The 72,089-nt window shown below is 39.9% G+C and overlaps 3 protein-coding genes across 6 annotated transcripts; 2 read left to right on the forward strand and 1 right to left on the reverse strand.

Annotated features, from left to right (window-relative positions):
- The first annotated feature begins 20,966 nt into the window (after nucleotides 1–20,966).
- On the forward strand, nucleotides 20,967–30,440 carry LOC131011366 (calcineurin B-like protein 3). Of its 3 annotated transcripts, XM_057939167.1 has the most exons (9): nucleotides 20,974–21,288; nucleotides 23,275–23,429; nucleotides 24,826–24,908; nucleotides 25,062–25,121; nucleotides 25,212–25,320; nucleotides 25,620–25,672; nucleotides 26,010–26,090; nucleotides 29,597–29,709; nucleotides 29,939–30,440. In XM_057939167.1, the coding sequence occupies exons 2-9, from the start codon at nucleotides 23,306–23,308 to the stop codon at nucleotides 29,994–29,996; spliced, it is 681 nt and encodes a 226-aa protein (XP_057795150.1). In that variant the 5' UTR covers nucleotides 20,974–21,288; nucleotides 23,275–23,305; the 3' UTR covers nucleotides 29,997–30,440. The 3 variants fall into 3 exon arrangements, with proteins under 3 accessions (XP_057795151.1, XP_057795152.1, XP_057795150.1); XM_057939168.1 differs by lacking the exon at nucleotides 29,939–30,440 and having other exon boundaries at nucleotides 20,967–21,288; nucleotides 29,540–29,655; XM_057939169.1 differs by lacking the exons at nucleotides 29,597–29,709; nucleotides 29,939–30,440 and adding an exon at nucleotides 28,594–29,219 and having other exon boundaries at nucleotides 20,969–21,288.
- Nucleotides 30,441–50,890: 20,450 nt separating this feature from the next.
- LOC131011367 (serine/threonine-protein kinase D6PKL1-like) lies at nucleotides 50,891–54,799 on the forward strand. 2 transcript variants are annotated; one of them, XM_057939170.1, is made up of 3 exons: nucleotides 50,891–51,195; nucleotides 51,940–52,972; nucleotides 53,562–54,799. In XM_057939170.1, exons 2-3 carry the CDS (start codon nucleotides 52,056–52,058, stop codon nucleotides 54,424–54,426), a joined length of 1,782 nt encoding a protein of 593 aa, XP_057795153.1. In that variant the 5' UTR covers nucleotides 50,891–51,195; nucleotides 51,940–52,055; the 3' UTR covers nucleotides 54,427–54,799. The 2 variants fall into 2 exon arrangements, with proteins under 2 accessions (XP_057795153.1, XP_057795154.1); XM_057939171.1 differs by having other exon boundaries at nucleotides 50,957–51,190.
- A 207-nt stretch (nucleotides 54,800–55,006) lies between these two features.
- LOC131011368 (U-box domain-containing protein 33-like) lies at nucleotides 55,007–59,084 on the reverse strand. The gene is made up of 4 exons (XM_057939172.1): nucleotides 58,562–59,084; nucleotides 55,959–56,077; nucleotides 55,752–55,867; nucleotides 55,007–55,536 (listed from the first exon to the last, which is right to left on the reverse strand). Exons 1-4 carry the CDS (start codon nucleotides 58,872–58,874, stop codon nucleotides 55,299–55,301), a joined length of 786 nt encoding a protein of 261 aa, XP_057795155.1. The 5' UTR covers nucleotides 58,875–59,084; the 3' UTR covers nucleotides 55,007–55,298.
- Nucleotides 59,085–72,089: the final 13,005 nt, after the last annotated feature.

A 72,089-nucleotide genomic window follows, 5' to 3' on the forward strand; every position in this document is an offset into this window, starting at 1 on the left:
AATCTTTGGGGCAAACTGCATTAAGATCTCTATAGTCCACACACATCCTCCACACCTTGACTTTCTTCTCCACCATGACAGCATTAGATACCCATTCAGGGTATTGGACTTCTACAATATGTCCTGCCTCTAGGAGGCCTTGGACCTGTTCTCGAATTACTGTGTCCTTCTCTGCGTCGAAATGTCTCGTTTTCTGTTTGACAGGTTTAACCGTCGGATCCACATTAAGATGATGTTCAGCTAATTCTCTATCGATCCCTTTTAGGTTGGAAGTGTTGAATGCGAATAGGTCCGCGTTCCTGCGCAGGCACGCAGAGATCTTTTTTTGGAGAACGGGTGTCATTCCTGCTCCAATTTTGGTGGTGCATCCCTCTTTGTCTGGAAAAAGTTCGATGAGCAAGCAAGTGTCACTCGTGGAAATTAGAGGTTGTTTGTCAGCTCCATCTCTGAGTTCCATGATTTCTTTACATTCAGGGGCTGACGTCATGACTATCCCCAATTTCTCCTTCCTTCGGTCATCGAGTTTCCCCAAAGTTTTCACCCACTTTCGTCTTTGCTTTAGAGCGCTTGGGTCATTTCCAGCATTCTCTCTTTGTTGCACAGCATGTTAGGTTAAGATTTGTATGTGACATTGCTTCGACGTAGCTTGGTCTTCCCACACTTCTCCAATCCTCCCACCGTCTACCGAAAATTTCATCTTAAGATAGAGCGTAGAAACCACTGCTTTGAAGGTGTTTAGAGCAGGCCGCCCCAAAATGATGTTGTATGAGGACTTAGGGGTATCGATGATCAAGAATCTGATTGTTCTAGTTTTATAGTCATGCACTCGTCCCATGGTGACCGGCAGCTCCACCATCCCGATCGGCACTATTGATTCTCCTGAAAATCCATAGAGTGGTGCATTCATTGGTTCAATAGTGACATCCGACCCAAGAGCCTTCCAGCAATCCTAATACACAATATTCACCGCACTGCTTGAGTCCACAAAAACCCGATGGACCAGGCAACATGCCACCTCTGTTGAGAAGACTAGTGTGTCATCATGGGGGTACATTAATGGTCTGACATCCTCTGGGCCAAAAGATATAGTGGGTTCGTTGGCTGCGCTAGTAATGGCCATAATCTTTGTGTCAAAGTGCCCCGTTCTCACAGCTCTGACGAGTTGTTTCTTCGCTCTGTTTGATGTGGGCATCCCGTTTTCCCCGATGATCATATGAATTTTCCTTTAGAAAGGTGGTCGTTCTTGTGCATCATACCTTGGTTCTTCTTCGCGCCTACCATCCGTGTCATTTCTCATTTCCCTCTCGTCGCGCCTATGATTATCATCATTGCGGTTGCGCCATTCCCTGTTCATTTTCCTCGGAGGCCCGGTGACGAACCTGTCTAACCGACCTTGTCTCACTAATATCTCGAGTTGGTTCATTAAGTGTCCACAATTCGCGGTTGAGTGTCCGTAGGCATTATGGTATTCACACAGCAAATTATTTTTCCCTGGCTTGGGAACCAGGTCTCGTCCTTGACAAGATGGAAAATCTCATCGATAGGTTTGCTTAATGGGTGACGTTCATGTGTATCACCGCCTTTGTCGCGTCGATCGGTCTGCGCAGACCCTGGAGAGGGGGACCTTGTTTCTACTGCCATAGCTGGTATTCTTGGTGGTAAACTTTTGTATGGTGCTCTCTGAGAGTGCTTATCATTAGGTTTCGTCCCACTGTCATTCTTCTTTATGCGGAGTTTATCAGCCTCGGCCCTTCGTGCAACTTTTGCATCTTCCAACTGTAAGTACCCTGGCAATATAGCCATGATGTCATCAAATTCTTTGGGGGGTGTTATCTGTAGCGCATCGAAGACGGGACCTTGTTTTAATCCTTGGAAAAATGCATAACATTTGATTTATGATTCTGCCTCTAGTGTGTCTAGCGCAACCATGTTGAACTTGGCCACATATTCCCTTAACGTTTATTGCGGTTCTTGTTTAATATCCATCAGAGATATAGTCGTCCTTCCCATTCGCTTAGAACTGATAAATTGTCGCATGAACATGAGATATAAATCTCCATATGAGTTAATGGAGCTGCTCTTCAAGTTGTGGAACCATCTTTGGGCCATTCCTGATAAGGTGGTGGCGAAAATCCTGCACTTTATGTCTTTTCCATATTGATGTAATGACGCTAGGCCTTCGAACCGTGCCATGTGCACCTCCGGGTCAGTGGTCCCGTCGTAGTCAAGAGAGATTGGGCGATAGTTCACAGGCAAAGGTTCCAATAGAATTTCATCTGAGAATGGACTAGTACTTAGCCGCGGTACCTGGTGGCAAGGGATGATCCTTCTCTTTTCCCTTGATACGCCAATGTCCACGCGCCTATCCCGAATTTCCTTACGGGGCTCTTTCCCTTGGTCTTCAGATGAATATTCCTCCTTGTCTGAAACCTCGTTCTGCTCGGTCTCCTGTGGAGGCTCTCTCAGTTTTGTTTCTAGGCTCCTCAATTGGCTCTTGAGGAAATATATTTTCTCTTTTAGCTTGGTGTTCTCCCTCTGAGTACCCCTACTGCGCTGTGGAGTGGTGCCGCTAGTGGAATCGCCCACATCTTCGATTTGGACACTGTCAGTGATAAACTTTTTCTTATTTTTTCTTTTCCCCTCCTCGGTGTTCTCCATTCCCTTCTGCGTGGCTGGTTTTGATACGTTGGGCATTTCATACTCTCTTTCCTGAGCAGGCGTGGTGGTGGTTTTCTTACGTATCACTTGTTCTTCTTCCCTGGGTGCGCTTGGTGTGATGAGGGGGAGCTGTGCTCTCGCTAGCTGGCGGATTGTGGCATAGTTAATCATTGCCAACATCTGTTCTGTAACCGTGATGTTGATGAGCCTCGGTGTGGAAGTAGACATTATACTGGCGTGCGCTGAAGTTCCAATCAAAGATTGCGCTGTTGCTGGAGTGGTCCTGAGGGGCCCCGAGGCCGGATTGTTGAAGGTAGTAAATCCCGGTGGTGTGAACTCACATAAGTTAATCCCTTGGGTCGAAGGAACCCCAGCTTTCCCGTTTCCTGAATCTCCCGCGACCATATCAAAGTCCTTGGTCAGATCTCGGTGAGGATCATCGGTTCCCATGATTAGTACCTGAAGTGCAAAGGTGTTAGGACAAGTAAATATGGATAATTGTTCCTGCACATGCGTCCTGCGCAGCCCTTTTTTTCTCTTCCCTTAGGCTTATTGACTGCGATGGTGGGACCCGTAAAACCCTGAAAAAATTCTTAAGATACAAGGTTCATAGAAGCCCAGGAACTTCGGCCCATAAGATAATTTATGATCAAACGTAGAAAACCCTCATTCGTGAATATTCATGAAGAATATCAAATTTTCTGGGAAATAAACCCAGAAAATCATCATCGCATCTAGGGCTGGGAATTTCGGGATCGGGTAATCGGGTACCCGATACCCGACCCGAAAAAATCGGGTATCGGGTACCCTATACCCGAAAAATTCGGGATCGGGTTCGGGATCGGGTATTTAGGGTATGAAAAAATCGGGTATCGGGTATACCCGATCGGGTATTGGGTATACCCGAAATACCCGAATTATTTATTAAATATATTTTATACTATTTAATTAAATTTAATATGAAAGTTAAAATTAAAACTAAAGCCTAAAAAGTAAAAACTAAGCTGTTATGTTCTCGACTGTTCCCATTCATTTTCAATTCCCAAATCTCAATCCCAATTCCAGATCCCAAATCCCAATCCCAATTCTAGAAATCGTTCCCGTCTCCGGCGACCCAGCGGCGCCCCTCGCCCGCCCGCCGTTCTCCTCGGCCGTCGCCAGTGGGAAGCTCGTTCCTAGTCCCACCGCGACCCTCGCCCAATCGCTCCGCCTCCGAGCTCCGACGACAGCGGCGCCCAGTCGCTCCGCCTCCGACGTAGCTGAACCTCCCACCCCGCCAGCCGTCCTATTCCCGTCGAATCGCCCCCACCGCGCCGCGCCTCCTACTCCTGGACTTCCAGATTTCCAGTTCGAGAATCCCTCCGCGCCTCCCACTTCTTCTTCTTCTTCTTTTTTTTTTTTTTTATAAATACAGATTTTCTATGTTAATGTTGAATTGGAATTGATTTGTATGATTTTCTTGATCTGTATGAATTTCGACTGAATTTCGACAACGTCACAAATGATTTGAACTTGCTGCTCTGCTGCTGCTGCTTTGAATTGGGCTCTGTTTAGGGAAAAGGGTATGAAACTATCGGGTATTTCGGGTACCCGAATACCCGACTCGGGTATTAGGGTACCCGATTTCAGAATTGGGTTCGGGATCGGGTGGGGGTTTTGGTCAATTTTCGGGTTCGGGTACCCGATTTTTTCGGGTAGGGTACCCGAACCCGACCCGATTCCCAACCCTAATCGCATCTCTTCTCCAAAATGAACAAAAACCACTGAGACGATGAGGAGCTCAGTCGTAAGGTAATCACAACGAAAGGAAACAGACATTAGTTAACAATAATATAAAGGAAAATGAGAGTTTAAGCAGCTTCTAATCGCACACCAACAAAGAACTTGCAATGGTTATACTACATAAACACCTCCTCACAAGGGTGTTAAACATATTAACAGATAGCCCACTATAGATTCATCAAATGAACATCATTTAGAAAAAATGAGTGCACAGAAATTTGTGAACAACATGTAAACACAGCAGAGATTTGTCGACGATCAACTCAAAAGATCAAATAAAAGTAACTTCACCAGGTATATCAGGGATCACATAAACTCAACACCTCCAGTACTTATTAAATAACGAAAACTTCAACCCATCATGTAACAAAAATTTCACTCTATCACCACTCAAAAAAATTCTCATGCAAAAATTCAAAGGGAACCCAAATTTATGCGCATACCAAGCGATCTACCGTGATCTATGTTCACCCACCACAGATCCATGTTGAGAAAGAACAAGAACAGGAAAAACAGAACTCATAAATCAACAAGAACTGAAGCCTTAACTCACATTCCCACAGACGGCGCCAGTTGATGATGTATAGGTTCATCAACATCCTAAGAAACTAATGAATGAGTACAATATTGATACCTAAAGTGCAAAGTTGGATAGACACTCGAATGTTCTTCAATAAAACCTTCTTCTCCAATACATTAGTTTTTTGGGAGTACAAATATGAAGTGATGAAACTAGAATTCGGCCCTCTATTCTATTACAGATGTGCTATTTATAGGGAACGAAGGTGGATGGGCATGATCGTCTTTTCCTTCTCGGCACGTGCTCAACGTACTCTCGATGTCGTTTTCACAGATGATTGTCCTTGCTCTAACGGCCTTACAGCTTTTGCTTTCCTCAGAAGGTAGTTGGGGAACTCTTGCCTGCACAAGTGTCTTCGGACAATTGGGTAGGTGTAAGTCTACGCATGTATCCCTAGGTAGATACGCAAGCTCTTTGGCTGCATCGGTATTAGGGCTGCGCGGGCATTAGAGTTGTGCGGGTATCTTGGGTCGACTGCGCCGGTATTAGGGCTGCGCGGGTGTCTTGAGTCAGCTGCGCCGTCCTCTTGGCTGCGCGGAATCTTTACTCTTTGGCCTGCACTGTTAGTTCTCCAGTTTGTGCAGTAATTATTATAATAATAATAATGCTAGTAAAATGTGAAGTGTGAATCAGGTCCTACGCTGACGGGGTCTTACCCCTCATCACTAAGTTTCCATTCAAGATTGTTAATTACAAGATCATGCTCCTCTGTCAACATCCTCAACTCTTTGGCCTCTGCACACTTTAGTTCAAATAAGCTCATCAATTTCTCATTAGCTTCCAATTTTTCATATTTTATCTCATCCGTCAATCTGCAAGACTTCAGCTGTTCAAGAGCCTTATTTATTTCCAATATTTTCTTGTTCATGTTTGGCTTATAATATGTAGTGAGTTAAGGATTTAGCTATCACCAAAATGTCAAAATACATAATTTTGCCACTATAAAAAATCAAGAACATTTACATCAATAATAAAACTAAAAAATGAAAAAAAAAATAAAAAAAAATAAATAATGAAAATTTTGACCTTTCTTTGAATGCAACAATAATATCTCATTTCTGAATTCTTCTCTATGTAAGAGGTGTCCATAAACGCAGGAATTTGATGTCCACACATTATTGTGTTAGGGATTACATTCCACAAGCTTGAAGACACATTTGATTGACTCGACATTGAAAACTTCGATTAAATCCTAATTTGCAAATCCCAACTTCGGCCTCTGTATCACTCTCTCACTCTTTCTTTATTACATTCGTTCTCACACTTCTTTCTCCACCGTCCAGTGACAAGGGGAATGGGGAATGAATTGAAAAGGGGAAGAATGTTTAATTTAGGATGTTAATCTCCCATAAAACGACGTTTTCTTTTAAGTCGGACGACATCATTTTATTTCGCCCGTCAGATGTGTCCACATTGTCATCTCTGATGTCCACGTCAGATTTAATTGAAGAATATTGATAACCTCACCTAAATTAGAAAAAAGAAAAAACGAAAGCTTATGCATCATCTGGAAAAAAAGCTAAGGTGCAATTCCAGAATTTCTTAAAATTAGTCGTTTTATTTATTTTACTATGAACTATATATATAAATAATTTCAAATGCTTGTATAATTGATTTTTTTTTCTAATGACCAATGTTGCACACAAAAAATAATACTCTCTCCATTCATGATAAATATGGTGTGAATGCGACGACATGAGTTCTAAGAAAATACTGAAAGATGTGTATACAATAGAGAAAGAGTTCCACCAAAATTGCATAGTTAATTAATTCATAAATGGTGTGTGGGATATGTTTTTGTAACAGCCCGACTCCCGGGAGAATAAGAAACGGCTACTTAATGGGATTGCTAGACTTTGTTAGAATAAAATGGGTGATATGTTCTTAGATTCGGGTAATACATTGTTAATAAAGGAGTGCCGCAATTGAAGGATAACAAATACAACATTAGGATAGAAATTTTCCCAACCAGGATCAAAAGTTCGGAGGTCTGAGACAACAAGATAACACTTCATACTAGACATACATATATGCGAGGTTCAATTACTAGAAATGCGATTGCCAAAAGAGTTCATAATAATTAGGCTAAGAATATTTAAAGAGTCAATCTCAAAAGATATCCACCTGAGTGAATATTATGGCAGCGGAAATTATTAATTGAAACTACAGCAACATCCTCCCTCAGCCTCGCACGACACCACCTGCCGCTCAACCTGCAAAAGGTTTTGAAAACAATTGCAGGGCTGAGTACTAATATACTCAGTGGGTTTAGCCATTTGAAAACATTTGAAAATCCATTTAGAAGAATAATCTATGCTATGAACAGTATAACATAGAAATATTTGAAAGCATTCCATGCATACTTAAAATAAATTTGTGGATCCATTTCCAGTCTTCTCTCTATTGGTGCTTCACCTATAATGTGAACATGTGGGAACAACCCACAGAGGTCCACTACCATGCATGTTTCAGAAATGGGAGCAACCAAAGTCTGACAGTCTGAGGCAAGTGGGAGCAGCCCACAATACCCCTTTGTGTGTACACAATCCTAACCAAGGCGATCCAATCGCTACGTCGGCTAGGACCCGATCGTTAGATAACATATGAGCACTTTAAACAATAGAGAGATAAGAAACATTTTAACATGGACATTCATTTGCATTTGCATAATACAAGTAGAGCTCAATAATTCAAAGCATACTTTGGAAAATAAAACTCACCTTGATAGGACAAGCCTGTAGATAAAATTTGCACAATTCTCTTCTTGTGAAACCAGTGCTAAAACCTTCTATCAAGTGGACCTACAAGATAATCTAATCTTAATAGGTCGCAAAATATCGTATGAGCTAACATTCTACCAAGCTGCTAAATCTTAATATTCTACACCCGGATTTTCAAAACTCGATTAGAAATCTAAAAAAAAAAAATCAAATTTATCAAAATACTTTTATTGCAATATTCACTATGCAAATTCATATCATGTTTCAAAATCACATAAAGTAAATAATTACACTTAATAAAATAAATAGTCTTATTAAAAAATCAGTTGATTAAGAACTTAACTAAATAATTTTAAGTAAAGCCCGATTTAAATAATTAAATCAGTCCAAAATCTTTAAAAAAAAATGCAACCCAATTCTTGTATTAAATCAAACTCATCTTGAATCATAATATAGGCCCAAAATTTTAATAGCCCAATATTAAAACCCTAGCCCACAACTCATCCCCTTTATTAAAAGAAAAATCACACACACACACACACAACCCACACACGCACGCACACAACACAGACGCACGCACACACTCACACCCATACGTAGGGCTGTCGATCGGTTCGGGTTCGGTTATCCGTAGCCGAATTTTTGGTTACCCGAACCCGAAATTGCCATATTTCACTAACCGTTCCCGAACCGTTTTAGGTGTTCGTTATCCAATAACCGCTTCGGTTACCCTGATTCGGTTATTTGGATATCCGAAATACCCATTTAAAAAATTAAAATTTAAATAATTTGCTAGATAGAGGATTTGAACTTTAGCCTCTAAAAAATACACAAAGCAACTTATCCACTAGACTAAAGTTCATTCTTATACTTTAAATATATCATAATTTTATTTTAGCTAAGACTCAATTATTTTTAAAAAAATAAATAAATTAATGAATTAATAATTAAAATATAATATATATATATATATATATATATAAATAATTTATTAAATAATTTTTGGTTATTTCGGTTAACCCGTTTCGGTTATTGGGTTTACCGATACCCGAAATTTTTCTATAAATGATACCCGAAACCGAACCGATAACCAATAAATTCGGTTATTGGATACCCAAACTCGGAAATTTCGGTTCGGTTAATGGATTATCCAAAATCCGATAACCAATTAGACAGCCCTACCCATACGCACCCTCTCCCTCTCTCCCTCTCACGCTACTACCGTCGCCGCCTTACGGCGCGCCGCCCGACGGAGGCCGGTAGCCGCCCCCCTCTTTCTCTTCTCCGACTTCCCTCTCTTCTCCCAGCCCTCTCTCTTCTCCTCTCCCTCTCTTCCCCCAGCCCTCTTCTCCGTCGACGGCAGTGGAAGCCACCGCCGGCGCCGCGTCGACAGCAGTAGTGCCGATGCCGTGGCCGATGCATCCTCCTCTTGCCACGCCGAGCAGCCGATTCTGCTCTCCTTCTCCAGTTAAAAACCGCCGCCCAACACCCCTTCCCAAATCATCTTATTCTATCCATTATTATGAGAAAAATCTGTAAAGCCCTTCCTCATATGATTTGTTATGAAAGATTTCATTTTTTTTTTTTATTATGCATAAGAGTGCTCTAGTTTGAATGTATGTAAAAATTTTGTGTGGTAGTAGTTGTGAAATGCTTGCTATCGTGTTGATGCAAAAAAAAATAATAATAAGAAAATAAATGTATATGATTATTGAACCTTAACTTTTCCTCTACAGGAACAAAACTACAAACAAATAATTCAATCAAACTTTACTATTACATTACTGGAATCAAATTATGTTATGAACCTGTAAAAGTGGTGGCATAAAGCATACAAAAGAAAAAAAAAGTAACCGAGCAATACCTATACTGACAGCAGCAAATCTGTGAGCTCAAATGTTTCAATTGTATAGATGGAGAAGCAATATCTTGTGCAGGTGCAGCAGCGGCGCTGGTCCTGTTCAGATGCAGTGATTTATGCTTAATTGTTCTAATTTTAGGGGTTTGTATGAGCTTATTTTAAAGATAATCTTCTGGAAATTGGTGCATTTTATGTGTTGTTTTATGCTTTGCAGAAGATTTAGGTTTTATAGATGGAAGAGTGCAATTTTGGAGATTTTGGGGTTAAGAATGGCGTTTTTAGGCACACTTTGTAGAGCAGAGCAGAGCTGAATTGCAGAGTCAAAACCGAAATCAACAAGAGCTTAACTTCCCTAGAGAAGTCCGCTGCCAGAGCAGAGAAACTGAAAGAATATTAAGTTGAATTAATACTCGATTGCCCGATGATCGTTTCTTGGATTATTATTAATTCATCATACAACGATTAATTCCTAACATGCTCCTATGAATTTAACAGCTGCACACAGGTGTTAGGAAAACTTACTTGAGAATCGGATGCACAGATGGTTGATGATTGCGTCGAATGATTCAGACTCCAGCTCTGATCTTCTCGACTGTATCCCGCTCAATTCCCAACGTTGGATGGACAACGAGCTATGAGAACTCCCAAGACAGAATGGCACCTCACGATTTTCTGCGCCTCCCTCTGCTCTCAAACCCTAATTTTTATCAGTGTGTTTTCCTGAGAGCTGACAGCTGTATTTAAAATACAGAAAAGAGGGAGGAGGCGCCACATTAGTGAGAGGGCCGAAAATTACTGTCTTCTAGGGCTTGGAGACATTGGGCCAGCCCAGGGACCAGATACAAGGAATAAAGATGGGCCTCAAATAAATTAATTCATCCATGGTCAGCCCAGACCATAATTAATTTATAAATATCAGTTCATTCCACTAGAGAACCGATACTGACTTACCCCTTTATTGCCGGTGATGAGTCGGGGCTTGTATTTAGACTTATTAAATCTCCGTATTTAAAATATCCGACATCCATTAATTAATTAGAGCTCTGACAGCTTAAATTAATTAATCTCTTAATAATTCCTTAAGCAGTACCACTCAATCATTATTATTACGCCTGAACTTAATCAACCTGCAGGGTTTAGCGTAATAAACCTTATTGAGCTCCTTAAGGGGATGTCATTATCCTATACCGGATACGGGTACTAATACAGATAATCAAATATCATATATTAACCGCTATCACCCAAGATACAGAGTACTTGAGTTAGTATTTAACTCTCGCCCATAGTAAGTCAAAGTGATATACGAATTAACATATATATCTGAATACTTATTAGTATTAAGATTTATGAGTCACCGAGATCTTGATTCTTCACTTAAGTCAGATAGAAGAATACATCTCAACCGTTGGTCCTATCAATACGTAATGACGTACCAGTATAGACAAGTAGCCAAGACAAACTACTTCCATCTATACTGCAGCCTAAACCAATAACTTGTCCTAGAGTTATTTCGGCTGTGATCATATTATATCTCTTAAGGTTATTCCAATTATATGGTCTTCTGTGATCTACAACACACCATATAATCTACTTATACAGAGATAAAGAACATACATATGCAATCATGAACACAATCAGATAGGAGATAAGAATAGTGAATAACAGGAATCATTGTATACAAGCATAAAGTTCTTGCTTTCAGTATACAAATCCAACAATCTCCCACTTATACTAAAGCAAAACTTTTAGTATACAATGTGTCTAAATACTAGCTATTACAAGACTTCACTTCATCTCTCCCACTTATACTGAAAGTTTTTCTCTAAGTGGGTGGCATCAACCGCAATCCCATCCCTCGAGCATGCTTCTCATAGGTCTTTTGCGGTAAGCTTTTCGTGAAAGGATCAGCTAGGTTCTCCAATGTATCAATCTTTTCTACTAGCACATCTCCTCTGTTTACGATTTCTCGTATAATGTGGTACTTTCTCTCTATGTGTTTTGACGCCTTGTGGCTCCTGGGTTCCTTAGAATTTGCCACTGCACCCGAGTTATCACAATAAATTATGATACTCTTAGGCAAATTAGGGACCACTCCTAGATCCAAGAGGTAGTTCCGGAACCATACAGCCTCCTTAGCAGCTTCCGAAGCAGCTACATACTCGGCTTCCATGGTGGAGTCTGCAATGCACTTCTGCTTTGCACTCCGCCACGATACGGCTCCACCTCCCAAGGTAAACACATAACCAGAGGTAGATCTCTTCTCATCCCGGTCAGCCTGGAAATCCGAATCGGTGTAACCCAAAGGAAATAGACTGTCTGACTGGTAAACTAGCCTATAATCTCGAGTCCGTTTCAGGTACTTGAGAATATGCTTTACCGCAGTCCAGTGTCCTGGTCCAGGGTTCGACTGATATCTTGCAACCATGCCAACGACATAGCAAATATCAGGTCTCGTGCATAGCATCGCATACATGAGGCTACCTACGGCGGAAGCATAGGGTATCTTCCTCATCTCCTCAACCTCACTAGGCGTCTTAGGACACATGTCCTTAGACAGAGGATTGCCATGTCTAAAAGGTAGCAAGCCTTTCTTGGCATTTTGCATGCTAAAACGAGCAATCACAGTATCAATGTAAGACGCTTGAGATAAGCTCAACATCCTTTTCTGGCGATCACGAACGACCTTGATCCCCAGGATGTACGCTGCATCTCCTAAGTCTTTCATTTGAAACTGTTCGGATAACCACTTCTTTATGTCCGATAATAGCTCAACATTGTTGCCAATGAGGAGGATATCATCTACATAAAGTGCAAGGAAAACCACGTCACCATTGGCATCTAAACGGTACACGCAACTTTCGTTCTCACAACGAGTAAATCCGTAGGATTTAATGACCTCGTCAAAACGTTTGTTCCATGACCTCGAAGCTTGCTTAAGTCCATAAATGGACTTCTTAAGCTTCCACACAAGATGCTCTTCGCCCTTCTTCACAAACCCTTCAGGTTGCTGCATATAGATGTCCCTTCCTTCTTCAAGGAAACCGTTTAGGAAAGCGGTCTTGACATCCATTTGCCAAATCTCAAGGTTCATGTGGGCTGCTATGGCAAGGAGTATTCGGATAGACTTGAGCATGGCAACCGGCGAGAAGGTCTCATCATAATCTATACCCTGTTCCTGGGTATAACCTTTCGCCACCAGTCTAGCTTTAAAAGCTGCGACTTCGCCATCCGAATCTCTCTTTCTCTTGTATACCCACCTACTACCTATAGCTAAGAAGCCATCTGGTAGTTCGGTCTTCTCGTATACATCCATAGCACCCATGGATTCTATTTCAGAAACCATGGCCTCGTACCAAGAATCTGCATCTTGATCTTTCATTGCTTGTCTAAAGTTGTCAGGGTCGATATCCTTTTGTTCATCAACAGGGAGAAGATCCGAAGATTCTCCCAAGAACATAAATCGATCGGGTTGAACTACAACCCTCCCACTACGACGAAGCGGTGGTGGTACAGTTGTGACAATGGTTTGTGCAGTGTCTTGTGGTGCATTCACTTGCACACTTGGCTGGGGTGATGGAATCGCCTGTCCATTGCCTTCGATTTCTTGAAGGACAATCTCGGACTTAGACTTGTGATTACTTTCATAATCATGTTCCAAGAATCGTGTGTTGGTGCTAACAACCACTTTCTGATCCTTTGGATTATAAAAGTAACCACCTTTCGTTTCCTTAGGGTATCCTATAAACAGCATTAGTTCGCATCTCGGCTCCAATTTCCTCGCTTCCTTGTCTAGCACGTATGCAGGACAACCCCATATCTTTATATGATTCAAGCTGGGCTTACGCCCTGACCATAACTCAATAGGAGTTTTAGGAACCGATTTGGACGGTACCCGATTCAGCAAATAAACCGCTGTTTCCAAGGCATATCCCCAAAACGAAATAGGCAATGATGCATAGCTCATCATAGATCGTACCATTTCCATAAGAGTCCTGTTTCTTCTCTCCGCTACACCGTTCTGTTGGGGAGTACCCGGTGCAGTCAATTGGGATGTAATCCCAAGATCTGACAAGTATTGCAGAAACTCGTTCCCGAGGTATTCGCCACCGCGATCAGACCGCAATGACTTGATAGATTTACCCGTTCTCTTCTCCACTTCCGCCTTGAATTCTTTGAATTTCTCAAAGCATTCAGACTTGCGTTGAAGTAGGTAAATATACCCATATCTTGAGTAATCGTCAATGAAAGTAACGAAGTACTCATACCCTCCACGAGCTCTAGTGGACATTGGTCCACACAAGTCAGAGTGAACCAATTCTAACACATCCGAGGCCCTATTCCCCTTTGCCTTAAAAGGCCTTGCCGTCATCTTTCCCTCTATACAGGATTCGCAGGTTCTAAATGGCACAGCTTGAAAATCTTTCAAGATTCCATTTGAAACGAGCCTTTGGATCCTATTTAGATTGATGTGGCCTAATCTTAGGTGCCAAGTATGTGTATATTGTTCATGAGAATAATATTTTCTCTTATTTGGATTTGGAAGAATTTGTGATGTAGATGCAACATGGACAGAGTTATTCATTGGACATGTAATAGTATAGAGAGAGTTGTTCAAAATTCCAGAACAAATAATCTTGTTATCTCTCATGATAGAGACACCCCCATCAAAAGTAACAGAATATCCATTCAAAAAACAACTTTGAAACAGAAATTATGTTCCGCCGAAACTCCGGCACATATAAAATATCTCTCAAAACTAAAATGTCATCACCAAAACATAAAGATAAATCTCCAATAGCAACAGCTGCGACCTTCGACGCATTGCCCATGGAGATGGTGATCTCATCACTTGCCAGCTCCCTTGTTGGGTTGAACCCCTGCAAGGTGTAACAAACATGGTCAGTTGCCCCCGTATCCACTACCCACGAATGAGTAGAAAACGAAGCTAAACATGTTTCAGTTACTAAAACTTGTGACGTACCTTGTCCCTTTGCCTTGAGCACTGGACAATCTTTCTTCCAATGCCCAACCTTGCCGCACTTGAAGCACTTTCCCTTGGCTGTCGGCTTCTTCACGCCGCCGCTAGGGCCATCAACTTTGGCTTTACCGCTCCCACTAGCCTCATGGTCATGCTTGCCCTTTGGACCTTTCCACTTCTTTTTCCCGCCTTTCGACGAAGAAGTAGATCCCTTGGCAGCAACAAGGACCTCTTTCCCATTGCGCGTGCCCATGACCCCCTCTGCCGAAACTAGAGCATTCAACAACTCATTAAGAGTATAGTTGGCCTTGCTCATAACGACATTGAGACGGAAATGCTCAAAAGTCTTGGGGAGAGTATTGAGGATGATATCGACCTTGGCTTCGCCTTCGATACCCCCTCCTAGCAGATCAAGCCTGTCAAACAGATTTGTCATATGCATGACATGATCGTGCACCGAGCTGCCCTCGCTCATTTTACAAGATAAGATTTCTCTCATCAAGTTAAAACGAGCAGACCTCTCGGACTCCCCATAAACCTCACTGAGGTTTAACATGATGGTCGCTGCGTCATCCATGACCTGATGCTGGAGTTGCAAATTTTGCGACATAGTCATCATAATATAGCACTTGGCCATATTATTCGACTTGTGCCACCTTTTATGCGCCTCACGTTCCGCATCAGTTGACTCATCAGTTAAGGCCGCGGGACGTGGAGTGGTAAGCACAAAACTGTGCTCATCAGCGTCAAGAATATACATAATATGGCGTTTCCATTCAGTGTAATTTGGACCGGTGAGAGGATTGTTTGCTAGAATGTTAATAATCGGAGACATAGACATATCTGAAAGTAAACAAATAAACATGTAAGAACATGAAAAAACATATAGTTCGTAACAGTAATATTGTAACCTTTTGATAAAACAATATTAATGAAACCTCCAACGGCTCAAAGAATCCCATGTGCAAGCCACGTTGGGTGGACGTTTACACATGAACTCCTCAACCAGACTATTTACCTAGTCATTTAATTTCCATCCATGTCAACTTAACCTTTCGACAAAGGAAATTAATAGTTGGCACCTTAACTAGACCATATCATCATCAAGAAGGGACTCCTTTGGGAGTTGTACATTGTACTTGATATGATATCTAAGCAATGACCACATTTTAACCTTGAAAATTAAATTCTCGAAATTAGCATACTCACTAGGACCATGCCGCTTTCAATTTAATTTTCTTGGTTATCTTATTTAATTCCATTCTCCAAAGTACTTGTGAAAATTACACAAGTAAGCCACGTTGGGTGGACGTTTACTGCATAACTCCCACTACTTTAATGGTTTAAATATTTTTTATAGAAACCTCTTCTGACAAACTTATGAAAAACAAATATGAAGTAAGCCACGTTGGGTGGACGTTTACTCATATTGCTAATCACTTTGTCTAGAGACCGCATGTGGAGGTCTAAAATAATTTTTAATTACTATAAAAATTATTAAACTGCTTAGTCTTTTTCTTTCAAAAGGTTTGTTATGCTCAAGCACATAAACCTAAACATGCTTCTCTAGAACGCAACATGTAAATCATGCTCGCAGAATTCTAAAACATGCTTAAGAAAACGGCAAACCTACTAACATGCTCGTCTAAGCGCAATTAATAAACAAATATTAACAAGCAAAGACGTGCAAAAAGGCAGGTAAAGAGCATAAGGGATTAACAACCACGACATGCAAAGAACAGTAATAAAAGAATTAAAATTCTTCGTGACCCATTCGTGGAAACCCAACATCTATTCTATTACAAAATAAAATAGAAAAACAAGCCCAAAAACTGAAAATAAAACTCGGCCCGAACACTTGGGCCCGTCAAGCTAGGGTTTGGGCCCCCTAGGGTTTGAAACGCAGCCACCTAGGGTTTGGAACCCTAGGCGCCGCCGCCTCTCTGATCAGCCGCCCCGGCGCGCGCGGCAGACCGGCGTATGCCGCACCAGCAGCCCGGCGAGCGAGCAGCCCAGCGGCAGCAGCCTCTGCGCGGCACCGGGCGAACAGCAACAGTCGGCAGCAGCCTCCGCGCGCCTCCAGCGCGCGCACAGCGGCAGCAGCATCAGGCCCTCGGCGATCTCGGCGGCAGCTGCTCCAGCGGACGTCAACAGCAGCGGCAGCAGCGGCAGCGCGCCGCCCGCCGGGCGCGCAGCGCGCAGAGCGCGCAGACGCAGCCCCGGGCGCGCACCGCCCCTGCCCGCTGCTTCCAGCCGCTCGCCCAGCCCTAGCCGAGCCCGCCTTGGTCTGCCTCGCCTCGCCTCGCCTCGCACGCAACAGCAGCAGCAGCAACCGCCCTCGGCATCTGCGGCACCCGGCGCTGCTCGGCAGCCCGACCAGGCGCGCGCGGCACAGCGCGCAAGCGCTCGTGCGCGCGCCGCCCTCAGCGCCGGCAGCCCGTGTCGCGCCGTGCAGTCCCGCCCTCCTTACACCTTCCTCGTCGTTGATTCGTCGTCATCCTCGTTTCGTTCCTCGGTTTTACAGATTTACAACGGAAAAACAAATACAATTGAAATCCTAATCTAACCACGGATTTTCTCGTGGTGAAAAACGATTACAACGTCAAAACGACGTATTCCACGAATCAACGAATCACGAAGAACAACAGCAGTTAAAAACAACGCACATTATTAATCGTACACAAATTAATAATAGAGCCAAGAAATTAATCCTGGGCTCTGATACCAATTGAAGGAATATTAAGTTGAATTAATACTCGATTGCCCGATGATCGTTTCTTGGATTATTATTAATTCATCATACAACGATTAATTCCTAACATGTTCCTATGAATTTAACAGCTGCACACAGGTGTTAGGAAAACTTACTTGAGAATCGGATGCACAGATGGTTGATGATTGCGTCGAATGATTCAGACTCCAGCTCTGATCTTCTCGACTGTATCCCGCTCAATTCCCAACGTTGGATGGACAACGAGCTATGAGAACTCCCAAGACAGAATGGCACCTCACGATTTTCTGCGCCTCCCTCTGCTCTCAAACCCTAATTTTTATCAGTGTGTTTTCCTGAGAGCTGACAGCTGTATTTAAAATACAGAAAAGAGGGAGGAGGCGCCACATTAGTGAGAGGGCCGAAAATTACTGTCTTCTAGGGCTTGGAGACATTGGGCCAGCCCAGGGACCAGATACAAGGAATAAAGATGGGCCTCAAATAAATTAATTCATCCATGGTCAGCCCAGATCATAATTAATTTATAAATATCAGTTCATTCCACTAGAGAACCGATACTGACTTACCCCTTTATTGCCGGTGATGAGTCGGGGCATGTATTTAGACTTATTAAATCTCCGTATTTAAAATATCCGACATCCATTAATTAATTAGAGCTCTGACAGCTTAAATTAATTAATCTCTTAATAATTCCTTAAGCAGTACCACTCAATCATTATTATTACGCCTGAACTTAATCAACCTGCAGGGTTTAGCGTAATAAACCTTATTGAGCTCCTTAAGGGGATGTCATTATCCTATACCGGATACGGGTACTAATACAGATAATCAAATATCATATATTAACCGCTATCACCCAAGATACAGAGTACTTGAGTTAGTATTTAACTCTCGCCCATAGTAAGTCAAAGTGATATACGAATTAACATATATATCTGAATACTTATTAGTATTAAGATTTATGAGTCACCGAGATCTTGATTCTTCACTTAAGTCAGATAGAAGAATACATCTCAACCGTTGGTCCTATCAATACGTAATGATGTACCAGTATAGACAAGTAGCCAAGACAAACTACTTCCATCTATACTGCAGCCTAAACCAATAACTTGTCCTAGAGTTATTTCGGCTGTGATCATATTATATCTCTTAAGGTTATTCCAATTATATGGTCTTCTGTGATCTACAACACACCATATAATCTACTTATACAGAGATAAAGAACATACATATGCAATCATGAACACAATCAGATAGGAGATAAGAATAGTGAATAACAGGAATCATTGTATACAAGCATAAAGTTCTTGCTTTCAGTATACAAATCCAACAGAAACGCACCAGAGCAGAGACGCTCGTCAGAGCAGAGCTGCGAAGATAGCGCTGTAGCGGACCAGAGCCGACCTTTCCAGAGCAGAGTTATTCCCGCCAGAGCTGCGATTGTTGGCCAAAGAAGGAGTGTTTTCCATGGCGCGCATCCAGCTGGAGTTGCCTTATCTTGCACGATTTTATTGCCTTTAGAGTTCTACTTTGAAAGGCAACTTCCATGGTGATCAAGAGGGATTTGAAGTCTATAAATAGGGCTTAGTTATTCATTGTAAAATTAATCCTTCTGCCTCCAGGCGTGTAGTTAGATAATTCCCCTTGCCCTAATCTTTAGTTTCCGCTAGGCAGCCAAAGTTAGGTTTACATGCTTCCTTAGTCTTAGTTTCGATTAATGCTCTTAGTTAGTTTAGTATAGTTCTTTTAATTCATGTTTTAGATTAGTTTTCCGTTTAGAGTTGTAATTACGTGACAGATTACTTCTCGAGACGATTTACGGTATTTCTTTAATCAAGTTTATTTATTTGCTTTTACTTATGCTTTCTTTAAATTCCGCAAATTTACTTATGCGTTTTTATGATGCTTTCTTTAAATTATGCACTTTGGTTTCTGCCTAGTTAGATTAGATTAGAGTTTTAATTAAAGTTATTTAAATTCAATTTGTCTAGTTAATTCTTTACTTAAGTTGGTTTAATTCTTGCCTAGGGTTTTATAGTTTTTCGCCTAGATAATTTTAAGATTAAGTTTTATTTAAGTTTAAATTACAAGCATTAGTTAATAATTCTTTTTCATGCCTAGATAATTCTTTAGTTTAAGTTTCTAGTTAAGTTTATTTTCCCAGCTTTAGATAATTTTACAGCTTTCAATCCTTAGTTTACAGCTTTCTTGTGACATAATTAATTGCCCTTAAAGATCTTCCTTGAGAGATGACACTGGGTTAACTTATCATCATTAGGATGTCCTTGTTCTATTGCAAGTTAATCTAGAGGTGTTTCTAGTTGAGTCATGCAGCAGCGGCGCTGGAGAGGAATACACCGGCGCCGATGACCGGTGGGAAGAGCGCCGGTCGCCGGAGGGAGGCAAGGCAGACGGTCGAGCTGTGGAGGGCCTGGAGGCGGGACTCGGGAGTGAAGGACCGAAGGTTGCAGGCGTGAGGCGTGAGGCGTGAGTGGATTTCAAAAATCAAATGAATGCCCTAGATTTAACTTTTACTTTTACTAAATGTAAATATGTAATACAAAATTAAATTTGTTAATTAATTTATGAATTAAACCGGTTAATCGGTTTAACCGGTTAACCGACCGGTTAAACCGATTAACCGGTTAACTGTAAGACCACTAACCGGTAACCGAACCGAACCGAACCAAACCGAAAAAAACCGATTTTCGGTTAACCGAAAACCGGTGTCTCCGGTTCGGTTACGATTTTAACCGAAAAACCGACACCGGTTTACCAGCCCTTGAAAAATGCATGTAAAATGATTGGTTCAAAATGTGGTGAATTGGAGAGTGAAGCGTGGCTGACACTGGCTGGACGTAAATCCCATGGAAGAAATAAAAATTAGAAGTCATTTAAATTATTATCACACAATTAAAAATATAAAGATAAATGGGCTTATAAAGTACACATAATCTTAACTCAAAATTAAATAAAACCCAAACTAGATAAGTTAGTATAATAGTTCTATTTAGGCCCAATTCAAATTAAAAGTAAATGAAAAATAAAATGTAAGACCATTTCCTTTGAGCTCGTCTGGTGTTAATATGAAATAAATTCACATAGTCATGTATTTGCATTTAATCTCTCTTGGTAAAATTGATAAAATCTTTTATTAAAAGAAATACCCTTTTTTTCTACAAAGATTTTATTCGGGCGAGAATTCACTTAAATAATATTCTAAGTTCAAGTATTCTTGGGAAATCCTATTAGGAAAAATCGGGGTGTTACAGTTTTTTTGTAAATATTGTGTGTAAATGAGGGTAAAAGTATAAATGTATTGTACTTATTAAAATGGAAAGACCACATTTATTGTGGCAGACAAAAATGCTAAAAAGGCCGTGAACAGAGGGAATACATTATTTTGTATTTTTTAATATTTATATTTATATTTTATTATACAATTACAATTTTTCTATATTAAATTATTTAAAACACAAAATTTAAAAATATATCATCCGCATCTCACAGGAGAAATTATAGTGTATAGATTATAGAAAAATTACACATCACTCTCCAACAAAAATTACACATGACTCATATCTATACATTTTTGTTTGTCCTTGTAAACCAAAGCCACGTGTACTTATATCTTAAGAAGTGATAATCTATAATTTGACACAAATAATTATGCATGTGGGGTGAATGGATCTAATAGCTTAGATGTAAATTTATGTAGCTTAGATGTTGGGATTCCGATATACAGTCATAATCCGTATATTCACACTCGTTTTCTTCTTTTCCTTTCCTCCCTTCACTTTCCACTTTGTTTGTTCATGTCATGTATGAATATATCTGCTGCTAATTTTCATTCTTCCAGAAAAAGGTGACTGCGGAAACGCTCGATTTGGAATTTCAGAATATTTATTTCTACCGGAAAACTGAATCTCCTACACAATATGTTGCATACATTTTCCTTTCCCCCCCTTCTCGTTTAAGGTATGCCTCTTTTCTATAAAATAAATTACTCGTTTACGAATTCCTATAAATAATATGATGTCTGCACGTTTGTTTGTATGCCGTTGCGTATTGTAATTGGTATGGCTTATTTCGTTCAATTCTGCCGATTCGTTTGATTTTTCTCCGTAAGAGATCGATTCTTGCATGCAAATGTGTTTGTGGCTTTTCTGATTTCAGGTTGACATACTACGTAAAATTCAGTTGTTAATTAGTGTCGCTTTCTGGATTTGTAATGAATCCTGGTTGGTAACCCTTTGGACGTGGTTGATTTATCTTGATTCTTATCTATTGGACTCTAGAGAATGATTGAATCTTAACGGGATTTATCACCTTTGATTTCATTTTGTGAGAAACATTGGGTTTTTGATGCTTTACCTTTCCCTATTAAGAGGGTGTAGACAGCCATTCAATCCTGGTACTTGTTTGTATTTTGTTGGACATTGATTTTATAGATGTCATAGATGTAACACAGCTCTAGATTTGGATAGATTTTGATAATCCATCTGGTTCACAATTGTAGAGGAATAAGTGGACTGGACTAATCCATGCACTAGAATATTTCAATGATTACAATAGCGGCTTCCTTCCAATGAAGTTGAATACCATTTGCTGTTTAGGCTTCGCAGTGCCTAGCTTTTCATCTATTCCTTACCTGCCCTTTTCTAGCTTAAATGCGGTGGCTTGAATGCTGCACATGTAATGGATAAGTTACTTCAGGATGTATGTCTTGCCTTGAATTATCTTAGTGAATCACAAGCAAGGCTTGCAAGATTTAGGATTGTTTTTCTCCACTGTCATGGGCCACAGTCAACTAGTCCTTTGCCACTAACCAAATTTAGTTTATTTACTAAATTTATATTTTCCCGTATCTTAAAGACAAGGTGATATAGTCTCTCAGAGAACTGGTACCAAGCTATTAGGATTTAGGGGCACTCCTCGAGACTTATTAATACCATTAAAGCACCTACAAACGGGTGGTCTTAAAGATACAGAGAGATACGGAGTAAAGCTTTAATACAAATATTTTGAAGTGATATATGAATCTCCAGAAACATATACTGACTTTGATTAAAGAGGAAAAACTTATATCTTTGCCACTAACCAAATTTAGTTTAGTTGCTTCTGCCATGTATTGTTTATGTTTTCTTTGGCTATTATTTTTAACATATTATGACAGTACTTTCAGTGGTTGCAGTGTTTAGTTTTGATAAATCACCTATGATAGGACCTATGACACAATCGATCTCAACTGGAATTTTACATTGTATTAAATGCTCCCTCCCTCCCTTAAAATTATTCATTTCTTTCCTTTTTGGTACGTCTCCCAAATATATGTATTTTTGGACACTACCTCACACATAATTTGACAATTTATCCTTAATGTGATATCCTTTCTCCACTATGAATACTCTCAATCTCCACTATCAATACATTCAACAACTTTTTATTAAAGCCCGTGCCAAAAGATTCCATGCATAAATATAGGGGATGGGGGGAGTATGTATTTCTTCTTGTATGTTATACCCAAGGTGATATAGTCTCTCAGATAGCTGGTAGCAAGCTATTAGGATTTTGGGGCACTCCTCCAGACTTATTAATACCATTAAAGCACCTACAAAAGGGTGGTCTTAAGATACAGAGAGATATGGAGTAAAGCTTTAATACAATTTTTTTGAAGTAAGTGATATATGAATCTCCAGAAACATATACTGACTTTTATTATAGAGGAAAAACTTATATAATCATAATAAAGTTGCCTTCTTACTTTACCTGAATGCCACTTCAAACAAAGATTCATTTATAGATGATTAATATATCCTTGATTAGTTTCCACATTCTTTTGCTTGCAGATTTTGGACTTGATTATCTAATAAATCAATCTGGGATAGGCTATACAGCTTATTAAACATGTACTAGCACTTGCTATTCAACTGCTGATGATTTAAATATTTGACATCAATATAGGTATGGAGTGTTTACGTTTCTGTAAGAGATCATGGTGCAGTGCCTAGATGGAGTGAAGCATCTGCTTTCTGCTATTGTAAATTGCTGTGAATCTGATATCAATAAACATCCCTGCGGGCTGGGAGATCCTGAAGCTCTAGCAAGCGTGACAGTTTGTATGGCATCTTATTTACTTTCTTTCTCTAAAAGGCAGAAACTCTATGTATTCTGATACATTCTGTTTCTATTAATTAAATCATCTAGCTAACAGAAAGTAATACAACTTGTGGTGGCTTCTTTTAATGTCAATTATAAAAGCAAACCACACATGTCTATCATCTAGTGTGGATGTGAGAAAGGATATAAACAAAGAAGAAATTGGACCAGTTAAGTCAAGCACCGATATAAAACTTGCTTGTATTTGCTTATATATTTAGTGAGAGTGCATATAAGAAGCTCTCTAGTTCTTCTATAAGAACTGAATTAGGTGTATTTAACTTGGTAAGTTTCTTTACAATTTTATTTTAAATTTGCTGGTAGTGTTAATATGAGCTGGCGTTTCGTGAAATACTTGATATCAATATCGTTGAAGGTGGTAGTATTCTTTACATAAGAATTAAGCCTCTATTATATCCTTTTAGATGTATGGGATTTCTTTGGTCCTAAATTGTACCAGAGTGATGTCTTACTCCTATCTCATGAAGTGATGCCACACTGTACAATTGCATCTGTGTCTCCTCCATAAAATATCCAAAGTTTTCTAAGTCCGTACTAATTATTTGAGGAAGTAAACAAGATAACATTTGTGGTCGGGAAAATTTCCCTTAGGTTGCCAACCCTTGCTTTATAACTTCAAAATATGTGTTACAACCTTTATGAGGCCAATTAACAACTTGACTAGATGACACGGATTGCACATCTCATGTGGAAAACGAACGAGTCCCTAAATGTCAATATTGAGATTTCAGCAACCTTGTACAAATGAAATTTTTCATTGCAGTAGAATATATTTTCAACTTTTCTTAAAGAAGCAACTAGAGTTCCTATCTAAATTATGTCTTATTTAAAATAGTCAACTGTGTATCCTGTTTTCATTCCATACTGAGTGACGAGGTAATGTAATGTACTTCTCGTTAAATTGCATTTTGAATGAAGTAGGATTTAGGATGTGCTATTGAATTAATGGGAAAGAATAAGAAAATAATGTTTTCACCTTTGAACAATGAACACTAGTTCTGATCTCAAAATGCGACTTCAATTGATTTTTTTCTCTTTTTTGATCTAGTGCTGCCAAAATCATTGTTCGCCATGTGATTGTATATCATTGTTATGGGAATTATTATTATTATTATTGAATGATTTGTTTAATTTATTTCAAACTGTTGAAAAACAAATTATAGTTCACGGCTTATTAAGTTCCATATAACTAAGTAGAAAGTACTGGTTTGTTAGATTTCATGTAAGCATCATCATGCAGTCTGCATCAGTTATTCATTTTCAGTTATTTTCAGTCAATCTCTAGGATTCTTGCTAATAGGAGTGTGATATTTGTCTCTCTTACCTTTGGTGCAGTTAGTGTTAGTGAAATAGAAGCATTGTATGAATTATTTAAAAAGATCAGCAGTGCTGTGGTAGATGATGGGCTTATTAATAAGGTAACAGGTGCTATTAATCCTTCTTTCTTATGTAAGGTTACTTATCCTCGTAGTTGTATTAGGAACCCCCTTGGCCTTGTTACAGTTCTGTTAGTGATTCACATCCTGGTTCTCAGCTTGGTATCTTTGCATGCACAATGTATTTACTTGCAGGAGGAGTTCCAGCTTGCTCTTTTTAAGACCAACCAAAAGGAGAGCCTGTTTGCTGACAGGGTTAGTTTCATGTGCCAATGCTACAAATAAAATGTCCATCATCTTTGAATTTTCTTTTAACAAATCTCATGACGAAGTTTATTTCTGAAGGTATTTGACCTATTTGATGCAAAACACAATGGGATATTAGACTTTGAAGAGTTTGCGCAGGCTTTATCAGTTTTTCATCCAAATGCTTCTATTGATGACAAGATTGATTGTAAGTCAATTATTATAGTTGATGCTACTCTAACTTAGGCGTCCACTGTTCTTGGATAGGTTCATGGATTCTGGAAGACCATTATTCTGTAATCCAAAAGATAGTAATTTTCTTCAACATACTACAACAACTTGTCATATTTGACTGTTGTGTCATATAGTACTCAGTGTTTGATTATTCAAATGTTTGCTGTTTGATTCTTTAAATCTACTTATATTGGGTTGCATGCGATTGTATTTACTTTTATAATGAATTTGCTCCTGTAATGGTCTTACTTTGCCAAAATTTTGTTGTTTCAGTTTCATTCCAGTTATATGATCTCAAGAAGCAAGGGTTCATTGAAAGACAGGAGGTCAGTTCATTGGTTTTAATAATTAAATTCTCTTCTAGTCTCTGTGCCTTGATGGCAGAGTCTGTAATAAGATGCTGGATACTTTCCACTACAAGCTTTCTTGTCTTTTACATTGGGACGGTACATGAATTTACTTTGTATCGTGTACTCTTATTATTTTTCTTGCTAATATAGATTCCTAATTATATCATATATTCATGGCCTTCATATCTGTAATACGTCATACTTCAGACTGTCCTCAAATATTTATTTGTGAAGTGTTAACTTAGCATCTCTTAGTAATAATTACTTCAACGACAGGCAGTAGGGGTCACAATCTTCCATTTGGTTCTTGTAGGTCAAGCAAATGGTGGTGGTCACACTGGCCGAATCTGGCATGAACCTTTCAGATGATATTATAGAGAGTATCATTGATAAGGTGAGTCCCCAGCTAGCTCAATTTCATGCAGATTTAGACCTGTTTCATCCGTTCTATACTCATTTTCTTTTATTCCCATTTCTGAAATGGAAGATACATGGAAGTTTGTCTTTCCAAAGCTATTTCCGTAGTGGAAAATTATTTTGCCCTCAAATGGTAGACTGGGAGACTAGTAACTATGTTCTGCTCCTCCAGATTATTTCCCATAAAAATTCACGCCTCAAAGGTAGATTGGGGAGACATGCAATTATGTACTCTCCTGTAGATTTGAGGCAGTCTGCAGTTATCGCTATCTTCTACTTCTTAAACAGATTTAGCAGTAATTGGGAGTCCAAGAGTAGGAAAGTTTTTATACCATGTAGTATGCTAGCCCAGTTAGTTGTGGATGATTGCAGGTTCTGGTTGTGCAAATTTATTAGTTGGACTGACCCCAGGCTCAAGCTTATGGATTAATTACCATGTTGGCTGTATGTGACAATACGCATGACTGGTTGCTTATTCAACCTACAACTTGGATGCATATGCTCTTGTGGAATGACTAGTCGGAGTCACAACTGTACTTAATTTGAGATGATTTTGGAGCAAAGTTAGAGGTGCAATCTACCAGACCAAACCCAACTATCTGAAAGCTTGAGATTGGCCGGTTATGATTGACTTAGGCTCGAGTTATCTCACGAGTTAACACTTAACAGGATAATATCATTAAACTTGAGCTTAATTATGCTTTTATCCAATTGAGCTCCACATAACTCATGAATAGGTTTACTCATTTACAACCCTGGTTAGAACATCAGAAGCTCATGTCATGCCCATGTGCATGGTCCTGGGCTACACTACATACACTAGGCCCATCGCATGTGTGTAGGCTTTAGTATTACTTGCGCTGTAAAAGCTCATCCATGCTCTATAACTAGAGACTTCATCTTAAGTCATAGACTCGTATATCGACCTTGAGAGCGGATAAACTATTATAGGCCTATTCCCTCTATCAATCTTTCCTGAGTTGCCTACCTTCGCCTGAAATCTCTTAGGGGGGCGTTTACTTTGCATGATTGATGAGATACATGATTGAGTATTTTTATCCTCAAGAGCAGGATTTCTCCAATCCCACCATTATAATGGGATAAGAATCAAGCAAAACTAGGTTAAATGATGGAAATAATCAAGGGCTTTGGAATATCTCAAAGTTCAATCCATCAAAGTAAACAAGGGATTAGCCTTACTATTTTTAAGTGTCAAGGCTAATCCTTCAAAATAAATGCCCCCTTAAGGGAAAAGGCACAAGGAATTGTAGATTTCACATGGGTTCTTTCCTACAAGAGTATGCTACTATAATACTATTAGATTAACATGCTAGCATCCTAGCCACTTTCTTTTGAAAAATGAAGTAAACAGCTTTTTTCTCATCTAATGGGAATGAAAATTCTCATTTCCTGTAAAAGATTCAATAAGCAATAATGAATCTAGATAAATGAAAATTGTTTTAGATTCAATAAGCCAAAGAATGTTTATGAGGCAACATAGAATGCTTGGTGTGCCTCGCACTACTATTACAACAGAATATTGGACATTTGATAAAGAAGTTGCTAACTCTGTTCCGTTGGGTAACATAACATTGAGCTAAAGCATTGATTCTTTCTAAAGAACTCCTAGAAACAAAAGGATATAACTGACTCTATGTTATTGTACAATATTTTTCATATTTCCGTTGGATTTCACTTGTGGTAATCTGTAATTGCTTCCTCGCTTGCTCTATTGGGATAACATTGGCAACTGCAGACTTGGTTTTACTAATCGGGATTTGATTGTGGAAAAACTTTGGGATATTATCTGAAACTGGTTCCATTTATGTTTCACACGGAGACTGAAATCCTTAGTCAATATAGGATCCAAAGGAGGTATACAATAATGATTACAGAATAATCTGTTATGGATAGCATTTAGGGTTTTATTTATTTAAGTATCATAATTAACTAATGGGTCATTGGTGTTAAAATACAGGAGTCGGAAAATACACGAACTTAGCAAATGTTGTAAATTGTAATGTTATCATGATGGAGATTTCTGCCCAAATTAAAGCTGACATGGCATCTCGGTGGCACTGCTCCAATTGAAACATCGTTTTAATCATGAATATTAAAAATAATCAAAATTATTTCCTAAAGCGACCTCACCTCTCTCTCTTCTTTCTCATACACAAACCCATCACATAACTACATCCATCAAACAATATTAGTCATCTTAATGAAGCTTTTTCTGAAAGCAAACCATATGGTGAGTGTTTGATGATGGCAAACTCCAGCCTATTTATTGGTGGTGACTTGGTTGACGACTGGGTGCCGGCGTTCGATAAAAAAAATATATTTCATCAATCATCAGAGAAAATGTCTGTGCAAGTTCCAGAATTAAATACACAACTCTCGTGTTTTATAAAAAAATTCAATTCTCATGTTCTTCACTTTTTTTTTCTTGCTTTCGGTGATGTTTGGTGTGGATGTTTCAGTTGTGAAGAGGGGAGGTGGTTGGTGAGATTGACCATGACTGTTGTATTGATCGGAGAAGACGCCAAGAAGAGCAGCCAGCGGCTGCGGCTGCCAGCCGCCGGCGAACTCTAGACTGTAAATTTGAAAAAGGGAGAGAGAGAGAGAGAGAGATTAGGAATTCAGAGAAGAAAACATGCTGTAAATTTGGGGGAGAGAGACATGAGGTGGCCAAGGAAAAATGTTTATTTATTTATGTAATTTCATGATTAAAACGATGCCATTCGATAGGAGTGGTGTCACGTTGAAGTCAACTCACCCAATTTATTCCACTGGGCTGCCATGTCAGCCTTAGTTTGAGGAGAATTTTCAGTCGCACTAAAATCACAACAATTGTCAAGTGTATTTTCTGACTCCTTCCAAAGTTGGTGTACTTTATCGCTAATAACCCTTGATTAATTGTTAGTTTGTTATCCTAGCCTAGGAAATAAAAGGGTTTCTTTCTCTTATGAGAAAAACTATCTAGGATTTTATCTGAAGATCAAGAGAAACTCTTCTGATTGTCTTTGCGCAGAAGGGTTCTTCTCTTCTGATTGTTTCCTCTTACATTTGATACTATTTATTCTGTTAGTATTCATATTTGGTTGTAGTTCCTGTGTTGAATTCTCCTATTGTTTATTCTGTTAATTTTCATATTTGGTTCTAGTTCCTGTGTTGAATTCTCCGTTTACTCTAACTTAATCATCATGGTTATAGTTAACCGAAGTTTAATAGTCACAATAATAGTCACAAGTTACGACAATTTCTTGTATTGAAACATTTTTGTTATTTTATATAGATTGTGTAACTGAATTTGCATCTAGGACAAAAAAGTTTTATTCCTCCAAGTTATGGAATGTTTATTGTTTGCATGCATATCCTATTGTTGTTCTCAATGCACAATACTGCCACCTTTGTTCCTGTAACCAGAATATGACTATCTTCTCCAGCAATGATTGTAATTACTAGAACACCACATGGTTTCAGACATTTGAAGAAGCAGACACTAAACATGACGGGAAGATTGACAAAGAAGAATGGCGGAGCCTGGTGAATCGACACCCATCTCTTTTAAAGAATATGACCCTTCAGTACCTCAAGTAAGTTTGAGCATACTTCAGTAAAAATGATGCAGACCTTTGATTTTTATCCAATGATTTATTGCTGACAATCGTTGTTTTATGTTTCATGGAATTTTCTGCTTAGTATATTCCCTTTTCTTATTTGAGGTTTAGCAAATTTCATGTATATAGAGGTTTAGTTTCAATCATTTTGGCCATCGAACATTGTGTTTAAGACACTAAATGTTTTTCTACATATGATGAGCAGAGACATTACCACCACATTCCCGAGCTTTGTATTTCATTCACAAGTCAATGATACATAAGTGCAGGCGGGGGCTCCAATTCATTGCAAGTTTTTGGTGGCCTCTTTTTCAAAATCTAGCAAGAGCATGTCGATTGTAAGTAAAGCTCGACAAGAAAGAAATACGCCTCGCCCTCTCTGCAAGAAAATAGGATAAGCGAAAGCTCTCGCTAACTGGATGCAGAGACTTTCTAAGGTTCCCTTTTCTTCTTAGTACTGCAACTGTTTGCTTTATATTCCATTTTTTTAACAAGAATCTTTCATTCATACTATGGGTTCGGCCATATACATCATATGTATCTTTTCTTTTTTATTAGAAAAACTTGTGGCTTGGCAACCACTTTATATGTGGTCTTTAAGAGGATATGTAATCTGGTTATAGGTGATGATAATTTGTAGAGGCTCGAGGATTGCTACTTTGTAGTGAGTTGTGGTGCAATTATTTGTTTATTATTGTTTGGGTTAATCGGTTGTAAATCCATGAACTATTAGTGAATTATGGTTTACCCCATTTATATACTCCTTCCGTCCACAAAATATTGTCCTAAGGGAGGGAGGCATGAGTTTTAAAAAAATTTGTGTTATTTATTTAGTTAGTGGAGAAAAAGGGTTCACAAATAAAAAAAAATAGAAAACGTTAATTAAGTTAGTGAGTAGAGAAAGGGATTCACAAATTTATTAAAAATAAATTATGACAACTTTTTATGGACGGATTAAAATGACAAATTAGGATAATATTTCGTGAACGGTGGGAATATAATATTTCCTCCGTTCTATTAATAATGATTGATTTTCTTTTTTCATTTGTGACATTAAGAATAATTCATTTTGAAAAAGGAAATCACTTCACTTATTCTTACAAAAAGTTATGGGCTTCACTACTTTCTATTATTTTATAATTTAATTACTTTTCTTGTTAATAATCTTGTCCAAATGTAAGGAGTCATACTTGGTTGGATGAAGAGAGTATAAAAAAATGAGTTCTTTTACCATCAAATTTTCTCTCTTCTTTTTTCTATTTATTTATTTTTTAAATCGTTAACTTCAATTGATTAAAAAATATTCAATATAAATGTTAAATCCAAAAATATGAGAAGATCTTTTATTTAATATAAAAATTATAAAAAACAAATTTGGAATGAATAAGTCAAACTCATTTAAACCGTCAAAATTAATTTTGTTCTTTCTTATTTATTTTTAATGTCGAACATTGTACTCTGTTTTGTTATTGTTTTTAAATTATAATATTTTTTAATGTAGTTGAGGAGAATGAAATGTTTTTAATTATAATATGAATTTGTAAATAAAAAATTACTAATATATCTAAACCTTAGAATTTATTATATATATCTAATTAATTATATGTATAAATTATTTATTTATTTATATAACATATTTGTTGCTATATTATTCGTACTTTTTGTAATTTTTTAATTGATTTGGACTATTTAAATATGAACTTTTAATAATAATATAGTTAGACATTTAAAAACCCAAAGTTGTTATACTAAATGATGGCCCTTAATTTTATTATATAGATGATTTATTGTTAGAGTGAATTTTTAAAATGGCCACTTTCATATTGTAAAGATAAAAAATGTCCACTAAAATAAAAAACTTAAAAAATGTCCACTGTTACCAAAATACCCTTCACATTAAAAAATAAAAAAATGTCCACTTTACATCACCCCTTTAAAAAATCCCGCAATTCACACTGGTTGTGAATTGAGAATTTACAACCAGTCGAATTCACAATCATAATTTTTTGTTTGTGAATTCACAACTAGTCGAATTTACAGTCAAAATTTAATTCACACTCAGTCGAATTCACAACCAAAATTTAATTCACAACTAGAATTTTTTGGTTGTGAATTCACAACAAACGAATTCACAACCAGATTTATGTTGGTTGTGAATTCACAATCAGTCGAATTCATAACCTGAATTTAATTCACAACTATAATTTATTTTGGTTGTGAATTCAAGTAGTTGTGAATTTGAGTTTTTAAAGTTTGAATTCACAATTAAAACTGTAATTTATTTTGATTGTGAATTTATAGATTTGGTTGTAAATTCAAGAATATTAAGTTGTGAATTAATAGATCTGGTTGTGAATTCAAGAATATTAAGTTGTGAATTCATCGAGCTGGTTGTGAATTCAAGAATATTAAGTTGTGAATTCATCGAGCTGGTTGTGAATTTAAAGACATTAAGTTGTGAATTCATAAATCTGATTGTGAATTTAAAAAAATGAAGTTGTGAATTCATAAATTTGGTCGTGAATTCAAGAACATTAATCAAAATGTTTCAGTTTCACAATCAAAATAAAAAACACATTAAGATCAAAGCTAAAAATTCTCATAAGAACCTAAAAACTTCAAATTGAGTTCGACTAAATTATCCATGTCAACTTCTCAAGACAAAGATATTCACAACAGATTGAGCCAATTTCACCAGAAATTCAACGCACGAGTACACGCATAAAACTATGAAATCTACGAACATCAAAACTCAGAGGTTTCAATATGACAACTTATCAAACTTTATTTGTGTACTATACACAAATAAGCATCTAACTCATGCTCAAAAACCCCTACACAATAATCATCTAAAATTACGAAGCTAGTCAAAATCATCTGGAGATCCCCACTCACCGCCGGCGGCAATAACATCGTCGCCGCCAGAAGACCTCCAGTGGAACCGACTCCGGCCTTCGACTCCTCTATGGCCCTAGCAATCCTGGTTCTTCTCACCGCCATGTTCTTCCTCGGCTTCTTCTTCGTCTACATCCGACGCTTCGCCGCCGAGACCGCTCCCCCCTCGCCAGGGAGGCGGCGGGCTCGATAGCTCCGCTGTGGATTCTCTCGTGAGAAGAAATCGAGCAGATCTGTGGCTGGCGAGCAGATCTGTCGTTGCAGCTGGAGGAGGAAATGCGACGACAATTCGTTGTCGAAAGAGGCGGAGCGAGGGACAACGTTGCAGATCTGTGGCCCAGCGCGAGATCTGCAGCAAAGGCGGCGGCGGCGTTTTCTCCTCCAACTGATGCGCTTCGATCACCACCGTCGTCCTCGGGCTTGAACTGCCGTCCACGAATCCCAGGCACGTCGTTATCCGATCAATCTCCACCATCACATTCGATCGCCTCATCCTCCACGTCGCAGCACCCTTCCTCTCCCCTCCCAAAAAACCTGCTCAATCTCAGGCACCGCCGGCTCCGCCGCCATCCTCGCGATCGATTCCAAGCCGAAGCACGCCCTGAACGGCGCCACCGCCGCCGTGCTATTGATCCCCAAATTCGCAGACCTAGAGAGAGAAAGAGGGAGAGGAGATGAAATGGGCTATTTTAGGCTGAGGGGCATTTCGGTCATTTCAATCACAAAGTGGACAGTTTTTATTATTTTTATCTTAGTGGACATTTTTTATCTTTACAATATGAAAGTGGACAGTTTTATATATTTACTCATGTTATTTGTTGTAAATGAGATTGATTTTAATTATTTATTTTACAATTTATTATTATTATTATTATTATTATTATTATTATTATTATTATTATACTCATTTAATTGATAATATTATTGTTATACAATATCTTAAATCGTATACTAATGTTTAAATTAACATAATTTTTTTGTTATCTATTAATCTAACTCACAAATAATGTCATTTGACACTTTTATACTATATACAGTATAATTTAAAATTTTAAAAATAATAAAATATATCGTAGCCCGTGCATCGCATGGGAGTACATACTAATTTCTATAAAATCGGTGTATACCCATTTCTTCAAAACTAGTACGCCCTCTCATGCAATGCACGAGCCACAATTTATTTATTTTTAAAATTTTAAATTATGTAAAAATGTCAAAATGACATTATTTATGAATTAGATTATTTGGTAATAAAAAATTATGTAATTTAAATATTAATATTTGATTTAAAATAGTGCATAATAACAATATTATTGTTAGGTCCGGAGGGTCTCGAATAGGTGTATGGGGGGAGGGGGGGAATACACCTATAGGCTATTTTTGTTCGAATGAATCAAAACGAAACTTCAAACACAAACTGACTCAACCTGTTTACTGAAAAGAGTTTTGACCAAAACAGGGTTGACGACTGATACTGAATACTCTTCAGTAAGGAATTATCAGTTAAGTCAAAGACCTTAACTGATACACGTAAGGCTTCAGTCGAGTTTGATAAACAGAGATATGTTATGAATCTTACTGACTATCAGAAGATAGATCAGTTAGACTGATAACACACGCAGCGGAAAACTTTTGTTTCGTAATAGCCTGTGAGTTAAGCAAGTTGTCAGTCTTTAGGTTTCTCTTTGCTATTAATCAGTTTTCAGTTTAAGAAGGTAAAAACACAAGTAAGAAAGTGGTGAATCAAGGACCAACACCTAAGCTAAAACGATAATCATAAATTATACCTAGTTTGATTAGCTGAAGAAGACGAAGAAAACAATTGAAAGCTAGAACACAAGAGAGAATTTGATGCTGTATTCGAAAGTGAGAGATAACGTAGTGTACAAGAGAGCACGTATGTCCTATTTATAGATTACAAATGAAGGGTAAAACGGTAAATTCATCTGTGGTGCATGCGCCTTGCGTGTTTGAGGGTAGAATGGTAACTTTGCCTTCACGCGGGAGACTTCCCCGCGCTTTCCAGTAACTCCGCTGTTGAAGAGCATTCCTCTGGCGAGAACAGCTTCTCTGCCGGCTGTAGTTCCTCTGGTGGAGATGACTTCTCTAGCGAGGGTGACTCATCTGGCGAACATGATTCCTCTGGCAAGAGCCATTCCTCTGGTGGGTGAGATGTCTCTAGTGAATGGGATCCCTCTGGTGAGAATGATTCCTCTGGCAAGAGCCATTCCTCTGCCATACTCGTTCCGCTGGTGGGGCCGATTCCTCTGATTTATATCATTTCCCTACTTTACACATATCACTCCTCATCAACCACTCCCCCCTCTAGTCTGGTTGAACCGGGTATTCTTCATGTTCAACCAGCGAAGTATTGTTAAAGCCAGCACCGTGCTGTTTTCCTTGGTCCCTGCAAATCATGAAGACACGAGAATTCTAATATTGTAATAAGGTAAAGGTAAACCCTGTAAATTGTTCTCTGGCATTTTTGCTACTCCCCCCTATGGTCTGACTAGTCCGCTCTGGAACGGTGCAACTAGTCAGAGGATTCGCCCGCGTGGATGACGTCACCAGCATTAAATGCCCGTCCCTTCTACAGTGTTTTTTTCGTATCCCAAGGTTACTTTTTCAGCCTTCGCGTCTTTTCGCCTCCTCGTAGAAATCCTTGACTGTCGATTACTTTTTAGGGTCACGTGTCGTTCATCCTGTATACTGATGGTTGCCCGCGTACGTTACATATTCAGTTTTGAACTTTTATTTTCCACTATTCCTCTTCTCCAATTTTTCCGAACTCCTTCATCTGCAATTTTCGGCGATCCTCCCTCCTGTTCCGGCGTGCTTCCAGCGACCCTTTCATTCCGGTATTTACAGTCAATCTTTCTTTGACCTAGGTAATTCGCGTACCTTCCTCTCCCAATATTTGTGATTAGTTGTAGTGTAGTGGTGTAATTGTTGGTGCTCTGATTGAGCGTGCTAGAAACCCTAGGATTAAAATTTCCGACAATGGCCTCCACTTCCGCTCCCCAGCCCTCGCGGTCGCCCTCTCCCCGAGATTCTTCATCTTCATCCCCCCAGCCTCAGGGTCTTGAAAACCTTCCTTCCCCCTCCGTCTCGCATGATTCTCCGGCTACTCCGAGTCCTTCTGGGCCTAAGAAGAGAACTAAGAAAACGCCCCAGCCCCCCAAACCTGTTCCCGAATCTCGCCTTAGCTTCGTGGCGATGGAAAAGATGAGGAGCAAGTGTCGTTGCCCTGAAGGCTTAAGGTTCGAGGCCTTCTCTAAAACCTCGAAACCCCCGGAACAACTTCGTGACCACAAAACAATAGCCGTCTGGCAAGCCCAGATAGACGCTGGTCTGCGGCTTCCTCCCCCTGCCCTTTTAGTCAGTGTTTGCAACCATTTTCGCATCCCCTTTTATCAAGTTGCCCCTTCTGCCATCCGGAGGTTATATGCCTTCCACATTCTATGCCGAGCCCACGGTGTTGGGGACACCGCCAAACTATTCTGTCAGACCCAATCTCTCCGTATGCAGGGCAGTCCCTTGTATAGCTTTGCCGGTCTTCAGAAATATCCCACCTCCTTCCTTTCCTCCTTAAATTCTTTTGACAAAATTTTTTTATTTAACTACTGTTACGTGCGCACCCTTGTTGGTTCCTGGCGCGATTATGGTGCCTTGGAACTGGAATGGCATAACCCGCGGACCACCTATAAACCCGCCACTCCCGATGCCCCCACCGCATTTGATCTGAGTGTCATAGCCCACCTTAATGCCATGAATAAGGCTGAGCCCCTATCCTGTAAATATCTCGCTGAGCACAATTCGGCCTTGGCGTACAATGACTTATTTCCCCTATATCCAAAGAAATCAATAGGTAAAAAATATGAGTTAGAAAATATATTAGCTTTTGTTACCCGGCTTTTAATAGTGTAGAATTTTTTTTGCAGACATGTCTTGGAGGAAACAGTGCGGGGCCAATTTGGATGACGTTGCTTCTCCCGCTCACAGTAGGGAACATGGCTCGGGAGGCTCTGCTTCCCGAACGGGCCCCTCAGAACAACCCACTGGGTCCGAGATGGTTACCACTCTCCCTGTGGCAGAGGTCCCAGAGAGAAACGTGGAAGCCTCACGCACATTTGATGCAGAGGAGGTCGATGCAGGTGGCCTTGTTCACAGGCGCAGACGCCCCAGCACTGGTGATGCATCCGGTGCTGGTGAAGAAGATGTCCAGATTGTGGACATTACTGATGAAGTTCCTTCTCCCAACTCAGCCCAGGACATCGCCACTCCCGAGCTCTCGAAGAAGCGGAAGAGGGGCTCTCTGATCTCCGTGGGTGAGAAGGAGAGACAAGAAAGCCTGAAGAAGGCCGGCAAGTCCGCAGATCCAGCAAAGAAGTCTGCTGGTGGTTCGAAAGTCCTCCCTTCTGCTGGGGGAAAGGGCAAGGGCAAGGCTGTGGTCCCCCCTGTTGATGAGTCAGAGGATACTATTCCTGGCCCAATTTCAAGTTTGTTGGGGCAGGGGTTTATTGATGCTTTGTCCGTCCGTGTTCATTCAAAGGACAAGGAAAAAGTGGAGAACTTGACACGAGAGGCTCTGGCAAGTCAGCTTGGCCAGTTGGCTCTTCAGGTACCTTGCAGCTTGTACTCTTATCTAAAAATTTAAGTTAATAACCTCTTGACTGTTCTGGTGGAACCCATTTCTCTGAAGAAAATCATTCCTTTGGTGGAGATTATTTCTTTGGTCTGATATGATCCATTCTATTTCCTTGCAGGTGGAGTCTCGGCTCTGGGGAGCTATCCAGCGCATCCACGATTATGATGTGTTGGAGAAGGAGAGAGAGAAAGAGCAGGCTGCAGTAGCCAAGCGTGATGACGACGTCGCCGGGGTGGTGGAACGTCTGAGCGGAGCTGAGGCGGAAATTGCTGAGTTGAAGGCCAAGCTGGCCCAAGTAGAGGTGGAAAAGTCATCCCTGGCCTCCGAACTGACAAGGGTGACGAGGGAGAGTCATGAGAGCCTTATCAGATTCAAGGCGGGGTACGAAAAAGACTACAGGGAGGCCAGGCGTGGCTGGAGGAAAACACTTGTGGAGGCTCAGGACCGTGCTTATGTCCTAGGGGCGCGAGATCAACGTCTGGAGTATTTTTTATCTCCACAAGGCCAGCACTTCCTAGGGGTGATGTTGGAGGGCACCTTGGAGGCATTCAAGCGGACTCCCGAGTATCTGGAAGACTTCGGGCCCCTCTTTGCTTACGTGATAAAGCAATTCGCCACGAAGGCGTTAGAGATGGCGGGGGCGTCTCTGGAGCAGCTTGCTACCCTGGATCTGCAAGCCTTGATGGATAACCTCAAGGATGAGGACATAAACAAGCTGATGAAGATCCCTGAGAATTCCCCGGGGAAGCCGGGGTGGTGGTATCCAGTGCTGGAGAAGGCCCTTCCTTATTTTGCCTTTGGGGTTGGGTCTGACTCGTTGCCCTCTGCTCCCATGTATATGCCTGCCTTCTCTGCTTCCCTGGTGGGCTTCGTGAACCGGCTACGGGATCCCACTGGCAACAGCACCCGGACGTTTGTTCAATACAACATGGAGCCTCCCCTGCCCTCTGATCTGGCGGCCTCAGCCTTTGACGATTCTGCTTCCTCCTCCTCCGCAGTGGATAAACTTTTTGTCCTGTACAGAGATGAGAAATCATACGTACAAGAAGCTGCGAAGCTGTTGGATGTGGAGACCCGTCTTCCTAAGATAAAGGAGGTTGGCATGTTGCCGGTGTTTGCAGAGGGAGCTTCTTCTGGCCAGGTCTCTGCAAGTGCTGTTCCCCCCCCCCCCGGTTTCCTCTGCCATTGTTCCCGCTTCTTCTGCTCCTGCTCAAGACTCTTCTGTCCCTCCCGCTTGATGGCTTTGATCTCCCTCCTGACTTGTCAAAAATTTTTGTAACCCCTTAGTTTGTAAAAAACTCAATACTTACTTTTGATTTTTGGTGTACAACTCTGCCTCCTGTGCATGTTTAAATGAAGTTTCTTCCCTGTTTATGCTTCTTTCTTTCCTTCGTACTTCGCGTTATTTTTGTTATCCGCTGATGTTGAATTTGCATTCCCGGATCTCCAACTCTGGTGTATATTTTTGGTGTTGATGTTGATTTTTGACTTTGTTGACTCCTCTGTCGAGGATTTTGGCTGACTCCTCTGGCGAGGATTTTGGCTGACTCCTCTGGCGAGGATTTTGATGACTCTTCTGGCGAGGATTTTTGGTGACTCCTTTGGCGAAGGATTTTAGCTGACTCCTATGGCGAGGATTTTTGGCTGACTCCTCTGGCGAGGATTTTGATGACTCCTCTGGCGAGGATTTTTGGTGACTCCTTTGGCGAAGGTTTTGCTGACTCCTCTGGCGAGGATTTTTGGTGATTCCTCTGGCGAGGATTTTAGCTGACTCCTCTGGCGAGGATTTTGGCTGATTCCTCTGGCTAGGATTTTGATGACTCATCTGGCGAGGATTTTTGGTGACTCCTTTGGCGAAGGTTTTACTGACTCCTCTGGCGAGGATTTTGATGACTCCTCTGGCGAGGATTTTGATGACTGACTCCTCTGGCGAGGATTTTGCTGCTGCTTCCCGTTCAAGCCTTCCTTTGTTGCTTCCCATCCAATGCATTCCTTTGCTGCTTCCCATCCAAGCACTCCTTTGCTGCTTCCCATCCAAGCTTGAGCACTCTGCGCGGAGCATGGAAGACCCGGGGGGTGCAACCAACTTTCGCGGCTTACGATTAAATAGTAACCCTCTGCGCGGAGCATGAAGGACCCGGGGGGTGCAACCAACTTTCGCGGCTTACGATTAAATAGTAACCCTCTGCGCGGAGCATGAAGGACCCGGGGGGTGCAACCAACTTTCGCGACTTACGATTAAATAGTAACCCTCTGCGCGGAGCATGGAGGACCCGGGGGGTGCAACCAACTTTCGCGGCTTACGATTAAATAGTAACCCTCTGCGCGGAGCATGGAGGACCCGGGGGGTGCAACCAAATTTCGCGGCTTACGATTAAGTAGTAACCCTCTGCGCGGAGCATGGAGGACCCGGGGGGTGCAACCAACTTTCGCGGCTTACGATTAAATAGTAACCCTCTGCGCGGAGCATGGAGGATCCGGGGGGTGCAACCAACTTTTGCGGCTTACGATTAAATAGTAACCCTCTGCGCGGAGCATGGAGGACCCGGGGGGTGCAACCAACTTTCGCGGCTTACGATTAAATAGTAACCCTCTGCGCGGAGCATGGAGGACCCGGGGGGTGCAACCAACTTTCGCGGCTTACGATTAAATAGTAACCCTCTGCGCGGAGCATGGAGGACCCGGGGGGTGCAACCAACTTTCGCGGCTTACGATAGCTTCCCTCTGCGCGGAGCATGGAGGGCCCGGATGGCACAACCAACTTTTGCGGCTTACGATAGCTTCCCTCTGCGCGGAGCATGGAGGGCCCGGATGGCACAACCAACTTTCGCGGCTTACGATAGCTTACATATGCTCTGATGGCAGCGTGATTCCTCTGCTTTTCCCTTGACTTGCTGAGGAGCAATTTTTGGATTTTTAAATTTGAAAATTGGGGACTACGGGTGTACACCCTACTCCCCCCCTGGTGACATGTGCAATACTCTGTTATGAATATGTTGGCCCAATTACTCCTTATTCCATTTCCGGCCCATAAACTCGCGTGAGCCCGTTACCTCTTAGCCCTTTTCTTAAGCCCAAAACCATCTCTATATATACCCCCCACCCTTCATGACCTTGCTTAGAATCCCTTATCTTCTTTCCGCCGCCCCAATCTGATCTTCTCTCAAACCCTAGATCTGCCGACCCTTTGTCTCTCATATCTCGTATCCCTCCCTATCTTGGTTGTAAAGCTCTCAGTCGGGGGAGTGCGTCCTGTTAAGAAAGTGCACAATGTTGAAGACTGAAAAGACAGGACTCTCCCCCGCTTGAGAGTTTTATCTCCAGGGTTCCTGAAGAAAACTTCCTCGTTACCTCCTTCTGACTTTAGTGTCCTACCCTCCTTCCTAATGGCCTCCCTGATTCATCCCTAGCTTGGTTATAAAGCACCCAATTGCGGGAAGTCCTGTTCAGGGCAGCCATATCTTTGAAGGCTCCGCCCTTCCCTTTGTGTTTCCGGGGTAGATCTCCGGTATTGTGGTTGCAAGGAGCAGGCTTCCGGCAATCGGGAGCATTATCATCGGCTTCCTGAGATCTGGATGTTGGTTGGTCTGTTCCTCTTCTGTACTCTTTCTTTTTGGCATTTTGACTTGTTTGTTTTTTCTTGGTGTTCTGCAGGCGTGGGGTAGATCTGGAGTAGATCTGAGAAGTGGGCATGTCCCAGCGGGGAAGAAGAGCTTGAAGTGTTGACGCATGGAAGAGAAGTCGTCAATCCCTGATGTTTGCTTTCCCTTTGATCTGCTAAGAAGCAGTTTTTGTGTTTGTTTCTCCCTTGTCCTGCTAAGAAGCAGTTTGTATTTTGAATTTGTAAATTGTGGGTTAGGGGTATACACCCTACTCCCCCCTCTGGTGACATGTGCAATGCTCTGCATGAACATGTTAAGTAGCATATATGATGTAAAAAAGCGATAATTTAAAGTAAATAAAACAACACCAGGGAATTCCCTAGAACCACATATCTGTTTTATTGATATTATGGCCCCGGACCTCGTTAAAACCCCTGTGGGGAAAAAGAGTATCCGGTCTACATTTGCATCAGTCCTGCTAAGAAGCAGTTATACATAGAACTTTTTTAGAGTGTTAATATTCCACGGTCTGGGGAGAGCTCTGCCGTCTGAATCCGACAACATATACGCGCCGCCACCCAAGACCTCTGTGATGATGTACGGGCCCTCCCAATTAGCTTCGAATTTGCCCACTGCCTTCAATGCATCAGCTCTTTTGAGGACTAAGTCGCCCTTGGATAGCTTCCGTGCTCTGACCCTCTTGTCGTATCCTGCTTTGATAATGCCTTTGTATTTTGCTGCTCTGACCCGAGCTTCATCCCTCTGTGCTTCCACCAAATCTAGCTCTGCTCGGCGAAGTTCAGCATTGTGCTCAGTGTCGTAGGTTGTTATCCGATATGATTCCAATCTTGCCTCCGCTGGTATTACCGCATTAGATCCATACACCAGAGTAAATGGTGCTTCACCCGTGGCTGTCTTTGGGCTAGTACGGTAGGCCCAAAGTATAGTATCCAGCTCCTCAACCCATTTGCCTTTGCTCTGAGTCAGCCTCTTCTTGATCCCTTCGCATATTGTCCTGTTGGCCAACTCCACTTGGCCATTTTCTTGCGGATGAGCTACCGAGACGAATCTTTGAGTGATGTCCATTCGATCACAGAAATCCGCGATCCTCTGCCCTGTAAACTGGGTTCCGTTGTCAGAAACGATGATCCTTGGGACCCCAAATCTGCAACATATATTCCGCCAAATGAAGCGCTCCACAGTCACCTCATCGATTTTCCCCACAGCCTCAGCCTCGACCCACTTAGAGAAGTAGTCCACCGCTACAAGCAGAAAGCATTTGCCCCCTGGTGCCGTGGGCAGCTTTCCGACTATGTCGATACCCCACTTGTCGAATGGACATGCAGCGTACATAACGCCCATAGGTTCCCCTGGAATGTTGATTCTCCCGGCGTGTCTCTGGCAAGCCTCACACTTGCGGACGAACTCTCTGGCGTCTCTGTTGATGTTAGGCCAGTAGAACCCTGCCTGAATGATTTTGCGTACAAGGTCCCGGAATCCCGTGTGACCACCACAGCAACCTGCATGAACTTCGTTTAAAGCAAAGTTAGCTTCCTCTGGAGATAAGCATTTTAGTAAAGGCTGAGTAAAGGATCGTTTGTAGAGTTGGTCATTAAGCAAGCAATAATTTTCGTATCGGACCCTCTGATTAGATTCCTTGTTCAACCGCTCCCCTGTCTTGAGAAAATGTATAATAGGAGCCCGCCAATCATCTTTGATTTCTACTGAAAAGACTTGCGAAGTCCCCATCTCTCTGGTGTCACAGAGTAAAATAATTTCATCACTCCAGGTTTGTTCCACCGCACTAGCCATTCGCACCAGTAGGTCTGCTTTCGTATTCTCTTCCCGGGAAATCTGCTCGATTTTGAACTCCATAAACTTGTCCTTCATCTCGCTGATCTTGCGGTGGTACGCCCTCATGCGTTCTTCTTTGACACTATAACCCCCTGCATATTGTTGGGCCACTAACTGGGAGTCTGTCTTGATGATGACACATTCGGCCTTGAGCTCTGACAAAATATGCGCCCCTCTGACTACAGCTTCATACTCAGCCTCATTGTTGGACAGTCGGCAAGTGAATTTGATTGCAAACTGATATGTACCATAACCCGGTGATGTGATGTATATCCCAATTCCGCATCCCTCTTTTGTCACTGATCCGTCTACAAAGGCAACCCAAAATTCTGGTACGAGACGGCGAGTTGTTTCTTGGATGAAATCTGCCAACGCTTGTGCTTTGATCACTGTTCTTAGCTCATACTCCACATCATATTCCCCCAATTCCACAGCCCACTTCACCATTCTTCCTGACAAGTCCGGGCGCCCCAGCACTTGTTTAAAAGGCAGGGCAGTGCGCACCACTACCCGATGTGACAAAAAATATGGCCTCAACTTTCTCGCCGTGACCATGACCGCCAGAGCAGCTTTCTCAATCTCTGTGTAATTTAGCTCGGGACCTTGGATGATCCTGCTGACAAAATAAATTGGTCTCTGATGACTTCCCTCTTCTCTGATGAGCACAGAGCTGGTTGATTCTTCCCCCACGGCTATATACAGATACAATGTTTCTCCCGGGACCGGCTTGGTCAGAGTCGGGAGTTTTGCTAAATATACTTTAAGGTCCTCAAATGCCGCCCGACATTCTGCTGTCCACAAGAATTTGGTTCTCTTCCTTAAGATTTTGAAAAATGGCATACTGCGCTCTGCCGACCTTGAGATAAACCTGCTCAGAGCAGTGATGCGCCCGTTCAAAGTCTACACTTCCTTGATCCCTCTGGGTGGTGTCATTTCCATAATGGCTTTGACCTTTTCTGCGTTGACTTCAATCCCTGCGGGCGTAACTTTGTAGCCCAAGAATTTCCCTGTTGTAACCCCAAAGGTGCATTTCGCTGGATTCAGCATGAGCCGGTGCTTTCTAACCACGGTGAAGATCTCCTCAAGATCATAGACATGGTCCTCTGCCCTTATACTCCGCACAAGCATGTCATCCACATACACTGAGATATTCTTGGAGAGCTGTTCTTTGAAGATTTTTTCCATCATCCGCTGATACGTGGCCCCCGTATTTTTCAAACCGAATGGCATACTCCTCCAGCCATAAACCCCGCAACAGACGGCAAAAGCCGTTTTAGCAATGTCTCCCTTGTTCATTTTGACTTGATGATACCCCTGATATGCATCCATCATGGATAATAAAGCACATCCCGAAGTGGAATCCACCAGCTGATCAATCCTCGGCAGAGGATAGTGGTCTTTTGGGCAAGCAGCGTTCAGATCTCTGAAATCGACACACATCCTCCAAGTATTTGTTTTCTTTGGTACCATCACCGCGTTTGAAATCCACTCTGGGTATTGCACTTCCACAATGTGCCCTGCTTCCAACAACCCATAGACCTGCTCCCTTATTGCAGCGTCCTTCTCGGCCCCAAAATTCCTTGTTCGTTGCTTTACTAGCTTAATTTTATGATCCACATTAAGGCAATGATCTGCCAACCCTCTGTCAATTCCCTTTAAATCGGTGGTGCTGAACGCGAACACATCCGCATTTCTGCGCAAGCAATTAATGAGCTCGTCCCTGACTTGATCACTCATGGAAGACCCAATTTTGGTATGAAAACCCTCTTTCCCTGGGAACAATTCGATCATGTTGCAAGCATCACTAGTAGACACCAGCGCGGTTTTTTCTGTACTGTCCCTGTCTTTCAAAATGTCTGCCAATTCCTGGCGCTCCTCTGCCGAGGCATTCACTTCGCCCACCTTCCCCTTCTTCCGCATATCCGATCCCCCTGTCACTCTTTCCCTTTTCTGCCCCGCTGAATGTGTAAGCATTTGTACATGGCAAGCTTTCGATGCTGTTTGATCACCACAAACTTCTCCCACTCTCCCCCCCTCGATGGGGAATTTCATTTTCAGGTGAAACATAGAGATCACCGCCCTGAATGCCATCAAGGCAGGCCGACCAAGTATCACATTGTAGAAGGGCTTTGGCATATCCACCACCAAGAAACGCACCATCCTAGTTTTGCTATTAGCAGTTGCAATGCCGAGGTTTAACGGCAGTTCCACATAACCCAGAGGCATGACCATTTCTCCTCCGAACCCAAATAAGGGGGCGTTTGTTGGCTCGATATGAACCTCAATTCCCATATTTTGAAGGCACTCTTTGTACAGGATATTCACGGCACTACCTGAGTCTACAAAGATACGGTGAACATTGCAGCCGACAATATCTGCCATGATCACCAGCGCATCGTCGTGCGGATACATCAATGTACGTAGATCCTCTGTCCCAAAGGTGATTGCCGGCTCCTCTGCTGCACTTGTAATCTCCATAACCTGCTTATGGTAGTATCCTGACTTCACTGCTCTGACCACTTGTTTCTTAGCCCTATTTGATGTGGGCGTTCCATTCTCTCCACAAATCATATGAACTTCCCTCCGATATGGGGGAGGAGGTGCTTGTCTTTCTGGCCCTTCCCTACGATTATCCCGATTATCATTTCTTTGATCCCTATTATTCCCCTGTTCTTGCCGCTGATCCCGGTTATTTCTCTGATCTCTCTGATCTCTATGATCCCGCTGGTCCCTATGATCCCTCTGATCATTCCGCCTCTGGCCCTCGGTTCCTCTGTCAATGAACTGGTCGAGGTTTCCCTGGCGCACCAGTAGCTCTAACTGATGCTTAAGATGCCCACAATATTTTGTGTAATGTCCAAAAGAGTTGTGATATTCACACAGCTTATTATTAGGCCCCTCCTGTGGCGGCCCATCCCGGTAGGTTCCCGGTGCCCGAAAGAATGGTTGATCCTTTACCAAATGAAAGATTTCCTCCTGTGGTTTATTTAAAGGCGTGTACTCAGTAAACTGCGTGACTTCGTTCACGGTACGTTGCTGCCGGGGCGGCATTTCTCCTTGGGGTGGCAGTACCCTCGGAGGTAACCCTCTAAATGGTGCTCCATCCTAGTGTCTCTGTCTCTCTGGTGCTTCCTCAGCTATTTTAGCTTTATGTTTATCGTTTTCCGCTTTTCTCGCCATCTTGGCGTCCTTCAACTGTAGATAGCCTGGCAACCTTGCCATAATATCGTCGAAATCCCTTGCTGGTCGGATCTGTAGCTCGTCAAAGAAGAGCCCTGGCTTGAGCCCTCTGACGTAGGCACAATTCTTAATTTGAGATTCTGCCTCTGGCACCTCCAGAGCGGCTAAGTTAAATCTGGCAGTGTACTCTCTCAGTGTTTCATTCTGATCCTGCTTGATATCCATCAGCGAAAGGGCTGACTTTCCCACCCTTCGCGAACTTGCGAACTGTCGTAAGAAACAGGTCTGCAAATCTTCAAAGGAGTGAATAGAATTTGGGGCCAACGTCCCAAACCACAACTGAGCTGGTCCGGTTAGAGTAGTGGAGAAGATGCGGTACTTGATGCCCTCAGTGTACATGTGCAGCGTGACCAATCTCTCGAACCGATTGAGGTGGACCTCTGGATCAGTGGTGCCATCATAATCCAGAGAAATGGGCTTGTAACTTCGGGGTAAAGTATCTGCCAGAATATCATCAGAGAAAGGACTACGGCTGCTGATGGGATGAAACCTTGAAGTCTTGGCCCTTTTGTCCTCCTTGTATCTTCCCTGCTCCCTTCTGTCCCTTGGCGTGTCACGGCCGTGACGCTTGTGAGCCCTGTGCCCTGGCTTGTCAGAGGAATACTCCAGCTCTCTTTTCTCTGATCTTTCGGTGTACCGTGATTTCTCTGGATGATGGGACTTCTCTGCTCTGTATGACCGCTCTGACCTCTGTCCCCTGTCGTCCCTCCGGGATTTCTCTCTCAACGATTCTTCCAGATTCTGGAGTTGGTGTTTCAGCTGTGACACTTGGTTTTTCAACCGTGCCTTCTCCTTCGGTCTCTCTTCCTCAAACACAAGGGAGACGGATTGACTATCAGACTCGTCAACCCTCTCCTTCCTGACAACACTGTTGAGCCTAACACGGCTCCCCTCTGGTCTTCTTTCCACTTCCCTGTCAGCAGGGTCCCCCTGCATTTCCCCAGGTATCACAGCCTGTTTGTTGATTGCCAAAATGTTTGCCTCCTGAGCAGCGGGAGGTGGGGCCTCAGTGGCCTGCGGGTTGGCCGCTTCAACCGAGGGAGCTACAGTGGGGATGATAAACAGCATCGGAGTTCCCAGTGCCTGACGCATATTAGCATAGCTGAGTAAAATCATCATTTGCTCTGCCAGCCCGAAATTGAGCGGTCCCCCTCCAGACGTGGAGGCCAAGTTTGGCAGATCAGAGCCCGGCGTTACCAAAGTAAGCCTCTGGGTGTTAACGTTCAACCCTGTCGGCGGAGTGGCTGAGATAGCCTGAAAACCTGGTGGCACAGTAAAGGTGGGGTTACCCTGAAGGCCGTTGAACAGTGAGGTAGGCACCTCGGTAGTGATAGCAGCAGAATCGAACTCCCTCTCCAAGTTCCGGTGAGCATCAGAGGATCCCATAGTACCTGCACATAAACAAAGTGAGAAAGAATCCATACGGCCAATGAATAGATCCTCCCTTACTAATTGAAATCCCGATATGAGAGGTCCCGAACACCGGCGCAGAGGCCGTTAAAAAATTCCCTTCAAGGTAACTCTATACACTGGGAAATAAACCCAGGGCATAGATTAAAATAACAGAGCCCGAACAACAGAAATTTCCCCTGTAGACTCTTATTAAGATCCGGCAGAAGAAACAGAATGTCCAGAGAACCAAAGTAAGAGATCCGAAGATAGACATAAACAGAACAATCACCAAGAAGCTTGTTAGCACAAAACGTTAAGCATGATATATAGTAAGGAATTTGCAAGAAAACGAACATCATAACCCGAAATTACCACGATCGTGTGCTATATTAGCCGCAAAAACCCCAAAACAACAGAGTTATCATGGCAATCAGCCGGATTAGTAGCATAGCGCGTTAAACAGGGCACAGAACGTAGATTGGTCGAAGAAAACATGACCGCAAATTAACAGTGCAAACCCAATCATAATAGAAACATAGCATTACCCCATAATCCACCGATAGAAAACGAAGATTAGCCATAAAAACACGAAAAATATCGATGATCATCACCCTTAAACGAAAAACATCCACAAATCAACAACACAAGCTCAATCACAGCAAAAAACCCAATTCAAGCAGAAACAGAGCGATACTCCACAATTCACCGGTATAAACATCAGATCTATAAGTAAAATCCCGATTCCACGAAGAAACCTTGTATTCACTCATAATTAAACCGATCAATCGGTAAATAAACACATATCCCCCCAATTCATGATTTACGACTTTCACCACCTTTTCCCATGCACCGAAAACGTAATTAAACACAGATCGTAAAAGATTAAAAGCACATCAACCCGAAGAACGTAATTAGCAGCTCGAAATCATCTGGGTGTCCGAATTATCGGCTCAAATGGTACCGACACACGCAAACCCGATTGGAATTTCAGATCTGCATGCGCCGGCGTCCACAAACTCACATCCTAACTCAGTAGCCTTCCCACAGACGGCGCCAGTTGGTGAATCAAGGACCAACACCTAAGCTAAAACGATAATCATAAATTATACCTAGTTTGATTAGCTGAAGAAGACGAAGAAAACAATTGAAAGCTAGAACACAAGAGAGAATTTGCTGTTGTATTCGAAAGTGAGAGATAACGTAGTGTACAAGAGAGCACGTATGTCCTATTTATAGATTACAAATGAAGGGTAAAACGGTAAATTCGTCTATGGTGCATGCGCCTTGCGTGTTTGAGGGTAGAATGGTAACTTTGCCTTCACGCGGGAGACTTCCCCGCGCTTTCCAGTAACTCCGCTGTTGAAGAGCATTCCTCTGGCGAGAACAGCTTCTCTGCCGGCTGTAGTTCCTCTGGTGGAGATGACTTCTCTAGCGAGGGTGACTCATCTGGCGAACATGATTCCTCTGGCAAGAGCCATTCCTCTGGTGGGTGAGATGTCTCTAGTGAATGGGATCCCTCTGGTGAGAATGATTCCTCTGGCGAGAGCCATTCCTCTGCCATACTCGTTCCGCTGGTGGGGCCGATTCCTCTGATTTATATCATTTCCCTACTTTACACATATCACTCCTCATCAGAAAGTAAGAACTGAAAGCTGTAAATAACACAGAGATTTTTACGTGGTTCGGAAAATACTTCCTACATCCACGATCGGTTGATCAGACCAACAACTTCACTGGGCAAGTGCTTACGGGTGCACTACAAACCGATGCTCGTGCTTACGGGTGCACAGCAAACCTGAACGTGTGCTTGCGGGTGCACACAACCGAAACGACTGAAGATCCAATCTTCAGTACCAACACACCTTGTTGGATTTCTCACTCCTAGCACACACTGGGCACTAGGACCTCACGGAGACAGAACATCTTTCTGAACTCCTTTTCGACACAAACACTCAATTCAGTTGGTTGAATAGAGGTTTGAAAACTTGCCAATTAAACTACAAAGAACAAGTTTTTTGCAGTTAGTTTTACCTAGGCTTTGGATAAACAATACTCCCTCCGTCCGCCAAGATTATGTAAAATTGCTTGGGCACGGGATTTAATAAAATTGGTGATGATTTTGATGTAGTGGAGAAAGGGTCCCACCACTTTATGAGATGTGTGGTTGAGATTGAATTTTGAGTGGGTTTTTTGTAAATAAAGAGTGTTAGTATGGATAAAATATTAAAGAGGATGGTGGGACCATTGCCATAAAAGGAAAGTGACATAATCTTGGCGGACGCCAAATATAGTAATTTTTACATAATCTTGGCGGACGGAGGGAGTATTTGCCTAAGGTCTAAGAGAATATATGTAATCAACAGTGACTGATTTTTGACTTTGTGATTCTCTTCTTCGATTCAAACTTTGGAGAGGTTTGGTTTAGCTGAGTAACAAATTTGGCAGTGTTTCAGCATATGTTGTTGAATCGGTGAAGATTGAAGTGATCCTCGAGCGCTATTTATTGGAGACGTCTTGAATAGATCCGTTGGCGGAGATGGTCTTCAAGATTTCTTCCGTTAGAGAGTAATTTGACCTTGGGCTGAGGCTTCAATCTTCGAGGTTCCTTGTTTGGTGAGAACGGCTACTTTGAAGAGCAGGAGATGCGACATCTCTGAAAAGGTAATCACCAAAAGGAATGGCCTCTGCAGAGAAAGGACGATCCTGAGATCTCTGCATTTAATGCGGCTGTACTTTTGGAGTGCGTGGCTACCTTTGAACGTTGGAGGTTCAGTCTGAGGAAAAATGTTTAACTGATACTTGACTTTAGTATCAGTCCGCTGAATACGATATTCGATTGCTACATATATGCTACAATTACACCGTGTTAGTTGCGATTTAGTTGCTAAATAAATTAGTGATCACTGTGGTGACGTCTGGCGGCGGCAGCTATTTGTCGTAGATTGATGAGTGATGAAGATGAGGATTTAGGGATTTTAGACTTTAGGAACTTTTATTTTGGGTCTTCGGTGGAATCAGGAGATAAACGAGGGAGACGGGGCTGATTGAGAGAAGGTGGGGGTCGGCAGAATGCACCACGGCGGCTGCTCTTCGCCGATTGACTGTCCGGCCGAGAAGAGAGAGAAAAAGCATCGTTGTGGTGTTTTCATATGAGATTACAGAATTGAGGTGGGGAGAGAGCGATGACATTTACGCATTGGAGGAGAGAGAAAGAAATTTTGGGGTCCGTTTTTTATTTAAAATTAAAAAAAAATTATTGACGAAAATAGGTAATGGACGTCAGAGGTGAGGACGGAACATTTTAAAAAATGTTACAATAAGATGTTCTATGCAACTTACATTACGTTGGAATTATTTTTATTTAAGACGGGTCAAGTTTGAGGTTGTATTTGATATTTAACCCTTATATTTATTATGATAACTGATTTAGTACCAAATCTACTTTTACTTTTATCAACTAATTTTCCGAAGCACCCATATTTATTATTGCGAGCATTTATTATAACCGAATAATACATCCGATAATGTCACATTCTCTGTAAGACCCTTTATTTGTGTCAATAATAGGTAGGGCTAAAAAAATATTTAATTTCATTAAATATTTTTTCCACCTTCCTGCTCCACTTGTTAGTTGTCACAGCTTACAGGTACAAAAAAACCAACCACCCGAAACAAAGCCCATGGAGATGGAGCTTTTGCATTTTCTTTCTTTCTTGATTTCTCCACTGCCATAGCTAATTTCTATATACTTGTGCTGAGTTTCGCAAATCTTACTTGCTTCTCTTTCCAACTTGTGTTTCTCTCTCTATGGACTGCTCAAGATTCGGTAAGGTATGTTGTTTTTTACTCCATGATTGTAGATCTGAGTTTGGATTTTCCCTTTCAATCAAGGATTCATGACCAAGATCCGATTACCTGGTGGATTTTCGTATGAATTGTGATTATGTTGGAGTATTTCTTCAATGTTAAAAATAATTGCGTACTATCACTTAAAGCTACTACCGTTTTTTTGTGTGGGAGCTGACTGATTTAGTGTTTTTCCTCCCCTTTTCTTGGGTGGTCCCTGATTCCATTGAATTTCAATTTTTTCTTTGCTAGGTTTTCTTTTCATATTGCAACTTTTTTAAAGCCTCTTTTTTTTAGAGAAAAGTATGTGTCTGGAGTTGTTGATTGACTCATAATCTTTTTCATTTTTCCCACCGTGCTGTGTCTTTTTTCGTTTTCTTCTTTTTTTTTTTTTTTCCTTTCTCAATTTCCATTTGATAAAGTCCTGTGCAGTTATAAGAATTAGGTTCTAGTTTATTTGTTTATATTTTCTTGAAATATTTGCTTCGAAAAATTTTCTGCAACTACCCTCTGTTCTTTAGTGGTTAGTGCAGTTATTTTAACCGAGATTACTGTATATGAGTATTTAGAATTCAAATCCCGTTATTTTATAGAAATCTTCTTGCTAATGCTTTTCATTGAGAAGAATAGTATGGCTTTATGATGATGTTTGTGTGTGCTAATTACACTCTTCTATAGTTAATCTGATAAATCATGTATAATTTGCTGAATGAGTTTTCTAACTGACAGGTTGTGGTCTGTTAGAGTTGACGAGATCGATTTTTATGATAGAGATATAGCTGTGGTAGTACTTGCTCAGCATATTCTTGTAACCTATATTGAGCAAAGTGTGTATTCTTTATGTCATGGCCTCGAAAAGTGGCTCTAGAGCTCCGGTGAGTTTGCAACAAAGAGTTGTTAGTACTCAGCATGCGACAAAGGCAAATGATCTCATATCTACTAACAAGCCCAAGCTGATTAATCCTGAGCAATTCGGCGAACCTGATAACGCGTGTCTTCTGTTGTCTAAAGAAGATGCTGAGTCCAACAAATCTCCAATTAGTAAAAAAAATTCTTTAAACGTTTCTGATACGTCAGAGACCAATATTTCTTTCTCTGGGTCTGAAAGGGCATCTAAAACTCAAGATCTTGAGTTAACCGACATTAGAAGCTCACTGGAAACATCCATTGATCAGGGAAAGAAATCATCTGGTCTAGGGAGTGTAAAGGTTAGTGATGGAACCAATAGCCTTGAGAAAACCAGTGGAAGCACTAAAGTGAGCGAGCGTGGTGAGTTCGTTGAGAGTGGAAAGAGCAGCATGTGTCGGGGAAGTACCAGCAGTGATGTCAGTGATGAGAGTACCTGCAGCAGCTTTAGTAGCAGCATTAATAAGCCGCACAAAGCAAATGATGTTCGATGGGAAGCCATCCAAGCTGTCCGCTGCAGGGATGGCGCATTGGGTTTAAGCCATTTCAGGCTCCTAAAACGGTTAGGTTGTGGAGATATTGGGAGTGTTTATCTGGCTGAGTTGAGTGGGACTAAATGTTACTTTGCGATGAAAGTAATGGACAAGGCATCTCTAGCAAGTCGCAAGAAGCTTGTTCGTGCTCAGACAGAAAGAGAGATATTGCAGTCGCTGGACCATCCATTCCTTCCTACTCTCTACACCCATTTCGATACTGATAAGTTTTCATGTCTGCTGATGGAAGTCTGCCCTGGTGGAGACTTACATACTCTTCGTCAAAGGCAACCAGGAAAGCACTTTTCTGAGCAAGCGGCCAAGTAAGGAAACTTCTAACCATATAATATTGAGCCATTACAGACCTTTCTCCTAACTTTTCTGCTAGTTATAAGAGAACCTTGCTGACAACTTTTTTTACCTCTACTGCAGTATTTGAGAAGTCTTGTCCTTTAATAAGAGTTTTTTTCTTCAATTTGCTATGTTTGTTTTTATTGAGTTTCAATTAATACTTCCCATAAATCCATTTTACACATACTCCTTGATTCTGTAACAGATAGTTAAAGATATTATTATTATTGATTTATACTATGAAATGTTTTCTCACTATGTACTTAAAAATGTTAAATATTTGCAAATACTCTCAGCATTACCTGACTCTTGTATAGTCCTTGTGAAAACGATCACTTTTACATTTGATACTAGTATGAGATTGTGATGTCATTCTAGTGTGATTAAGGCTGCTTTAGAAGTAAGGACTACCGAGATTAAATATTTAAGATGAGGTGGCCGTGACCTTTGCTTTATCCTTAACACTATAATTACTGAGGAAAACTCGGTATGCGAAGCCCATAAATCATACATTTCAGCTCAATCTATTTAACATCGCTTTGACAAATTTCTTTATGGCAGATTTTATGTTGCTGAAGTGCTGCTAGCTCTTGAGTATTTGCACATGCTTGGTATTGTTTATCGTGACCTTAAGCCTGAAAACGTCCTTGTTAGGGAGGACGGACATATAATGCTCTCAGACTTTGATCTTTCTCTCCGTTGTGCTGTTAGCCCAACTTTGGTAAAGACCTCGTCCTTAACTTCCGATCCTCAGAATAAAAATTCCGCGTACTGTGCCCAGCCGGCATGCATTGAACCGGCTTGCATTCAGCCATCATGTGTTGTTCCAACAATGTGCTTTTCTCCACGCCTCTTTTCAAGCAAATCCAAGAAGGAAAGGAAGCCCAAAAATGATGTTGGAAATCAGGTTAGCCCACTGCCAGAGCTGATTGCTGAGCCAACGAATGCTCGTTCAATGTCTTTTGTTGGAACACATGAGTATTTGGCACCGGAGATCATCAAAGGGGAAGGTCATGGAAGTCCAGTGGATTGGTGGACTTTCGGAATCTTTCTATACGAGCTCTTGTTTGCTAAGACTCCATTTAAAGGGTCCGGGAATCGAGCCACATTGTTCAATGTTGTCGGACAGCCCCTCCGGTTTCCAGAATCCCCCGTTGTCAGTTTCCCTGCTAGGGACTTGATCAGGGGCTTGCTTGTGAAAGAGCCTCAGCATAGATTAGGCTACAAAAGAGGTGCAACCGAGATAAAGCAACACCCTTTCTTCGAAGGAGTTAATTGGGCTTTAATACGTTGTGCCAGCCCTCCGGACATCCCAAAACCTGTTGATTACGAGCACATGCCTCTTCCAGCAAATGATAAGACTGCTACCACTGTTGCTGTTACGGATCAGAAGAGTGACAAATATTTGGAGTTCGATTTCTTCTAGTTAGATACAAGTTTACCTTAAATTATGAAGGTGAATTATCTAGACCATCAATGGAAAATGGTTGTGGATCTCTTTTAGAGAGGTAACTTGATGAAGATCAGTACAAATGTCGCTCCCTCCCATGCTATCGACTCATAAACGCCCTTGATTCATGGTGGCCCTTAAATGGTATGTGAAGAAGTTTTTCTTTTTCTTTTTTCCCCTTCTTATATTTCCTTTATTTTTGAGACTGTGGCAAAGTGTATCTCCATTTAGTTAACTACATTGTTTGAAGCTGTAAAAATTGTATGGTTCCTATTAGTTTGAGAAGCTCAGAACTGGATGCCGCTTGGCCACAGGATTGAATGTCAATGAATGTATATTTTTCTTGTCATTTTTTGGAAAATGTTGATGAATTTAAGACATGGTAGGGCCAAATTTTAGACCTGTAACTTCATTTGCTGGTTTATGTACCCCCATTTTCAGACATCTCTAGCTGTGAATTAATCCACTATCATCTTGCTGCTTCTTTTGGTTGCAGACAACAAAAATTTGTGACAAAAATCCAATCATTGTAAAGGCTTGTTTCCTCATTCTATAATTAGATGAAAGGGTTTTAGAAAGTTTGATAATAAAAAGTTCAACATAGATTTACATAGTCATTGTATAAAAGTACACAAAGCATTTACAAACTTGTTACATAAACAAATGAAATTACTTAAATATTTTCAAATTGTGGCAGTAAATGATATAAGAAGCAACAAAGGCATGATAGTCTCAAACATCATTCTTGAAGTGCAACCCAACTTTTAAGTCTTGGCTCTCACAACTGTTGGCTATGTTCTTTTTTTTTTTGTTTTTTCCCGCCAAATCTGGACTTGGATTAACATAAATCAGATTTTGAAACAGCCGCAAGCAATTGAGCCGTTTGTCGTGTGTTCGTTGTTTTGGGAAAAGTTTGGAGCAGAGTGTGCAGGCCTGGGTGAGGAAGAAGGGGAAGGAGATGGGGTCTCCATTGTCGCCACCTCGGAGATTTCTTTTCCTTCACATATGATCTTAACCTCACAGAACTCAGGCGCCTTCTGCACTATCTGATCAGCTGCTCCATTCCCTTTCTTGGACCTCATCCTTCTGCAAATTTTACAATTGACCAATCTCAAAAATAGTATTCAATTGTTGAGGTGGGGAATATTCTATCTATTGAGTTCGTGACACGTGACGGTTGCACCCACCATTTCTCATGAGAAAATGATGGATTTAACTGTCACGTGTCGCAAAATTAATGGGTTGGCGTAGTACATATGTAAATGGTCCGGATGGGATAGTATAGTTGCAGAATATACAACCTTAGAGAAGCCTTGCTGGCACCAAGAACCAGTTTTCTGATATTGAGAATGGGAATGAGATCAAGTATGGCTTTGGCCTCCATATCACTTTCAATAAGCACAGTTTCCACTTTAACCTTCATCTCATAGTTAGTTATATCGTCAAACACCACAACCCAAATATAAACCATCTGTTTCAATCAAAACGCAACAACGTTAATTGCATACCTGGGAAGAAGAACACACATTGACAAACTTTTGGAGAAGATCTCTCCTCTTCCCGCTTTCTTCGGCCAAAAACATCTCCTTCTGCTCAGGGTTCACTTGATTTATAGGTAACCTCCCCACTGCCATTCAAACAAGGCTTAATATATGACTACTATAACCATAAAAAATAAAAATAGCAATAATGATTAAAAAATAGTAGCCATTTTGTCTCAAAGTACTATTTTGCATTTTTTTTTTTGGACAAACTATTTTGCTTTTAATTAATTGCTAAATTTACAACTAAATCTATTCGTTACACACGTTTTTAGTTGGAAAATTTTCCTCGGGCATAAACGAAAATTTCCGAGGCAGCCCATTTTCCCACTTTTTACTCCAATTTATGATAATATTATTAATATATGTGATAATATTTTTTCATATAATATATTTTTATGATTATTTAATTTTACCCTCAAAATATATATTCCATTCGTCTCGTTATAAGTGGCTCAAAACTTTTCGACATGAGAATTAAAATGAATGTGTAAATTGATTAAAAGTGATTGGGCCTACACTTTTTTAATGGTCAAATTTTTACATTTATGCAAACAGAATACTTATAGTGGGACAACCCAAAATAAAATAAATGTCACTTTTAGTGGGACAAAGAGAGTACAATTTAACTCATCTCTCTGTATTTCTCATCTATCTATCTTTTCTCTCTCTCTCTCCACTCTTGCTCTCTCTTTTTATAATATTTTCATATATTTTTCTATCAAACGAAAAATGAGATAAAAGATATAGAAACACATTTATTGATTGTGAGTTGCCCCTGAATAGACAATTCACGACCAAGAATAAGTTTGGTTATGAATTGTCCTTTATATAATGCAATGCATGGTCAAATCTTTCATTGGTTGTTAATTGCTTTATTTAAATAGTTATTCACAACTTAACTTATTATTGGTTGTGAATTAAGGGATAAAATAGTAAAAGTGACTTTTTAAATATACTTTATCCATCCATAAAAAATACTCCATCCGTCCATAATATATTTGTCATATTTTGGATGACGCGAATTTTAATAAAATGTGAGAAAAGTTGTTAGTGGAGTGAGGGTCCCACTTTAAATGTGAGTGCAGATGTATGGACCCTATTACCATAAATAGAAGTGACGAATTTTTTGTGGACGGACCAAAAAGGAAATTGTGGCAAATTTATTGTGGACGGAGTGAGTAGTTCATTTTTATCATTTTGTGATGTTCACAAAAATTAGTCCTTTTCCATTTTTGAAAATTATCATATTCTCCACTCACAATACAATTAATTATCATTATAAACACTACTTTTTAAGTGAGACCATTTCTCCATTCACAATACAATAACCATATTTATTAAAATATATGTCATCCCTTATTAAGAATATTTTTTGTGGACGAAGATAGTATATATTAAAAATTTAATTTTATTTTTACTATCTTATGTTCCCTTCATCCGTCCCTCACTAAGCATGATACAAAATGAATATAAATTATGACCATAATCAAATTGGTTCATCTATTTTAATCCCCTAATCAAGCATTAAACAAGTAGATCCATCTACTTTATTCTATAATCAAATAGATTTATCTACTTTAATAAAGTAATCCTTTAATATGGGTGTCCAAAAACACGGAGCTATGTTTAGTGGGACAGAGGGATCAAAGCAGGGGCGTAGCCGGGTTGGGGGGGGGGGGCTGAAGCCCCCTCCCAATTTTTGAATTTTAAAAAAAAAATATATAGATATATGTTTATATTATAAAAGAAATTTGTTTTACAAAAGTTGATTAGCTTGTTATATTCTTCCATTTATAATTAATTTAAGGATAATTGTGTTATTTAAAACTATATAATCTATAAAAATATTATACATTATATCACTATTATGCTTGTCTTTTAATAGAAAATGCCTAAAATGGATGGAATGCCCAAAAACAAATTGTTTGCTATTATTACTATACTTGTCTTTTATTATTATTGATTCTAGCTTGTAATTTATTGAAAATATATAATTTATGAAAATATTGTTCGTTATTATTGTTATTATGCTTGTCTATTAATAAAAAATGCCTAAAATGTACGAAATGACAAAAAAAAAGTTTGTAATGTATTGAAATTAATTTGTAATATATTAAAACTATATAGTATATGAAAATGTTGTTCTTTATAATTACTATTATGCTCGTCTTTTAATAAAAAATGCTTTAAAAATATAGAATGTCCCAAAAAATATTGTAATGTATTGAAACTAATTTGTTATATATTTAAATTATATAATCTATGAAAATGTTGTTCTTTATTATTACTATTATGCTTGTCTTTTAATAAAATAATGCCTTAAATATACGGAATGTCAAAAAAAAAAAATCTCGGGGGCGGTGTAAGTTCAGCCCCCCCAAATTAATTCCTGGCTCCGCCACTGGATCAAAAGTACTAACAATATTCAAGTGCGTGTGTTAATCTACTAGTAGAATAATTAATGTAGAAAGCTGTGTTAGATTCGAATCAAGCGTCATGCGATCTCTAAATTTATTTGTGCATTCACCAAAAATACGAGTATGTTGAAAGAGAGAGATATGACTTACGAGGTGAAGGGATGTACTTGGTCTCAGGAAAGACATGGACGAGGAAGACGAGAGCCGAGGAGGGATCAATCACTGCATTGTTGAGCGTCCACACCAAGGCGTCCATGCTCAGCGTCTCGTCCACATCCTTCCACACCGCTACGTACACTACATTCTCTCTCTCCTCCAAATCCTCCTCTCTTATGCTTCCCAGCTTAAACACTCCATGTTGATTGCTATTCTCCTCCAACTCGTCTCTCGACACCTCCTCTTCGATCTCGCTCACACCGTAGCTACCCCACTCGTCGCGCCGACTGCCGGAGCTACACTCCATTCTTTCCGGCCAAAACTGAGAATTCGGCCGCTGATGTAACGATCAATGTTCAAATTTTGGATGAAGAAAATGAGCGTGGAAAAAGATGTCTCGGTTTCGCTCAACCTTGACTTTGCCGAACTATACCATCAATAATTGCACTAAAAGACATACATTTGTTTTTTTAGGATGACAAAGTTGATTTTCTCTCACCCTTTGCAAAACTGAAGATTTTGGTCCCTTTTTATTGCCACCGGATTTCAAACTACTCCCTCCGTCACACGAAGAATGACCCACTTTCCTTTTTGTTTTGTCCCACGAAGCTTGACCTGTTTCTAAAAATGGCAAAAAATTTACCATTCATTCACATTTTCACTTTTTCACCTACCACACTAATTAACATATAAAATATCAATTTCTTAATTCTCGTGCCAAAAAGAAATGGGTCATGCTTCATGGGACGGAGGGAGTATTTCTCATGCGATATTTAAATTTAAGGATTATTCTTAAAAACTTGCTGGAGGTTTGGATTCATGGTCGCTTTTTAACTTAAATTTATAATTATTATAAATATATTATGTAATTATCTAATTATCTTCATTGTTCAGTTTATAGTCCGAGCACGTTTTGTATATCTAGATAGATAAATGTATTTGTACTCTTATTTTAACATCTAGTCGAAATTTTTTACTCGGACTATAAACTAAACAACGAATAATAATATATGTTATATTTGTAATAATTGTAAATTCGGGTTTAAAAATGACCATGGGTTAAATATGGACTATGTTTTAATAAGGGTTAATCATATTTTATATCCTCATCTTTTAGCATTTTTCAAAAACTATCTCGCTATAATTCGGTCAGGTTTTTAGAATTCTTAGGATTAAGGAGTTTATATATAAACTTAGGCAAACATCCTTCCAAAGTGAATGCCAAACAATTGTAAACAAAACTCAGTCTTGTCATTGCAGTGTTGTTGCACAACAACTTGGTATATTAATTACAACTCATGTTATACTATTATCGATACTAAGCAAATTATATAATACAAAATGCAGTAAAACGTTTATTGTGTAAATATACATTTGGATTATGATAATTTTTCAATAGATTAGTTAATTCCGAAGCACCACTAATAAAATACAATGATGTAAAATAAGTTAGAAGTTTAGAGAGGGACAGAGAGCTCATCATAGAATATATATAAGCCAAAATTTACCTTTACCTTGTCACAATTTAATCATGCATGATTCTAAAATGCAAAAGTATTAGGTAAGAACAATTGGATGAAATCTGGGGTAAGATGCAGACATGTTGTCAAATATTTTTTTTTTGGTCAAATATATTTGCTAGTCGCTTTTTCACATCATCATCATCACAAGAAAATAATTACTGATATTTAATGTGATTGATGGTTGTTATATTAATCTAAAATTAGACCAGAAAATGGAATATGCGAATACGTACGAGTATCTCGGCTGTAGGGAAGTAATCAAGGTCAACTTTCAAGGCGTGTATGATATTTATATGATGCATGACGTGCTCTGTTAATCTTTTATTTTAATGTTTGAGAATATGCCCTTTAGAAATTTTTCAGAGGAGGACTTCGCTTTTGTAGAAATGTAGATTAATATGTACAGGATGAGATTTAGCGTGCTGCAATATTATGTGTGCTATCATAATTTATTATTATATTTATTATTTTAATAATATTATTTTATAAAAATAAAATTTAATTATTACTCCCTTCGTCCACAAAAGATCTTCATATTTTTCATTTTTGAAACGTCCACAAAAGAATTTTCTATCCATTTTTAGATTATACCCCACCACTTACTTTCACTTTTTCACCACTATCAATACTAATTACAATACATTTTCACCACTCTCAATCCATAACTTTTTTTCTTAAAACTTATGTCACTTCCTCCTAGGAAGTTCTTTCGTGGACGGAGGGGGTATAAGATTGTGAATTATATTTAATTTTTATTTTAAAAGTTAAAATTTCAAACAATTGTATACCATAACTTTGAATTTATCAATATGTTATTAAGAGAAAAAAAAAATTCCCCTTTCCCCCCTTCCATACGAAGAGTTGTCGAATTTTTCAGCTCCAAACTCCGAGATTTTGTAGGAAAGAATAAGTTAGAAGATTCCTAGGTCAAATCTGTAGTTACTAAAGTATTTCAAATGTCATTAATCTACGGCAACGTAAATATAAAATATCTAGAAGCATGCTAGGATGTGGTTAATTTTCCGCTTTATTATAGTTGTTGTGTGTATTATGTGACACCTATTGTTGGGTCTCGGTGGGTCACTGAATTGGTATATTGGGGGGGGGGGGAGAATACACCAGTAGGCTATTTTTAAAAATACTTTTTCAAAACTGAAGTTAGTATCGACTGATACTGAAAAGTGTAGACTGAAGTCAACAGTCAAAGAGGTTTCAGTTCAGGAAAGAGTTTAGACTGATATTGAAATAGTTTCAGTATTTGATTTTAGATTAGCGACGAGTCGATAAACTGATCATCCACGTAAGGCTTCAGTCTAGAATTTTGAAATCAGGTAAGTGTTATAAATCTTACTGACTATCCAAGGATTTGTCAGTTAAACTGATAACACCTGCAGCGGAAATAAACTTTAAGAGGCCGAGAATTCTGCCGTTGTGAGACAAATTTGAATCTTCGGCTGAGACTTCAATCTTCAAGGCTCCTAATTGGTTTAGGATCAGGCGTCCTTAGTAGTAGGAGCATGGTGCTTCTGAAAAGACAGCACGAAAAAGGAAACTATGTGCAGACGATGACGATCTTCGTATCCATCGCATCTAATGCAGTTGTACTTGACTTAAATACGTATTTTGTTTTAAACTTAAGACTTCAGTCCGATGAAGAATACTTTTCGAAATCTCCACTGATACTTGATTCAAGTATCAGCCCGCTTCTTCCACGTGGTAAGTACTAGAGTTCAGTTATAACTGAAACTTCAGTGAAATTTCGTCCGTCAAAGTCTTCAGTCTTTTGACTTTAGCCTTTTCAATTCCGATGTTCAGTCTAGCATCTTGAGTCCAACGGTCTTCAGTCTTTAAATCTTCAGTCTAGCTAGTAAATTGAACTATAACACTTGAGTTCGAACAGTTCTGGTCTAGAGAAGAAAAATTTAAGGGTTTTGGTATCATCAAAATAATGATAAGGATATTTCATTAATTTTCCAACACCTATAGAAATTAAATATGCATGTGTATTTAATTATCATCCTATGAGATCCTTGGCAGAGGAACTTCTCATCCAGGTTCCATCAGGAATAAGATAGCAATACTTTATTGTGATCTTGTTGATTGCCCGACAATCCATGCACATCATCTATGATCCATATTTTTTGGACATAACAATCACTGGTATAATACATAATTGACTCATGCTCTCACGAATTTTTTCCTTTTCCAACAACTATTTGACTTGTCTTCGAATTTCCTTATTCTTTTTGTGATTGGTTCTATAAGCTAGTCCGTTTGGTAGAACAGTCCCAAAAACAAAGTCAATTTGATGCTCAATACATCTTAATAGAGGTAATCCACTTGGTTCTTCCTCAGAAAAGATATTTTCAAATTCCTGCAAAAGATAGGTAAAAGTTTAAGGTAAAGATGAGATTAGTTCGTTAGTGCTAAAGAAAGACACTTTGTACACTAAGAAGAATACATTTTTTTTCCTTGATTATTGCACCTTTCATTTCTTTTGCTCTCATATAAAAAATTTATTTATCGTTTTCCTTCGAGTTTGTTTTCACTCAACTTTATTGTATGATAAACAGAACAAAGATAAGATATATTAAAGTTGCAAGAACATAAAAGGTAGAGTTTGGATCAATGTCAGATTGCTCTAATAACTAAATGATATGAATTGAATACGAACAGAGACCTTTTGAATATAAGAATCCAAGAATTCCACGTATAAGAGTTACTCAATGGTCTTCCTAGATTAAAAATCCAATTTGGCCATACCTAGAGCAGAGAAATCTCGACCAGGTGGCTATATATTCAACCAATAACCTCACTGATTGAACGCCACAAGACCTTGCTAAAGTTTTTGATAAGTTCTATGACAAGTGAAGAATTCTACAAAGAGAATTCAACTCACAATGAAAATTTTAATTTTCGTTTATTATTCAATATGCTGAAATACATTTGGTTACAATTATATTTATGGGTTAAGTATCATGGACTCAAAATTATCATTCAGCCCAATGTAATTTGATCTTGAACTTGGTCTTTTAATTCAACTAATAAAAACATAATGGACTCATTTATTTTCTTATTTCTACCTCTTGTAATTGGTTCATCTTTAATATTCAAATGATACATCTTGTTCTTCCTGTACAGTTCGAATGCTTCTGCATCTTTTGTGAATTAGGCTAAAAAACTAAACAATATTAAAGATAAAAGTAAACTTTAAATTTAAAATACAAGTGATATTTTCATACATACTCCCTCCGTCCCTTAAATAAGTTCTTCTTTTTTCCTTTTTGGGGCGTTCCCCAAATAAGTTCCTCTTTCTTTCTTTATATTTTTGGACAACTACCCCACCACTAATAATACTTTATTTATTCTTACTTTTCACTTTTTCACCACTCTCAATACTAATTATAACACATTTTCACCACTCCTAATACTAATTATAACATATTTTTCTCCACTATCAATACACTTTACCACTTTTCCGTAAAACTCGTGCCGTCCCCAAAGAGGAACTTATTTTGGGGACGGAGGGAGTAATAAGATTACTTCTTACAAATTAGCTGGACGATCCTAACAAAAATAGGGCCTTGGGTGAAACAACGAGAATGAGCCTTCAATTTACCATTATAAAAAGAGAAAAAAAATTGAGATAGCCAAAATGAATCATGGAAATCAATTTATGGCCATTTTTTTGAAAAAACTTAAATTCTGGCCATATTTTACAAATTCGGACGTTTTTACCCTTAATGAGGCGGCTCGGGTAGGATCAGACACGCGAGTCGCATGTCGGGTCGGGTTAGGCACTTATGGCACTATTAGTGCCATAAGTGTCAAGATTTTACTTTGTTTTATTTTGGATTTTCGTTGGCACTTATGGCACTAATAGTGCCATAAGTGCCAACGAAAATTCAAAATAAAACAAAGTAAAATGGTCTTTTTTGGCACTTATGGCACTATTTAGTGCCACAAGTGCCAACGGAAATTCAAAATAAAACTAAGTAAAATGGTCATTTGGGCACTTATGGCACTAATAGTGCCATAAGTGTCATACGTGCAGCACAAATACAGAAACAACAACATCATTTAAACCCTAAATGGATAATCTATACCCTAAATGGAATATCTAAACCCTAAGCCGCGAGATCTACGTACTCGGATCTCCTCCACCGCCGCCGCCTCATCCTCCGCTCCAACGACTTCTGCCCAAGCCGCGAGATATACGTGCTCGGCGCCGCTGCCGCGCAGCCACTGAAAAGAGAGAGAGCTACGGTGACTTCTGCTTGGCGGCGCTGCCGCGCAGCCGCTGGAGAGAGAGAGAGGGAGATGAGAAAGAGAGAGGAGAAAGAGAGAAGGGTAGAATAGTCATGACATACAAAAAATGGCCAAAATTTATCTTTTTTCAAATGGTGGACAAAATTTGATGTTGTATGTTAAATAGGGCCATTCGGCCCTATTGTTTCTTAGAAAAATATGTTATGACAATTATATAAAAATATAATATATTATACTTCCTTCGTCCCAACTTTTAGTATTCCATATTTCCTTTTTTGGGTGTCTCACATTTTTGTATCCATTTATATTTTTAGTAAAAGTAGGTGGGACCCTTACTCCATTTTAATTATTTTAACAATAACATAAAAAGTGGGACACTTATTCCATCCACAATACAACGAACTACTTTATTAAAACCTATGTCATTCTCAATTGGATACTAAAAGTTGTAACGAAGGGAGTATTAATTATAGAAACAATACATCCGCGTGGCCATTTTAAAAAAGAAGACACAAATTTTGGCCACTTATTTGAAAAACACAAAATCTTGCCATTTTTTATGTTTTAGGATTGTTTTGCCTTTGGCACTATTAGTGCCAAAAGCACCAATAGAAAAAAAAATGAAGTAAATTGGTACACTTGGCACTATTAGTGCCAATAGCGTCATGCATGAATGATACTAGTGATCATATTGGTGCTAATAGTGTCATATACTTGTGTTGATACATATCTTGTCTTATATAAATGAGTGCAGCTATATATGACCACTTTGAACATTTTTCCGTAGGGTTTAGATTCCCCCTTCGTGGTTTAGATTCTTCATTTAGAGTTTACATTCTCCGTTTAGGGTTTAAATTCCTCATTTAGTGTTTAATCATCGAATGATACTTTTGGCACTGATATTATCATTTGTGCCAAAAGTATCAATTTACTTGGTTTTTTTTTTTGTTGATACTTTTGGCATTGATATTGTCATTTGTGCCAAAATACCAATTTACTTACTTTTTATTTTTTATGTTGATACTTTTGGCACTATTTTGGCATTAATAGTGCCAAGTGTGTACCTAACCTACTGTAGAGGCTAAAATCTACAATTGAGGTTGACGTCTGCACGTCCGGATAGATTGGGCACTAGCAACCTATCAACACAAGAATACGTAAGAGCCCTGGGTTGAGCACCGGGAGGGGGTGTCAACCGTAGAGCCTTCGACGCTCAAGTCAGTAACGAAATAGCAAAATAGAATGACAAATAGATTGAAATAAGAGAGAAAGACAGGTTGGAATGAATGGTTATTCCAAGATGTCGATGGCGTTCGGAAGGTGAAAACGATGACAGCGGGTTGTGATAATGAAAAGTGAAAGGCGGCCAAGTTGGCTATATCTGACTTGGAAGAGTAATCACTATGGCGGCAGAGTAGAGAGAGTTCAAGAAGTCGAGAGCAAGTAGGATTTCGTGTCCATTTTTATGACCTAGTCGGGCTATTTATATAGGGGACATCCAGCCGCTAGGGTTTCTACAGTCTAACCCCATCCAAACCCTTATCTCCCAGTTTGTTGCGATTTGGACAAGATCGTAAAGATTCATCCTCTAATCGTGTCAGCTTGGCGGGAGACGTTTCTTAGGTTGATGGCTGGGTCATGTGACTTCATCAATTAGGTGGTGGTAACCCTTGGACCGGATGTGATACATCCGACCTGGTTATCGATTCAAGTTGATCTATAGCTTTTTGGGCTAGATGGGCCAATCTGTGTGACTGACTGGGCCTTTAGGGTCGGGCCAGATTGGCGAGCTGGCTTGGCGAACTAGATTGATGGGCCAAGCTGGGTGTGAATTATTCAGTCTGACGGTTCTGATAGGTTGGTCTTGAATTGAGGTATTCAACCTGGGTCAGTCCAGGTAGGTCTTAAAATTTGACTTATCGGGTTGGGCAAACATGTTTTCTTAAGTAATTGGTCTATCATCGTTGTCGATCCAAATTGGTCCAATGCTTGTCGGACTGGATGGACCGGGTTGCTTGACTCATTGGGCCAGCTTGGAATGTTAATTGGGCTTGAACCAAGTTGACGGATTTTTTCCATTACAGTTAGTCCCCCCACTCTACAATTAGAATTTTCTAATTGGAGAGTTAATTGATTATAGCCATTCCGTATAGGTGGGCTTTTACGATATCGGGCTATCTCGATTGGTAGAGCCAATTGGTTTTAAAAAGTCAATCATTTGTATAGATCGACTACTATATTGCAAAGCTGAAGCAGATTGCAAAATTAGCTTGTAAGTCGGAGGCAAATTTTTCTTAGCTTAGCGTGAAGCTAGTATATTTGCAATTTCGGACATACATTAATCGATTTGTCAAGTTGAGGAAAATATTGTCGGGTTGTCGTTTTTTTTTTCGGATTGATAATATATATATATATATATATATATATATATATATATTCATGTATATAATTTGGCTTGCCAACTTAGAAATTGTTGCAACGGTAGATAAAGTGAACCGATTTAGAATTAAATGATAGTCGGTATATGTGAGTCAGCTGAATCCGTTTGTCAAGATGAGTTTTGGTGTTTCCCCAGCTTTGAATTTTTCGAAGAAAGAATACAACTTGTAGTTGTTTGTCAATATTAATCATGGTGTTTTACCAGCGTGGAATTATCGAACAGGCTGGACCTATTTGCCAACGTGAGATGAAAATACCAGTCTATAATTATATGTGAGCCAAATCAAATTTGTTTGCCAACGTGGGAAAGTGCCAAGTTGGACACGTTTTATGGGATGGGATTTACTGCTTTATCAGCGTGGACTCATCCGATGAAAGTAATTGGCTCGGAGAAATATTATACTGATAAATTAGGTTTTTTTGTTTATCACTTTGCAGGCATGTATATATGGCCCGAAATAAATTATTGATCAGCAGGATTTTTTTTTGTGGGCTTGGCACATATATACGTGTATATAGCTTGGCTTGCCAGCCTGAAAATCATTGCAGAAATAAATAACGTAAACCGATATCAATATATAGATGTGTGACCGAAGAATTAAATATCAGCTTGTAAATGTGTGAGCCAGGTTGGATCGATTTGCCAATAGGGCTGGGAATTTCGGGTTCGGGTAATCGGGTACCCGATACTCGACCCGAAAAAATCGGGTATCGGGTACCCTATACCCGAAAAATTAGGGGTCGGGTTCGGGGTCGGGTATTTAGGGTCTAAAAAAATCGGGTATCGGGTATACCCGAAATTAGGGATGTCAATCGGGCCAGCCCACCGGGTTTTCGGGCTAGCCCTATCGGGTTCCGGGTTAGTCGGGTACGGGCTAATCGGGTTGGAGATTTTTTCGGGTTGTAAATCTTCAACCCTAACCCTAAACTTTCGGGTTTCGGGCTAGCCCATCGGGCTAATCAGGTTAAATGCGTAAAAATAAAATTATCATTTGTATTTTATTATTCCTAATGATCTAATGTATAATGTATAAAATATACATAGATATTAAAGATATAAATTATATAGCAAAGCATGAAATGCAAAAATATAAGATATTCAAGATTACATAAACAAAATTATATTAAAATGAGATAGTAAAATTTAACATGTATCAATGCACTAGAATCAATCTGGATTATTACTGAATAATTAGTGGATTTGACATGCACGTCTCATTGACTGGAAAAAAAAATTGGTATCACTTTAAAATGAGATACTAATAATTAATTTCTAACTAATGAGATACTAATAACCAATTTCTACAAAAAATCCGTAATTAATTTCACTTTTTTTAATGAGATTGCACACACACACATATATATTCTAACTAATTAATTTCACTTTTTTTTAATGAGGCTACATATATATATTTAAGCAAATACCATAGATTTAAATATAGCAGAAGTTGTAACTGGATGCATCAGTCACAATTCCGTCAGCCCACCGGGCCAGCCCATCGGGTTTTCGGGCTAGCCCTATCGGGTTTCGGGTTAGTCGGGTGCGGGCTAATCAGGCTGGAGGTTTTTTCGGGTTGCGATTTTTCAACCCTAACCCTCTAATTTTGTCGGGTTATTCGGGTCGGCCCACGGGTTTCGGGCTGCATTGACATCCCTACCCGAAATACCCGAATATTTAATTAAGTGTATTTTAAATTCCCTATTTCCCTAATTTCCTTCGCCAGTTCAGGCATATTCGCCCAAATTCCACCAAATTCCCTATTTCCCTTCCTTTCCCAAATTCTCCCAAATTCCTTATTCGCCAAATTCCAGAGTCTCCGTCTCCGCCTCCCGCCCTGCTGTTCCAGAGAATCTCCGACCTCCCACCCAGCGCCCCTCGCCCGCCCGCCGTTCCCGTCTCCTCGACGTCGCGACCCTCGCCAATCGCCCCCAGATCCGAGACCCTTGCTCAGTCACCCAGCCATTTCCGATACCCTCGACCCTCGCCAGTCGTTCCCGTCGTTCCGCCGCCGCCTACGACTTCGCCCCGCAGCAGCCGGTCGCACCGCCTCCGAGCTCCAACAGGCGCTGCTGCTTCTTCTTCTTCCTCTTTTTTTTTTTAAATAAACAGATATGTTTTTTTTTTGTCTTGGTTTGAGAATTGAGCAAAAAAAATGAAATTTTGTACAGATTTGAAAGTTGCTACAAATCGACGGTGGGGGTTGAATTTTAGTGGAATTTCGTTGTGAGTTTTGGTGGAATTTTGGGTTGAATTTTGGTGGAATTTTGGGTTGAATTTTGGTGGAATTTCGTTGTGAGTTTTGGTGGAATTTTGGGTTGAATTTTGGTGGAATTTCGATGGAAACTGGAAACTGGAAACGGGAAACTGAGTCGACTCGGGTAATTTAGGGTACCCGAATACCCGACTCGGGTACCCGAGTCGGGTATTAGGGTACCCGATTTCAATTTCGGGGTCGGGGTCGGGTATAGGGTTTAGGGGATTTTTGGGTTCGGGTACCCGATTTTTTCGGGTAGGGTACCCGAACTTGACCCGATTCCCAGCCCTATTTGCCAATATGAATTTTGGAGTTTTACCAGTTTGAAATTTTTCGAGGAAAGAATACGGCTCATAGCCGTTTGCCAACATGGATCGTGGTCTTTTACAAGCTTGGAATTGTTCCAATAAGAGGATGCAAGAACTTTACCTTCACAAGTTGGATTTCATCTCCCTCTTCCTTATATATATATATATATATATATATATATATATATATATATATATATATAGGGGTGGTTATTCAATAAATCGCCCTTATTTTAAGAATTACGAACCAGCAAAAATGCATGAATTTTATGTATAACACGCATGAATAAACTGTATAAAGGCATGAATTGCGAAAAATAATTTTTTGCTACCTTTGGGATTCGAACTCAGGACCATGAATTTATCCAACAAGGTGATGAATCAATCGTAGATCTTGATGATCTAAGGGCTGAAAATGGTTCCTAATTTATATTTTAAGAAGCGTTCTTATTTTAGCCTTCCCCTATATATATATATATATATATATATACCATTCGATTATCAAGATCTACGGTGGATGTATCATCTTGTTGGATGAATGCAGATCCTGGGTTCGAATCCTGAAGGGAGCAATTTTTTTTTTTTTGAGTGCATTAATTTTAACAGTGAATGCATTAATTTTTACAGTGAATGCATTAGATTTGATGGTTCTCACCTTCTCACAAATAATGTAGTTCTCTCTAGAACCACACCATATATATATATATAGTGTTAATAGGCAAAAGTGCCCTATCCGTTATTCAAATTTTGAAAAATGCCCACCCTTATCATACAAAACTATCCATGCCCTAATTAAGTGAACCACCGAAAATGCCCTTTGATTGTGATGGCCGGGCATTGTTTTCCACAAAAAGTGTTGACAAAGTCTTACACATATCTGCCAAAAGTTGTTAAAGTGTAAGAATCATCAATGTCATCAATTTAAAGATTGAAATCGGTCAAATAAGTGTTGAAAAAAGTGAAAGACTGAAACAAAATATAATATTTATTTATTTTTGAATTAAAATTCAGGTTTTATAAGTAAATCGTAGGCCAACTAATCAATGAAAAATAAATACTAAAAATTAACACAATCGATATTAGCACTCAAAACACACAATGGAACAAAAAAAAATGTGTCCGACCGGAAAAAACCAGTGTCCGACCGGACACAAGGTTTCACCGGCCGGACACTTGTTTTTTTCGATCGGACAGATTTTTTTTAATCCATTGTGTGTTTTGAGTGCGAATATCGATTGCGTTAATTTTTAGTATTTATATTCCATTGATTAATTAGCCTACGATTTACTTCTAAAACCTTCAATTAATGGACATAATTTTTTTTAAAATTGATGATAAACGACAAATATGATGTGAAATAGCCTTTGTTTAGCCTTATTTTGTGATGAATTTGTGGGTGTTTACGTCTTATATTGACTTTTATTTTGGTCTCTTTCATTCAAGAGTTGATTGATTTGAGCTTTTGTGCTAATTTTGTTGTCTCAGGATTTTATGCTCAAATTGATTGATATGTGGACAAAAATAAAGTCAGAATTTAGTTGAATGGTCTTCAAAAGAATCGAAGTTCGTCTCGATACGAGTTTGTAGGCGAAAACGGATCTAAAATCCGACTTGAAACGAGGGAGAACGGACCAAAACAAAAACGCTGCGCATTGCAGTGCCCATTCTGCGAAGGGGGTACACGGCGGCCGCCGTCCCTGGGCGTTTTTGGCAGTTACGTTTTTCCATTTAAAAGCCGAATTTTAGGGTTTTTGAAAAAATTCTCGACCCCTCCAGCCTCGAACTCCATTTTTACTGTATTTTCTTAGAGTTTTGATAGGGAGAAACACATTAGAAACTCTCGGATTACGTTAGATCGTCGTTTCCTTTAATCAATTGTAAGTTCTATCTATTGAATTATCGAATCCTACAAGCTTTCTTGGTTGCTCTTTTCCTAGATAATTGAACACGTTTTGATAATGATATTTAGCTTTGATTTATGCTTTGTTAATCTTATTGCCTAGTTAGTATAGTTAGATTGTTGGTTGATTTGTTAGAGTAATACTCCGTTGAAATTGTGTTGCTTTTCGTTTATATGTTCCTTAGGATAAATCATGATTAGTGTTTGCCATAGATTTGCATGCTTGTTTATTTCCCTTGCCTAGATAATTATTGCTTTATGATTTTGGATTTAATTATTGCTTTCTAGATCGTTTGATTAGAACCCTAGTTCTTTATGTTGTCTTATTGCTTTCTTTGCCTGATTCCTATCTTTCGCCTAGATAGATTTATATGCTTTATTTTAATTACGCATTAGTTAATCGGAGAGAGAGTGTCAGACCCAACCTTCTGATTAGAGTGTTTAGGTTTATTTCCCGTTTTCTGTGCGTAGCATGATCATAGCCCTGTTTAGCCTTCCTTGAGAGACGACTTGGGTTAACTTATTACACTAGGACGACCTCGTACGATTGCGAGTCAATCCCTTAGGTGTTTTGGGTTGAGTCAGCCTTGTCAGTAAAGTATTCATGTCAAACACTCTAATTTTATTGAAATTAACGTGAAATGAAGGAATCTTTGTTTATATATGAGATCTAGACGGACACACTCCATTGCAAAGTGACAAAAAAACTCAAACTCAATAGAAATTATAATATTTTCCAAGTGGTGAAGCTATTATTTGTGAATTCTCTCATCCGAATGTTTAAAGGTATGTCATTTTACGTTTGAAATGTAATTTAAGTTGGTTATT

The sequence above is a fragment of the Salvia miltiorrhiza genome, chromosome 2 (genome assembly GCF_028751815.1).
Source record: "Salvia miltiorrhiza cultivar Shanhuang (shh) chromosome 2, IMPLAD_Smil_shh, whole genome shotgun sequence".
Lineage (NCBI taxonomy): Eukaryota > Viridiplantae > Streptophyta > Magnoliopsida > Lamiales > Lamiaceae > Salvia > Salvia miltiorrhiza.

Excerpts from the sequence above, each read along its gene's own strand:
- LOC131011366 (XM_057939167.1), top strand. The coding sequence starts at position 23,306 with ATGGTGCAGTGCCTAGATGGAGTGAAGCATCTGCTTTCTGCTATTGTA. Across the intron at positions 25,321-25,619 it reads TATTGATGACAAGATTGATT|TTTCATTCCAGTTATATGAT; the intron begins GTAAGTCAATTA and ends TTGTTGTTTCAG. Across the intron at positions 29,710-29,938 it reads ATGACCCTTCAGTACCTCAA|AGACATTACCACCACATTCC; the intron begins GTAAGTTTGAGC and ends TATGATGAGCAG.
- LOC131011367 (XM_057939170.1), top strand. The coding sequence starts at position 52,056 with ATGGCCTCGAAAAGTGGCTCTAGAGCTCCGGTGAGTTTGCAACAAAGA. Across the intron at positions 52,973-53,561 it reads TTTTCTGAGCAAGCGGCCAA|ATTTTATGTTGCTGAAGTGC; the intron begins GTAAGGAAACTT and ends TCTTTATGGCAG.
- LOC131011368 (XM_057939172.1), bottom strand. The coding sequence starts at position 58,874 with ATGGAGTGTAGCTCCGGCAGTCGGCGCGACGAGTGGGGTAGCTACGGT. Across the intron at positions 56,078-58,561 it reads CAAGTACATCCCTTCACCTC|TGGGGAGGTTACCTATAAAT; the intron begins GTAAGTCATATC and ends TTTGAATGGCAG. Across the intron at positions 55,537-55,751 it reads GCCAGCAAGGCTTCTCTAAG|AAGGATGAGGTCCAAGAAAG; the intron begins GTTGTATATTCT and ends TAAAATTTGCAG.